Source organism: Durio zibethinus, chromosome 14 (assembly GCF_047325235.1).
Source record: "Durio zibethinus cultivar Kanyao isolate XHJ-2024 chromosome 14, ASM4732523v1, whole genome shotgun sequence".
NCBI classification, from domain to species: domain Eukaryota; kingdom Viridiplantae; phylum Streptophyta; class Magnoliopsida; order Malvales; family Malvaceae; genus Durio; species Durio zibethinus.
In genome coordinates this window covers 11871176-11943264 of record NC_143175.1, presented here as the reverse complement: position 1 = coordinate 11943264, position 72089 = coordinate 11871176, and the positions used below count along the sequence as shown (strand labels likewise).

Here is a 72089-nt window from a genome sequence, read left to right as displayed (position 1 = left end):
CTCCTCTATCTGGAAAAATGCCATAGTTACTTTGACTCATGCTGCTTCTGCACCTCCAGATGGACCATCTGGCTCACCTTTGAGTTATGAAGCGTTTGTTGCCCAACGTTCCCATGTTGTTCAGCAGTCTATTGGTCAAGCTGTTGGTGATCTACGCCTGATGAATCCAAGTTTGATGAATCCTGTTTCTCTTGTTGAAAATCATCCTTCATGCAGAAAGAATAGAGAAGGCCACAAGGTGCTTCCTAATGGTCAAACTTGGAGACCTCAGCTATTGCTGTTATGCTACTCTATGAAAATCTTATCTGAAGCAAGTTCTCTCACCAAACCTCAAGATCCATTTGACCATCGGAAGCTCTTTGGTTTTCGTGTCCGTTCTCCTCCTCTTCCATACTTGTTATCTTGGCTGTTGCAGTCTCGCAGCCATCCTAAACTCTCTGCTGATCAGGGTGGTGACAATGGTGACTCTGATATTGATATGGCTGATTTATCCGATTCTGATCTAGAAGAAGATGAGGATGAGTATGAGCAGCTCCCACCTTTCAAACCTCTAAGGAAAAGACAGCTTGCTAAACTTAGCAAGGAGCAAAGGAAGGCATATTTTGAGGAGTATGATTATCGGGTGAAGGTCCTCCAGAAAAAGCAGTGGCGTGAGGAGTTGAGAAGAATGAGGGAGATAAAGAAGAAAGGAAAGCCTGCTGTTGATGAATATGGTAACATGGGGGAAGATGTTGATCAGGAAACTGGTGGTCCAGCTGCTGTACCTGTTCCATTACCTGATATGGTCTTGCCACCTTCCTTTGATGCTGATAATCCAGCTTACAGGTACCGGTTCTTGGAACCAACTTCTCAGTTCTTGGCGAGGCCAGTTTTGGACGCTCATGGTTGGGACCATGATTGTGGGTATGATGGTGTTAATGTTGAACATAGCCTAGCAATTGCCAGCCAGTTTCCTGCTGCAGTTTCTGTGCAACTCACGAAGGATAAGAAAGAGTTTAACATCCATTTCGATTCTTCAGTTTCTGCCAAGAATGGAGAAAATGGATCACACATGGCTGGCTTTGACATCCAAAATGTCGGAAAGCAATTAGCTTATATTTTCAGAGGGGAAACCAAATTCAAAAACCTCAAAAAGAACAAAACAGCTGCAGGCTTTTCTGTTACATTTTTAGGTGAGAATGTTGCAACCGGGTTCAAACTTGAGGATCGTATTGTTGTTGGAAAGCGGTTGACGTTGGTTGGTAGCACTGGGACCGTTAGATCTCAAGGTGATTCAGCATATGGAGCCAATCTAGAAGTGCAGCTCAGAGATGCAGATTTTCCAATCGGCCAGGATCAATCCTCTTTGGGTTTGTCTCTAGTTAAATGGAGGGGGGACTTGGCATTGGGTGCCAATTTTCAGTCTCAATTTTCTGTCGGACGGAGTTCAAAAATAGCAGTTCGTGCTGGACTGAACAATAAGATGAGCGGACAGATTACTGTTCGAACAAGTAGCTCAGATCAGCTTCAGATTGCACTCACTGGTATTCTTCCTATTGTCATGGCATTTTATAAAAGCATCAGGCCTGGGGTTAGTGATAACTATTCTATGTATTAGGTGCTAAAACAATTTCGCGCCCCCCAGCCCCAAAGAGCTGCCACCACCTAGGGAAATTGTTATGCATTGCTTAGTCTCCTCCCCTTTCCTTGAATAATGCTTAGATTACTTTTAGCATGGACTACTGCTTTGACGAGATCCGTTTTATTGCTTAATAAATGTTGTTAAGCATGAGTAACTTATTGTTTGTTTAGTGCATTTCAAAAATTTTTAATATGATAATTGAATTATAAATTTATTAATTAACGAGGTATTTGAAATTTTGTTTGTTTCTCCATGGTCATTATTTGAAATTTATTACGTTATAATTATTGTATTAATTAACACATTCATGATTCATATTGAACGTTTTAGTGTAGTTTAGATGCTGTTTATGACATTTCAATTGTTTTGCCCAAGTGAATGAAACGAAGGATAAGAAATTTCAGTTGAAAACTAGGGGAATGTTTCGCCTTTTTAAGTGTAGCATTCCAGCAGAAAAGAGTTTGTGTTAGAATCTATCTACCCATGAGGGCAATTTTACTAATGTATGGTCCTTCTTGGTGATACCACGTGCCACATGCTCACTTCTTTTTTTTTTTCTCACATTTTTCATTTTTTATGTTTTTAATTTTTAATAAATATTTTTAATATCAAAAGTTTTTTAGTGGGATCTATTTTATACTTTTTTTTTTTTTGTTTTTTAGATTTACTTTTTCAAAATTTTTTAATAAATATTTTTTTTTGTGTGGAACTTATTTGACATTAAAGGTATATCACATATTTATTTTTTTTCTTTCTTCTTTTTTTTTTTATATATTTAATATATATTTTTTAAAATTTAAATTCTTTTTTATGTCCTAATTTTTTCTTTTTTAATTTTAAAAACCTTTTTAAGAGGGAGTGTCACTTCTTTTTTCCTTTTTTTATTTTTTTCAAAATTTACATATTTAATAAATATTTTTTAAAAATTTTAATTTTTTTTTGCCTCGTCAACTTAATATTAGGGTTATACCATTTGTTAAAGTTTTTTCATCATTTCTTTCTTTTTTTTCTTTTTAAATATTTATATATTTTTTTAATTTTTTAATATGAGATCTATTTTATATTATTGATTAAAATTTTTTATTTCTTTTTTTTTTTTGGTTCTTTTTTTTTTTTTTTTTCAATTTGATCATTTTTTAAAGAAAAATGATATTAAGAAAAGCTTATCGTAGTTGATGTCACATGATTTTTTTTTTTTTTGCTTTTTTTTTAATTTTTTAATTAGATTGTTTTATTAAAAAAAAAAAAACTCACATATGTATATAAGTAATGACACTTTATTTCACTTTTTTTTCTTTTTTGAAATTTTTTTTGTTTTTATTTTTTTAATTGGATAATTTACAATAAAATAAATAAATAAATAAAATTATATTTTTAATTATTTATTTGATTTTATTTATATATATGTTTTATATTAATAAAAATATTATATTTATATATAATTAAGAGATAAGTAATCAATTATATAAATTTAATTCATTTTGATTTTTATTTAATTAACATTAATGTCTCGACATGCTACCCTTTTTTTTTTTTCGTTTTATTTGAGCTTTGTTGTTTTTATTTTTTATTTTTAATTTAGATAAAATTTGTAAAAAAAAAAAAATTATGTAGGCATTCACGTGATATCTCAATTTATTATTTTTCTTTTCTTTTTTTTGCTTTTAATTAAATAAAATTTGAAACAAAAAGAGCCGATGGATAGAAAGAGCAAAACAATTTATCTCCAATAGATTCTCATTCAATTGAAATGTCTACATAATACCCTAATGAATTTTCTTTTTATTTTTATTTTTTGTGTTATGTTTTTTTATTAAAGTAATTTTGTGAAAAAACCCAATGAATTTCCTTATTGCACCCTATTTGATTTTTTTCCTTTCATTCTTTTAATATTTTTTAATTATATAAATTTTACAATGAATGGCATTAATTGAAAGAGATGTAAAATAATCGATATCTAACTAATTTCAATTCACTTTAATTTAATAAAAGGGTTATTTTTTAAACGGCATGGGCTTAAGATTGATTGAGTTCTTTAAAAAAAGCTCATATCAAAAGTGTATTTAAGATGTTTTATTATATATATATATATATATAAATTTATATATTTATTATTTTATTTAATTTTATATATATATGTATTATATTAATAAAATTATTTTTATTTTAATTTAAAAAATTAATATTTTAAATTTAATATGAGATGTAAATGTAAAATACTCGATGATTTTTTTTTTCATTTTTTGACTATTTTTGGATTTATTCTTTTTATAAGATAAATTTTATGAAAAAAACACAATTAAGATATCTACGTATCATTTCTTCTTTTTATTTTTTTAATTAAATAACTTTTACAAAAAATATGTGATGAATAGATATGATAAAACAAAAAATTTTTACCCGTAGCCGTATGCAGGTGTTTTTCTAGTTTTTATAAATTGTACTAAAATCCATGAAACCCATGGATATGCAACTTAGTGATATCAAGAATTTTCACCTCTGGTAGTATGTTTATATAGTTGTTTAGCATCTTATAACATATTTAAATAATCAAGAATATTCTTTAATAGCATGGTGGCCGACGATCGAAATTTGGATAGTTGCGGTGGCCGATTGAAAGTATAATGCTTAAAAATAAAACGAGGGAGAAATCAAGAAAGGAAAAATTGAAAAGGAAAATTTTATTTTGGTTTATATACTAAAATATTAATGATGCGTTTTTTACATTTTAGAGAAAGAAAATGAATAGAAAAAAAAGGTCAAAATAATAAAAAAATTATTTAAAAATTATTATTTTATTTAAATAAGTTCTTATGTTTTAATACACCTAAATAAGTATTTAACTTTTATTTTGCACAAAAAAAACTTTAAACTTTAATTTGTATTCAAATATATTTTTTTAATTTATATCTAAATCAATCATTAACATAAATTAATAAAAAATAATGACTTATTTAAATATAATAAAAATATACTAACTTATCTAAATAAAACAATAAAATAATAAAAAAATGGATATGGACTACCTGACCCGGCTCAATCTGTTTTCTCAGTCGAAGCCCACTTGGTTTTGGGGCTAATCTGTTTTTGGATCCAATAAAAATACGAGTGAGAGTATAATTTCTTTACTCTCGAGTTTTTTTTTTCGTGTGCTTGTTTATTTTTCTATTTTAAATTTTAAAAAAAGAAAAAAAAACATTTAGATAATAAATGAATAATAAGAAAACTTTCGCTCAAATAGTTTTAAGCTATTTTAAAATTAATTAATTAATTGATTAAATAGTAAAAAATTTCTTGCAAAAAAAATCTTTTAGCATAATGTAATGTTGGCCCCATCAATTTTATTTCAGTCTGTCTCCATGCATCCCTGGTCTTCAGTTCAACGGCTATGCTTATCACACGATACTCTCCTTCTTGAGCAAAACCAACGAGCTTGCCACCTTACTTATCCATCATTTGTTAATTATATCATTGATATCACGTGGGAAGCACTTGGGTTTACAGACTTTTTAATAAAATATTATCGATAGGACTTATTTATTTTGTCAACTAGATTTCTTTGGGGTAAGATAAGAGGCGGTAATTGCGTATGTTGATTTGGGGTTGGATTAAATCTGTACATCTAGTTATTTTAGATTGAAAAATTTTTATATTTTTTTGAGTTTAAATTATTTTAAATTAAAATTATTTCGAATTTAAATATTTTTAATATTTAATATATAAATTTTTTAAATTTTTTAAAATTACAATTTTTAATTTTTAAAATTAAATGAAAGAATTAATCTTAAAAAATAAAATTTAAATTATTTCAAATTTAAGAGTCGGTTAACTCATATGTAATTTTTTTTATGATTATATTAAGAGAATAAAATTTTAATATAAATAAAAAAAATTTGATTCAAAATTAAATCTTTAACATTTTTTTTAGCGTCTTTATCTATTAAACTAAAAATTTGAGACAAATTTAAATGCAATTTATGTTTTGAGAATAGGTGATATATGATTTTGTTTTTTAGAAATAATTAATTTTTCGCGTTCTAACAGCATTTTGTAAGGAAAAAAAAAAAAAGATAAAGGGCAAAAACCCGTGAAAAGGGTAGCAGCGGAAAGTTCCACTCTAACTAGTCATAAACTCACTTCTTGAAAAGTTGGTTGACCATCAACTGATATGATCATGCCTACGCAATTATGTTGAGTCAAATTGATATAATAAAAAATTTTAATTTTAATTTAATTTTTAATTTAAAATTTGATATTTAATTTAAATTTGATTAAAATTTATTTTTTTAGTTCGAATTCGATTCGTGATTAAAATTGAATTACTCAAACTCACTCGATTAGGTTCGATTAATATATTAAAATAAACTTAATTTTTATATTCGATAAAAATTTAATTATTTGTGCTCAAATTCGAATTCAAGATATTTTATTAATAAAATAATAAAAAAAATTAAATAAAAAATTTGATTAAACTCATGAATTATTCGAATTAAATATAAAAATACTAAAATTCAATTCGATTGATAAGTCAAACTATTTGAACTCGATTCAATAATAATCGAATCGAATTCAAATTTTATTCGAATCAAATTCATATAACTTATAAATACTAATGTATCATTTACATTTTTACATAAGATCCTACATGAGCCTGACAACAATGCCACACGGCTTTTCAGACAGTTTTATCCGGTCGAATTACTGCTGACTGAAGCCCAGAGGAGGTGAGTAGTTGAACTCCTGTGCCAAGGAAGCAAAATCAGGCGTTATTTTCTTCCATATTTATGCCTTGATTTACGTTGAAAACCAAACATTCTTTTACTCAGAAAGGGCTAAAGATTGAAATCTGAAACAGATGAGGATTGTAGTTTAGGCTAAGATAACATAAATGACTATCTATAATTAGATTCAATTATTGGTGAATAAACGTTAGCAATGGTTTAATTACACCGCATCCAATCTTTCTCTTTCTATGACATTTGTAACATAAAAATGATGATAATAAAAAAATATTTTTTTTTACAAGTAAACCAGCCCTACACTTCTCCAACCTGAAAGCAAATTTCAACATTGCATGGAAAGAAAACTAAGTTTAAGATTTAATCTCAGTATGCTAAAGTTACAATTAGGCCTCATTTAGATGCAATTGAAGTTGTCTACTGCAATCTTGGGTTTTTTTTTTTTTTTTTTTAATCCAAACCCATTATGTTTTTGTCTGGATAAAAAATTTTTGTTCGATTGGGTTATGTCATTAATTATGGGTGAGCTAATCGAATTTAATGAAAGTTAAAAATAAAGAAAAAAAATATTTTCTGTACAACCTAAAAAAATCCATCACATCGAAATACACAAATAAGGGAGAGAAAACAATTCTAACTTGAACGAGTGACGTGAAATGTGAAGTTATCCCCTGGCTAGTGGATGCGTGAAAGCTGAAAATAAGACCTTTATAGCTCTCAACCTTTTATGGAAACTGGAATCCAATTTTTATCAACTTTATCTCTAGAATTTGAAAGCATGCACGAAGCTCTCTCGGTTTAAAAGAAGTTGCCACATTTTTTCTTTTTTACAAATCTATTATATTGACATAATTTATTTTTTCTGAAATAGGAGGAAGATATTTTTTTTTCTTAGGAAAATAACTCACGAAAATAAGTATATCAAAGAAAATTTCCAAAGAAGGAACTAGAAAGTTGTTAATTTTGATACTAAAACCCTCATATTAAGAAAAATAATATGAATTTTGCTAAATAATTTACAAGGGGTGCAGTGGTAAAATAACTTTATTACTAATTTCCATCTTCTCTTCTTCTTTTTTTTTTTTTTTTCTATTTTACCTGCCAAATACCGAGAAATATAATTTTTTATTTTTTCTAAATACATTCCATCCCAACAACATTACATTTTCCTGCATATCCTTTTCACTCTCTTTTTCACTCTCTCACTTTTAATCTAAATATAGCCCTAAAACCATTTAACCAACCCTTAAATCACAAGTTTATTGAATATTTCATTGTAAGTTAGATTTCAAAATTTTTGTTCATTAATTTGGATGAAATCAAGCAAAAGTAAGGATTTATAATCTAGGATTTAGGAAAATTTTTTATTGAAAAAGGTTTATAAGGAAATTGATTTAGAGCTTTTTAAAGCTTTTTAAAATTTCATTTTTAAGAGTTTTAAATCGAAAATTATCATTTCGTGAAATAAATTTAAAAAAAATGATGTGGTAGTTTTGAAAATAAAATTTCAAAAATGATATTGTATTTTCAAAAATTGATTTTTAAACATTCATCATTATTTTTAAAAATTTATTTTTGAAAATAATTTTATAATACTGAAAATTCATTTTCATAAACTTAAAATTTACAATTTGAATTGGGCTTAAAACGAATTATTTTATCGAGTTCATTTCCTTCAATTTTGTTTCTTATTTCACTAGCTATTTATACAAGATTTAACAAACGTTTCCAAATTTAATAGTTTATTTTAAAGATCTAGAGTTTTTTTATTTGAGAAACAGGAAGAAAGGAAAGAATAAAAAGGGAAGAAGAAGAGAAAGGAAGTGTAAATGGGATATATAAAGGTTAAAATTATAATTTATCAAAGGATATATAAGATATTTTGTGTATGAGTATTTTTAGAAAAAATATGTTGGGATTGTGAAGAAAAACTAAAGTGGTGTATTTAGAAGTATTCTTTATTTTTTTCAAATAAGTTATCTAAAGTAAAAATAAAGACAAAATTGACTAGTGAAATGGCTATGGTTCATTGAGATGAAGAAACTGTCGTTTTGTGGGATCCCCATCGCTTACTTAAATGAAGCATAAATGAGAGTAGAAAATGACAAAAAGGACATTGTTTGGTATCCTAATTAAAATTAAAATGCAAAAAAAAAAAAAAGGTAGGACGATGGGACAGGTGCCGTGAGATTATGTGGGGTCAAAGGCAGACTGATTATAATTTAGGTAACACCCGTCCTCAGCAATGGAAAGTAACTGAGCATATCTTCTTCTCTATGAACTCCTTTCTTTCTCTATTCAAAACAAAAGTAGTCCCAAAAGTGGCTTCCTTTCGCTTCCGTTTCTATAAATCATCAATGAAGCCAATCAATACGCCATAACTCTCCATTCCCCAAACATCAAAACCCAATGGAAACCCACGCTTCTTCTTTCTCTTGCTTCCGATCTTACCTCCGGGCCCTGGCCCAGACTCCAGCTCGCTTGGCTAGCCGTGCACTCTCTGTTTCTTCGTCAAATGAAGAATTGAGCCGGGTGAGGGCCCGTTCCGGCTCCGACATGCAAAGGAGCCTCCGTTGGTTTGACTTGGTTGGTCTGGGAATCGGAGGCATGGTCGGAGCCGGTGTGTTTGTCACCACCGGCAGAGCCAGCCGCCTCTGCGCTGGCCCTGCCATCGTAATCTCTTACGCCATTGCTGGTCTCTGCGCCCTCCTCTCCGCCTTCTGTTACACCGAATTCGCCGTCCACATGCCCGTGGCTGGGGGTGCCTTCAGTTACCTACGAATTACCTTTGGGGAGTTTGCCGCATTTTTTACGGGAGCCAATCTGATAATGGAATACGTGATGTCAAACGCAGCGGTTGCGAGAGGCTTTACCTCTTATTTGGGTGCCGCAATCGGTATATCCACAGAAAAATGGAGATTCACAGTTCCAGGGCTCCCAAAAGGGTTCAATGAAATCGACCTGGTGGCTGTGGCCGTCGTATTAATCCTCACTCTCATCATCTGTTACAGCACAAGAGAAAGTTCAGTGGTGAATATGATACTTACTGCATTACATATCCTTTTCATTGCCTTTGTAATATTTATGGGTTTCTGGAGAGGGGATTGGAACAATTTCACTCGTCCAGGGAACCCCCACAACCCTTCCGGCTTCTTTCCCTACGGACCTTCCGGTGTCTTCAATGGGGCTGCCATGGTTTATTTGAGTTACATCGGATACGACGCCGTATCCACCATGGCTGAGGAAGTCCGTAATCCCGTCAAGGATATTCCCATCGGGGTGTCAGGCTCCGTGATCGTCGTTACCGTTCTCTACTGCCTCATGGCCGCTTCAATGTCCAAGCTCCTTCCTTACGACATGGTACTAACCACTCATTCCGTTCCTTTTTTATTTTTTTTTAAATCTTTTGGTTATGTTGTTGATAACTAATTGTTTTTTGTTCGATTAACTGGGTGTGGTCTTGAGCACGCAGATCGATGTGGAGGCGCCGTTTTCGGCGGCGTTTAGCGGGAGATCGGACGGCTGGGCGTGGGTGTCTAGGGTGATAGGGGTGGGGGCCAGCTTCGGGATAATGACGTCGCTGTTAGTGGCGATGCTGGGACAGGCTCGGTATATGTGCGTCATCGGACGGTCCAGCGTGGTCCCCGCGTGGTTCTCCAGGGTCCACTCTAAAACGTCTACGCCTGTCAACGCCTCCGCCTTTCTTGGTACGGCTTTCTTTTCTCTAAATAATATTGCTGAATTTTTAATTATTTAAATAGATAACTTTTATCGACAAGGGTTCATTGGGCTCCATGTGCGTTTCTTTTTTATATTTCCGTTTCCGTTGATTTTTGAGTTTGGCTTCGGCCGTTGCAAATGGACCCACTTGAACCGTTTCATTGCAGGCTGATACGTTTTTTAGCTGAAGATTGCTGAGATGCTTTTTTTTTTAGCTTGGAGTTTCTGTAGGGAAAATCAATGATAGCTTGGAAAGAAGTAAATTTCTTCTAAATAAGAATCTATGCGAGCTTTTGCGTAGGCCAGGCATGTGACATGCAAAACCATGTAACATATAATATATATTAGAAAAGAACACATGATAGACATTATTGACCGTAATTTGAGGACCGCCTTTTACCGAACCTCTTTCGCGTCTGTTGTAAAAGCAATTTAAGATTTATACTGTATGTGACGAGAATTCTGGTCTATATTGGTCCAGCCATCTTTAATTTTAGAAGATAAAGCCTTCAATTTGAGCCCATGATTGAAAGTGACCTTGGTCACAAGGTCAGCAGTGGAAGTTCCCCTGTAATGATAAGGTTTATGACCTGGATTGCATATGGATCATATGCAGTTCAACTACCTATACAAGACGTCTTTGGAATTTCGTGTTAGGATTAAAGTCTTATTGTTCGAAAGCGATAATAATAAGTGTAAAGAAAATTGAAATACATGGGATTTATTATGGATCACTCTTAGAACTGTCTACTTTGCAACAGCTACATAACTTTTCAGTGTAAAAAAAATTACAAAAGCTTGATCATAAACCTTTAACTCGATGTCCCTATATATCTAAATATAATTAGAGTGGTCAAGTTATACGTGAAAAAACATAAGATATTCTTATTTAATGTTGTTATGTATAAAGGACCTTAATGAGATCAAAGATTTACGCAGTTATTATGCATTCTGCGTTGGGACGAGCACCATCAGGATAGTAATCAGTCTCTTACATCTTAGCATGTCATAAATGACGCCTATACTCAGTAGGATCTTTTGACTTTACTTTATCTTAATTGTGTGTTTTTGTCTTTTCTAATTAGCTTATGCTTATCATCATCTTTATAGTGTGTTTTTGTAGCCAACATATCACAGCCATATTGACTTGATAAGTTGCTCATTAACTTCCAACTTCCTTTGTATTTTCAGGAATTTTCACCGCTGCAATTGCCCTTTTTACTGATCTAAACATCCTCCTGAACCTCGTATCCATTGGCACACTCTTTGTGTTTTACATGGTAGCAAATGCACTAATCTACAGGCGCTACGTTGTTGTCGGGACAACAAAGCCATGGCCTACATTATCCTTCCTATGCTTATTGTCCATCACTGCCATTATATTCACCCTATTGTGGCGTTTTGCACCGCCGGGCAAGCCAAAGGCCTTTGTACTTGGCGCTTGTGTTGTAATTGCAGTATCCATATTACAAATTTTTCATTGCATGGTACCACAAGCGCGGAAACCAGAATTTTGGGGTGTCCCTTTCATGCCTTGGCTACCATCTATATCAATCTTCTTGAATATATTTCTGCTGGGGTCTCTGGATGGACCATCGTATGTTCGATTTGGGTTCTTTTCGGCTCTAGCTGTGCTTGTATACGTCTTATACAGCGTTCATGCTAGTTTTGATGCTGAAGTGGATGGCTCTTTCGATCAAAAGAACGGTGAAAGTCCTTAAAGAATCATATCCGTAAGTGAAGATAGAGAGGTTAATAGGTTGGATATGAAAAGTGTAGAGTATTTTTTATTTTCATCTTTATTTTTGAATTTTTATGTTATTCTTATTTTCATATACATATACAATTAGTAGTTTAAATTTATTTTTATCTTTGTAGATATTTAATTGTAGATATTTAATGAAAATGAATAATTTTTATATTTATGGTTTTTTAAAAAAATAAAAACTAAAAGTTATTATTTTAATTTTTTAATTTTTATATTGTATATTTAGGTAATTTATTAAAATATATTTTAATATATTAATTTTAGTTAATTAAAATAATAATTTATATTATATAATAAAAAATATTTATTAAATAAATATATAAATATATATATATATAAGGTATGAATATAGATAGATATTATATTATTTATTTTTATATTTGTATCTAATAAAAATTTAAATCATATTATTTTTATGATTTATAATATAATATTAATTTTTATCTTGGATGAAAAGTTGAATTTTTCGTTAGTAACGTGTAAGATTGACATTTATGTGAAGACTCTAATCACAAGGTGTAGAAACTTTCTTTCTGCTCGTTTCTTTGTTCCCACTGTAAACCTTTTCGTATGGCTGATGGGTACTTGACAAAGTGATATAAAAGAAAGAAAAAGGACCTGACAAAGTAAGATAAAAAAAAGAAAAAGAATAGAATAGAATAGACAGTAATTCTGCAGAAACGATAGCTTGGATATAGTTGGTCGGTCTCTTATGCTGATTAGATTCTGATCCTGTGTACACCGTCATGCGATCCATCATCTGATGCTTCAGTTTGAATTGGAAATTTCACATTAATGAAAAAGCAAACTAAGCAAGCAATACACACAAGGTTATCCACTTCTGCTTTTTTAATTTTGAAGTGCCATGGCATTTGCTTAGACAAGCAGCTATCAGAATCCGATAAATTATTGATGCAAAAGACTTCTATCATTTAAGAGAAACTTTTGAAACCTATTAAGTTTTAATTCTTTTGTTAATTCATTAATTTGATTTTTGTAAAAGGTACTTGCAAAATAAAATTTTAAATGCAAGAAATTGATTTGAAATAAATATGTTTTAAGATTATTAAAAAAAAAAAATGTCCAAGGAAAGCATGAGGATGATCTGTTTTTAAAAAATAAATTAAAAAAATCTTTGGGAATCAATTAAGAACGTATATTCAAAAAGATTAATGGCATTGTGAATAGCCATTAGTAGAAAACAAACAATCCAACAAGGTACAAAATCAAACTAAAAACGTGATTTATTTTTTGCGTCATAACGATGGTGGTTGTGGAGTGGACATTTACATGACCCCATTTATTTATTTGAATGATGTCTTTTCTACTTTTTTTTTCCTTCTTTTCGACCCTCGCTATTCTAAAAAAATTGATGAAACATTTGCTCATTGTTTGGCACGGCCATTTTTTTGAAAATGATTTTTCACCTTTCTTGCTAAGGCTAAGCACAACTTCATAACTTTAGATGCTTTTTTTTTTTTAATTAGAAAAATTATAAGTGATCTCATGGGACTTAATCAATGTATTTAGATAACAAAACAAACAGGATTATTATTCTATATATAATCAATGTAACTAGTAAACTCTACAAATAAAATTAAAGAGTTGACATATGTTTATTTATTAATTAATTTTTTTAATATTTACACTATGTCCTATTAAAGTACTTATCAAACTTTTTAAATATAAAGGAAGCAAAGAAGTTGTAACTTAAATATAAAAAAAAATTTATAGATATTAAAATTTTAATTTCAAAGCTGTTTTATCATATTTTAAAAATAATTATATAAATTAATTAAATTAAATTTCGAATTCACTTATCAATCTTTTAATATCGTCGTATCTATGAAAACTTCATTGTTAATATATATCAAATAATTTTTCTCAAATAAAAAACTATCTCAAAGGTAATATTTTTATTTATTTATTATGAGTTAATGTAATGAATGAACGTTAAATTATAATAAAATATTTAATTTAGTATTTAAATTTTTAAAATTTTTTAATATAATATTTGAATTATAAATTTATTAATTAATATAATATTTAAAAATTTATTTGTTACCATATACCATTATTTAAAATTAATTAAATTAAAAATAAATCTCACACTAATTAATCAATTTATATTACAAATATTATATTAAAAAAATTTTTAATTTAAATATCATATTAAATATTTTAAGATCATAAATAACATTTAACTCTTTATTTATTTATTTATTTGCTTAGTTGGGGTTGGTACCACAGATACACATGGTTTTCTGACTGAAAATCAAATTCTCAATCTTAAAGAACCGGCAAAAGATATAGAAAGAAGATAATACTGAATAAATTAACCCACATATGATCGATGGCTACTGAACACGAGGTTGATAATAGGCAAGTAAGATATGGAAACGGAAAGAAAGTTTCAGAATCTGGAAAAAGCGAGAAACCCAGAAAGACCATGCGCTATCAATCTTTACAGGTCTCTGAAACGACAAAATAAAAAAGGGGACAGATGGTAATGGGCCATACTGTTGGTTACGTGTTTGTTTTCTATCATAAATATTGAATCCTTTTTGTCTGCTGGATGAATCAAATTCTTCTTTCTTTTTTTTCTTCCTTTATGAATTATTTTTGTCCCTTCTGAGTTTTGTCTTGTGGAGTTAATGGGACACATCTCTTATCCTCTGGACTGTCTGACAGGATTCGGAAAATAGGCAAAATGATATGAAAATGAGAAAAACACAGAAAGGTATATATTCCATTGATTTTTTGTTTGCTTGAAAATTTTTAGGGGGAAATTTATTCGAAAATTTCAACATGATTAGATTATCTTGGCTTGAATTGTTGAAACTGTGATTGAGTTGAAAATATCATAATTCAAATTGTTGAATCTATGTGTTGGTTATCAGATTTTGAATAATAAGAATAGAATTGGATGAAAGGCACACAGTCAAATAATTTTATCGGTTCCTTTTTTCTCAGTTTGATCTTGTAAAACATGTTATTTTCATGTAAGGTTTTTTCAGTTTTAAAGAAATTTCAATTTATTTTTAAATTGTTTTGAATTTAAATCTTTTAAATTATTTAAGTAATTAAATTCAGATAATTTTAAGTTTAATTTATCTTATTTTAAATTAAATTAAAATTATTTTATATTGTATTTCAAATCATTTGAGTTTAAATTAAAAAAATTTAGATTTTTTTTTGAATTAAATTCCGTCAACTCAAGTTCGATTGCATGAAGCTATTTTTAATTTGAGTCAATTTTGCATGCTCCTAGATTTTAGACAATAATAGCAAATTGTGACACACCGTCGACTTCAAAGCAACAGGGTACCCAACTTGATTGAAATTATTTTTTAATATTTAAAATTTTCAAAATTTAAAATTTAATTATTAAAATTAAAATTTTAATATTTTATAAATAAATTATTATTGATATCTAATTTTATTTGAAATATTTTATTTTTTTTAATTTGATTTAATTTCTGTAATTTGATCTTGATTATCAATTTTTTGAATCTATTAACTATTTATTTTTAAATGCTCAAAGATAAGTTTTACTATGGGTCTTATGATGAAATCGTTGCATTGACCCAAATAATATCTAAGATAACTCAATAAAAGATATAATAAAAGCCTATTTTTAAAATCTATTAATAACTCATTGTTAATCATTAAATAAAAAAACTCAAATAATAAATAATAAATAATATACAAATAATAAAAATATTAAAAAAAAAAAACTTGACCCAAAATAAATGAAAAAATAAAGCCCAAAAAAATATTAACTAAATTTAAAAACTCAAAAAAAAAAAAAACCCAAACAAAAGGAAAAGCCTATTTGACTTAAACATGGGCATACCATCTATTGGCTTCTTTATAAAGCCCACTTTACTTAAACATGGGATGAAAAAGAATGGCATGGCATAAACATGAGAAAAAATTGCTATACACAACATGAAGGACATTATGGCCTGGGCAACGTGGGCGCATAAGTGTCGGTAGGAAGCAAAAATCGATAGTAAAAGAAAAAAAAAAAGTAAAATAGTAGTAAAAAAAGGAAAAAACTAGTAGTAAGAAAAGAAAAGAAAAATGGGAAGTGAACCTGTGATAACGAAAAAGGCAAACAAAAAAAAAGAAGAAACCAATGAAAAAACTCGAGCAAAAATCAAGAAGAGAAGTAATAACGGGAGAGTAGCTTTCAACAGTAAAAAAAATAAGGAAAAATAAGAAAAAAAAAAGAACGATAGGCGAGAAGGAATGTGAGGAACTAGATGAGAAAAAAGGAAGAGAAACGAAACAAAAGATAGTAGGCGACATAAAGAAGAACTAGGAAACTAGCAAAAAACCCAATGGAAAAGGCGTGAAAAAAAGAAGAAGATGAGAGCCATTCGAAAATGAGAAAACCAAGCAAAAAAAAAAGATAAAAAGCTTGTGAGAAATCAGAGAAATGGAAGAAAAGAGAAGCATTCAGGGGGTTTTGGTGCATTCGAGGAGGAGAAGAAAACAAAAAAATTACAAAAAAAAATGTGAAGAAGAAAAAAATAATGACAACAAAGAAGAAAGCCACGCAAAAAACAAAAAAGAAGAAGAAGCTAAAACTGAAAAACTAAATAAGAAGCTAAAGCAAAAAAGAAAAGAAGCATTTTGCAAAAAAGAAAAAGAAAGACATGCGTTGAAATGAGAAAATAATGAAAAAAAAAAGGAAATGGCTTCAAGAAGACTACAAGGGAAGCATGTAGTAAAAAAAAAAAAAGATCAAAAAAGAAAAACATTAGAAATGAAGGAAAGTTCTCCTTTTTAAACTTTGGCATGTTGAAGAGTTCTTTAAAGAGGTTTGTTTTAGTTTTTTTTTTTTTTTGTCACTTTTCTTTTGCTTATCAAAGAGTTCCTAGGTTCTTCTTGAATGTTGTCTTGGTTTGAGTAGCTTGTCAAAATGTCATGTTCTGTTTATGAAAAAGAAAAACTTTTTTTTTCTTTATAAATAAAAAACAAGGAGAATGAGGGCATAAAATTTATGGTATTTTGGATTATTTTGGGATTAAAATGACTTGAAAAACCAGAGACAAGTAATGGGCTGTAAAAACAAAAAGGAAATGGTCTTTCAACTTCATATTGGAGAATGTCAACTATTTGTTTTTCTGTACATGGGTTGTTCATGGAAGAATTTAAAGCATTACACATTCATTACTTCTTTTGCATGATGGTTGTTAAAGGTTGTTTGTCTTTTTATATTTTATTTTAAAGTTTATTTTCATGTATGTTTCATATTATTTAAGTCCATGTATATTTCTTTTATGTTGTTTAGATTTAATTGCAATTTAAATTTCATGCCTTTATAATTTTCATGATGGTTAAATTTCTATACTTATTTTAATTTTTATGTGTTAATTTATTTTTGATACAATTTATTTTTCATACATTTTACATTTATGCAAAAATAAAATAAAAAAGATAAAATACTAATAATAAATAAAAATAAATGTTTTATAAAAAATGAATTAAGATTTCAAAATTTTTGCCTAAATGTTAGAGAGAATCAAAAATTATATTTCAAAAATAATTCTTCCTAAATTTTGGGAATCATTAAATAATAAAAATAAAATAATAAAAGATATTAATAAAAAATATATAAAAGATATAAAAATTAATTTTTTTTGGAAGTCATAAAAAGTTAGTTTACTCCGAAAGTCTGTTTAAATATTGAAAATTTTTAGAAAAGGCTTGTAAATTCCTTATGCTATGTTTGGATAAACATGAGTAAAAGAAAGGAATGTAAAGTAAAGTAAAGGAAATGAAGGTTATTTAAAGGAAAGGGAATGATATATGTACCATTTGTTTGGATAGCTAAAATTAATAAAAGAAAAGAAAGTAAAAGAATCCTAACTACTATTGTTTAGTTAAATAATGGAAATGGAAGGAAATGATTTATTATATTAAGTTTTTCCAATTATAACCTTTGATAATCTTTGTTTTTACTATAACAATTACTTGTTTATGTTAACGTATTCCATGCTTTCAATTTTTTTTATTTCTTCACAAAAATAATCATCAATGAAATTTATGAAATTCATAAAAATAAAAGAAAAAATTAGAGACAATCAATTTATTGGTAAATGATATTTTGTATTCTAAATCTAATTTTAGAGTTCAAAATCATACACTTTTAATTAAAAAAAATTAATAAGGATATGATAGTCATTTTATATTTTAAAAATTTTATTTTTTTCCTTTCCCTTCCTTTTCCTCCAATTTGGGATAATTAAAAAATGTAAAAAGTTAAGAGAAACCAAGGGGAGTTAAGCATATATTCCTTTCCTTTATTTTTATTTATGACATATACAAATAGAGGAAAAGATTCTCCATTTCCTTTTGTTTCTTTTCCTTTCTCTCCTCTTACTATAATCCAAACATGCTATAAAACCTTAGATCCTAGGTGAATCTTAAAATTTTAGATAAAACCTTAAACTTTAAATGAAACTCGAAACCCTAAACAAAATCCTAAAACTTTAATTAAAACATGAAATAAAACTTTGAAACATTATACTCAAAACCTCAAATTCAATTCTGAATTTTTAAGAATTTGTATGAGCTTTCTGTGGAATAATCTGTTCTCAAATAATACCTAGATGATAGGGTATTTAGAAAATTTTATTTCATTAAGATTTTTAATATAATTCCTTAATTAAAATGATAACAAGATTAAATAATGAATAAAAATAAAATAGGATCATAAATATAAATAATCATGCGCAAACTACACCTACAGGTTAGAAAGTCCAAGTGGTTTCTTTATATTTAAGAACCCAATTCATAAATTCACATTTTATCGTTGTTCACATATATTTCATTTTTATATTAGTGTTTGCATTCATTATGCATATATATATTTATTTTAATTATTAATGTTTAATTTAATTATATCATTCTTCATTTTTATAGCATAAAAAGTTCTTTGAAAAATTAATTTAAAAAAAATAAAATAAAACTAAAATAACATTTCGAGAAAGATAATTTTTGATATTCTACCTAGATGTGAGAGAGTTATTAACAATTATTATTTGTAACTAATATTATTTTTACTTTTAAAAGAATTTTGTGGTGAATCTTAGATGAAAAGTATTATCTTTGTATTCTATCTAAATATTGGATAATTATAAGATATTTCTTTAATATAAATATTTTCACAATATTTCTAAATAAATATTTTAATTGATTTCCTTTCTTAAAAAAGGGGGAGAATTATTATTAAATCTTAAATAAAAATCATTTTTATTCAAAATCAAAGATAGCGCAAGATTAATTGGTATCGATTTAAATAGGTGCTATGGGGGTGGTAATCTTTCCTCAAACATAACTGACTCCCGAATCCAATTCTATTTTGTAGATCAAAATTATCTTTTTAGTAAACTTTGAATCCTTTTTCTTGTTTATTAATAAGATAAATTTTGGGTCGCTAATTATACCTTTAAAAAAGATTGGTAGTGAATTTCATGTTTTTACGATTTTAAATTTTTATGTCTAGTGATCGAATCTTCAGATCGATATGTTATGACAACTTAGTGACTTTGCTATATAATTCTCGTCAGTTCATTTCTATGACTCACAGACTTAGTTTGCTTGAATTTGATTATGTGGTACAAGATTATATGAAAAAAGTCTAATAGGTCATCAAGGCATGGGGGTAGATTATTTGCATCAACTTGGTTAGACATGCAGATAATGTCGCAGAAGGGTACCTTACATGGAAAATAAAAAGAGTCAATGAAATTAGACTTTTACCAGTAGATGTTTCAGATCAATTGCCTATTCTTACATCAAAGCTTGTATTGTCAGCTTTCGAGATTATCCAGCAAGAGTTCGAGATTGAAAGAAAGAAAATGGAAAAAGAGAATATGGTGATGATAGATCAAGTTAACTAATTGAGGTAAGATTTGGTGATAAAGGATGATGTATTACAGAAGCTAACCACAGAATGAAAGGTATTGATAGGGGATATGCAAAATCTTCACTAAAAAAATAAGAGATTGAGGATGGACATTAGGCCTTTAAGGGGATTTAAAAGATGTAGACACCCACTTCTCGAGCTTCATATAAGAATAATAAAAATAATAAAAATAATAAATAAAAACAGAAGTTTAGTCCAAATGAAACTCTGAGATCAGGGGTTTTGAATTTTGAAACCGTGATAAAACAAAAAGGGATTTTTTTTTTATAAAACAAGGATAAACAGATTAGAGGATAGAGTTTTTTTAAATAAAAGAGGATTCTAATTTTTGAATCCTCGTGTAATCTAGTGAACCAACCTTATATCAACCCTCTAACAATCATAAGGAGGGCACAGAGAAAAAATAGGAGAAAATAATTATAGAAAATCAAAGAATTTTTTGAAAAAGTTATAGTATTTGGAAAGAGGTTACTGGGAAATCATTGTTTTAATTAGTGAAATAGGTTTTTTTGCGTTTTTTAAAAATTTTTTGGAAATTCCAAAATCCAATAAATTTTTCGACAAAAACTCAAATTTTTAAACAACTTTCCAAAGATAATTCCCAGTTTTTGGTGACTCATTTCCAAAATCTAGAGATAAGCCTAGAAATTGATGAGTTTTTTGGTGGCATTTAATGAAAAATGACAATCGAAAATCGTCTAGAGTGAGAAACAAAAGATAAGAGAAAAAGAGAGCGAGAAAGCATCTGAGGATAAAAAGAAAACCCAAATGTTTTATATTAACGTGAAATGATGTCGTTTTGAGATGCTAAAAGTGGATAAAATTCGTGTGTTGCCCAAGATTTGACCTGACTTACAGCGCGTTAACCCATCAACCCGTTTCATTCCTTCTTGCTGAGTCACCAAATTGAGTCGTACACCAAGTCGCTTTAGTTGTGTTTGTTTTTAGAGCTATGTCCCATTCGAGCCCAGCCGAGCCACGCTAATATTTTTTTTATTTATCTATTTATTTATTATTATTTATTATTATTAGTATTATTATTATTTTGCTTATTTATTTATTGATTAAATTAAAATCATTTATTTATTTAATTAAACATTCTTCAGATTTTCAATGATTTTCTTAAAATAAAAATTTCAAAAAAAAAATACTTTAAAGAAAAGTTGAAAGCATCCTTGAAAATCAAACTTCAAAAAAAAAAAATGCTTTAAAGAAAAGTTGAAAGTATCAATTTTCCTTTAAGATCAAATTTTAAAAAAATACTTTAAGGTTAAAAGTATCAATTTTCTTTAAAAATAAAAATTTCAAACAATAAAAAAAATACTTTAAAGAAAAGTTGAAAGTATCAATTTTTTTTGAAGATCAAATTTTAAAAAAATATACTTAAAGAAAAAGTTGAAAATAATAATTTTTTTTAAATAAAATTTGAAAAAAATCATTTTAAGGAAAAGTTGAAAGTATCAATTTTCCTTAAAGATGAAATTTTCAAAGAAATATTTTTCGAGGGAAGATTGAGAGTATCAATTTTTTTTTAAAAATAAAAATTTCAAAAGATTTTCTTGACAAAAAGTTGAGAGTATCAATTTTTCTTGAAGATAAAAATTTCAAAGATGCTTTTTTGAGGAAAAGTTAAAAGCATTAATTTTTTTTGAATAAAGTCATGAATCCTTTTTAAATAAACAAAAAAAAAGATCTCCGAAAAAAGTTGAAGTATTATTATTTTTTTTTGAAATTTTTTGATGTTAAATAATCCGACGACGGAGCCTTTGCAAGAGAAACACTAGTTTTCTTATATACTCTTGAGGTGAAAAAATTTACTTAATTTTTTGCTAAAAGTATTGGAGTCAATTAAGAATAATTTTTAATAATTAATTATCTTATAAGATTTTTAAGGCTTAAAAGATAATACGAAATCAAGCTGGTACCATCTTTTGATGGGTGTTGTGAGGGTGCTGTAACCTTCTTCACATGTAACCATAATCCTGGACTTAGTTTTAGTTTCATAGACATTGAATCTACCTTTTAAAGATACTTAAGTCAAACTTAAGATTTCTCTTTAAAAAAGAATAAATTCAGTGAAATGGCCAATTGTACCTAACTAAAAAAAGATTGGTGGTGACTCTTAAGTTAATATCTAAGATAAGTCTAAACGTTATGACAGATTGGTGACTCCACTGGGGATAAGCTGAGAGTTAGGCCAACAAATAAATTTGTGTTATCCAAAAGCCTAATAAAATTGAATTTTTTGTAAAGATTTTTTATTCATTTATTTTATTTATTTATTTGCTAATTATGTCATTTATATGCATGTGCATAATATGAACTCTATACCCAAGCTCTGTTCTTCTAGGAAAAAGTAAAGTACTTATGCTTTTGTGAGGTTTTAATGCCTTCTAGTGGCTAGCGAACTACTCTGACTCAAATTAAACTTTTTTCGTTTGTAACATGTAATGGGTGAGGATGTGATACCTTATTAGTCTGTGATAGACAATGATGTAAAGAGTAATTTAGGAACTTTTTAGATTTTCAACCTTTAAACCACATATAATAAACTTTAAAAATGCCTAACCTATAGATAGAGCCATATTTTGCCTTTTAAAATTGACCAAAAGCTTAGGATTCATTCTTTTATTGTGTATGATGTTCTAATTTATTTATTTATATATTTTTTTCCTTATCCAGTGTACTAATATTTTCTCTTATTCATTTTTGCATGATTCATACTCATATCATGAAGTTGCATAGAAGAATATTTGCTTGAAAAGATAGTCTTCAACAAAGAGTTTTTCATGGATTCCACAGAACGATTGGTCTACTCTTCATTTGTATTAGCTCTTTACGAGTCACCAAATGAGGTAAAGGTTCAGTTAGAAAAAATCCAACAAAAAGAACGGGATTATCTACCATTTGGCCATGCTTCTATCTTGTCTCAAAAAATATCCATTTTTCTCAAACAGAATAATCTAGAAGATTTAGTTGATATATGAAAAAAGATGAGTCTATCAAGACAAGAGAATTTTTGCTAGAGGCATGGATATATAGCACACCTTTTTGTAGTGAATGTTGAGAATAAACTAATTAGAGCTACAATGCAATTCTAGGATCCTTCATATAAATGTTTCATTTTTAATGAAATTGATATGACATTAACCATTGAAGAATATTTAACTTAGTTGGGTCTGCACCTTAAGGCTTCTGACAAGATATATGTCAAAAAACACAAATTAAGATTTTGTAAAAAGTTGGCCCATCTTATGGGTACAAACAAGGAGACTGTGGATTTTCATACAAAGAAGAAACAAGAGCAGGCTTGTTTACCTTGAAAGTTCTTTCATGATTTCTTAGTACAATATGCCAACAAAGAGTAGGGATTAGATGTGTTTGCCTTAGCCATATATGGAATGGTGATTTTTTTAAAGGTTTTAGGTTATATTAAGATAGCAATGGTTGATTTCTTCAAAAGCGTGATAATGGCTACAACCATTCAATGATAATATTGGCAGAGACTATTAGATTATTGGGTTATTGTCACTAGAATGGAGGACGTTTCACAGGTTGTATATCGCTATTGTATCTATGGATGAAAAGTCACTTCTAGTGTAAGAAAAGTACATTTTCAAAGCTTTACTTCCATAATCGAGCTCTAATTAAAGAATTCTGTTAAAACTAGTGGTTAGAACAAAAGTTTAAAAAAGAGTGGGTAGCTTTCTTACAAAAGTTGACAAGCACTGAAGTGAAATGGCTGGTCTCATGGATGAATTAAGAACCCATGTTATATTAGTGTGGGAAAAAAATTGTGGTTCCACTTTTAGGCCTATGAGAGTAACAAGTTATGTACCACTTTTAGTGAAAACACAATTTGGGGCAGAGCAATTCATTCCCATGGCACATAAACTCTGTCAATCAAATTTTTTTAATAGTGAGCTGAAGGCATTTCAAAAAATGAACGACATGATTAAAGCATGGAAGAATGCCCATAGGGTGAGTCCTGAACCTTTCATTGATAAAGTCACTAATGAGTATTTGGTTTGAAGAGTAAGGTAAGGGAAGGAAGTTGTATCTATTGCTAAAAACGTTCGACAACCAACAGATAAAAAGCTTGAAAAAATACCATCAGAATTGGAGCTTGCGAAAAAAAAGTTTGAAACTAAAAAAGATAAGCTAAAGCAAGAAATCTAGAAGCTTAAGAAGAGAAAGATTAGTGGAAAGATAAAGCTAAAAATTAGAAAGTCAAAGTTTGCAAAATTGCTAAAGAACACGATGCAGCTGTTAAAGATCTAGCGAAGCTACACCAAGAACATAAGAGGTTATGTATGAGGGTAAAAGCTAAGAAGATAACAATTGCTGCATTGACTGATGAGAATAAGCGATTGAAGCAAAAATATGCTGAATTAGAGAAAAAAGTACTCAAGTACAGATAAAAGATAACATGTTGAATAGTTATATAAGCAGATTGAGACAGAGGTTGAATGAACAAGAAGATTATATTATTGCATTGGTCAAAGAACATAGAGAATTATCATACCAAGTATGGTGTAGTAAAAAGGAAAACTTAGGATTGTTAGCAGCTACCAAGATGATTGTTAAATAGATGATTGGGAAAATGTGGTGTCCCATAAGAGGACTAGGAAACAAGCCACAAGGAATTCGAAAGCTACAAGCTGTGATCAGCAACCAAAAGAGGTTTGGCTTAAGGAATAAGCCTACGAAGGTGGTTAAAAAGAAGTTGATAAAAAATAGGAAAGAAAAAAGGATGGCCAAGTTTAAAGGATAAGAGCTAGAGTAAAAAAAAAACTATTCCCTATCTTTATGACACATTTGGATTAGAAATATGTATTTATCCTGGAGATGATAATCGGGACGTAAGGCTGGAGGAATCTTTTTCTGAACTTATCATTCAAATGATGGAAGGAGAGGTGTTTGACAGGTAAGATAAAGAATTGTTAGTGTATCCAACCCCGCAAGGTTTAAAGTTAAAGAGTTGGGAAATAATAGAGTTACCTATTATCCTTGAATCTTTCCAAAAGTAATGTAGTGAATAAAACTCCTATGCTTCTACCTAAAAGTATTAGGATATTTTTATGTATGGGCCATTCATTCATTTCAATAAAAAGATCAATGTGATGTATTTTCATTTCTTCTTTCCATTATCTAATTTTTATTCAATACATCTTGCCGATATTTCTTTTTTCTTACTTACTCTCAAGTACCCAAACAATAAATATAAAGTAATCATGATAGTAACCCATAGTTGGACTTCAAAATTAAATATATATTGGTGAACTTAATCATGAAGAGGACTTAAAATGATGACACTGTGCCTCCTGACCTAGTAAAATTGGTAAAATAAGAGAAGAAACTAATTGAACCTTATTAGGAAAATATAGAATTAATAAATCTAGGAGATGATTATAATAAAAAAATAGTTAAAATGGGCATATCATTACCTCTGGATGATAGGTAGAGGTTAAAAAAGTTACTTTTTAAATATGAGGATGTCGTTGTGTGGTCCTACCAATATATGCCTGGACTCAATACTAAAATAGTAGAACATAAGCTGCCTTTAAAATGAAAGTGTAAGTTAGTGTGACATAAATTAAGATGAATAAAGCTTGAAATGTTATTGAAGATCAAAGAAAAAGTGAAAAAACAGTTGGATACAGGTTTTTTAGATGTGACTAAGTATCCAGAATGGGTAGCAAACATAGTCCCAATACCGAAGAAAGATGAAAAAGTTTGAATGTGTGTTGATTACTGTAATTTGAATAGGGCAAGCCCGATAACTGTCCCTTACCTCACATTGACACTTTAGTAGACAACATGGCTAAACATTTCATTTTTTCTTTTATGGATGGATTTTTGGGGTTTAACCAAATCAAGATGGCTAAGGATGATATGGAGAAAACTACTTTTGTAACTATGTATGGAACATTTTGCTACAAAGTGATGCCTTTCGGGTTTAAAAATGTTGAAGCCACTTACCAAAAAGCTATGATAATTCTTTTTCAGGATATGATACATAAGAAAATAGAAGTGTATATGGATCATATGATTACGAAGTCTAAAGAAAGAGAAGATCATGTTGCCAACCTCTGAAAATTATTCGAGAGGTTAAAAAAATTTCAACTTAAATTGAATTCATCTAAATACACATTTATGGCTAATACATGGAAGCTATTGGGTTTTATGGTCATGAAAGAATAATAGAGGTGGATCTTGATAAAATCTGAGTCATCCAAGATCTGTCACCTCTGTGCACACCAAAAGAGGTACGAGTATTCTTAGAGAGATTGAATTATATATTTCAATTCATTTCCCAACTCATTCTTAAATGTGATCATATTTTCAAACTCCTCTATAAAGATAGCTTTAAAAAATAAGATGATGAATGTCAGAAAGCTTTTGACAAGGTCAAAGAGTATCTGTCAAATTCGTCTGTACTGGTGCCACCTATTTTAGAAAAGCCATTGATTCTATATTTAATAGTGAATAAAAGTTTGATGGGATGTGTGTTAGGGCAATAGGATGAAAAAAGCAGGAAAGAGCAAGCTATTTACCATTTAAGTAAGAAATTCGCTGACTACGAGTCAAAGTATTCCTTATTGAAAAAAATATGTTATGTCTTACCTTGGACAACTCGTTGGCTTAGGCAATATATGTTATACAATACCATATGGCTCATAGCAAAATTGGATCCTTTCAAATATGTTTTCAAAAAATCCTTGTTATCCGAAAGAATCATCCGATGGCAAGTAATGCTTTTTGAATATGATATCATCTATATAACTTAGAAAGTGATCAAAAGAAGTGTCGTAGCTGAATTTCTGACGAAAAAGGTTGCTGATGATTGTGAGTCGATGAGGATTGATTTTTTGGATGAAGACCTAATGGTTGTTTCTCAAGTTAATGAGGAAAAGCTTATTAAGTAGTCTTGGAAGATGTATTTTGATAGAGCTATAAACACTTTAGGATATAGAATTGAGGTAATCTTGATATCTCTAGAAAGAAGTTATATCTCCATTACCGCAAGATTGAACTTCAATTACACTAATATTGTGACTGAATATGAAACCTGTGTTATAGGCTTACAAGCTACAGTTGAAAGAAAAATCAAAGTATTAGAAGCCTATAAAAACTCAGCCTTGGTTATTTACCAATTGAAAAGAGAATGGGAAACAAGGGATGCAAAGCTAATTAAATACCACAAGTATGTCACTGACTTGGTTAAACAATTTGAAAAGGTTCAATTTGAACATATGCCTAGAGAGGATAATCAAATTGCTGATGTCTTCGCCACATTGGCAGTTATGATCAAGGTGAAGATAGATATTGAAATTCAACCCATTAAGATTGATGTGAGAGAATTCCTAGTGCATTATTCAAATGCCGAAGAGAAGGTTGATGGGAAGCCTTGGTATAATGGCATTTTGCAATATCTAAAAAGTCAACAATACCCAGAGCATGCAACTAAAAATAATAAGAGGATCATTAAGAGATTGGCCATGGGTTTCTTCCTTGTTGCGAATATTTTGTATAAAAGGAATTAGAATCTAATTCTCCTTGAACATGTGTGAATGCAATAGAAGAATGAAAGATTATGGAAGAAGTTCATGATGGGAATTGTGAAACTCATGCAAGTGGTCAATAATGGTAAGATAAATTATGAGGGTAGGATATTACTAGTTAACCATGAAAAGTGACTACATAGATTATGCTAAAAAATGCCATAAATGCCAAATGTACATAGAGAAAAAACATGCCTTTCCAAATGCTTTACATGTTATAACACCCCATGGCCATTTTTGATGTAGGACATGGATGTTATTAAAGCTATCACGCTAAAGGCTTCAAATGGACATAGGTTCATTTTTGTAATAATTGACTATTTTACTAAATGGGTTAAAGCTGCATCGTATGCTAGTGTGACTCAATCAGTGGTGTGTAAGTTCATTAAGAAAGAAGTAATATGCAGATATAGGCTTTCAAAAAGAATGATCTCAAACAATGCTAATAATTTTAATCGTAAGAAGATGAAAGAGATATGTGCCCAATTTAAGATCAAGCATCATAACTCGACACCCTACCATTCAAAAATGAATGGGGCAGTAGAAGTAACAAATAAGAATGTTAAAAAGATTCTTGAAAAAATGACTAAGACTTATAAATATTGATATAAGAAGTTACCTTTTGCTTTTCACTCTTATTGGATAACAATACATACCTCTACTAGGGCAATCTTATTTTCTTTGGTTTATGGGATAAAAGCCATGTTGCTAGTAGAAATAGAAATTCCCTCTCAGAGAGTCCTAAGAGAAGTCGATTTAGAAAAAGCCAAATGGATTCGAGAGCATTATGAGCAATTAAATTTTATTAATAAGAAAAGATTCACAACATTATATCATGGTTAGTTATACCAAAAGAGAATGATGCAGGCACATGACAAGAAAATTTGACCTTGATGTTTTCATGAAAGAAGTTGATCTTGACAAGGATTCTTCCAAGTGAACATGATAATAAAGAAAAATGGACTCCAAATTGAAAAGGTCCATATGTTGTCAAAAAAATGTTCTCGGGATATTGTGAAATGGATGGAGAAGACTTGCCCATTCCAATAAATTTAGATATTGTAAAAAAGTATTTCTCTTAACAAAAAAGATGAGTGTTCAATTTAAAAATCCATAAAGGGTGGTTTGAGTTAAAAAAAAAAAGCTCAAATTAAAAACCTACAAAGGACGATTTGAGTTAAAAAAAAGAAGGCTTAAATTGAAAACCCACAAAGAGCGATTTGAGTTTAAAAAAAAAAAGCTCAAATTAAAAACCCATAAAGAGTGGTTTGAGTTAAAAAAAAAAAAGGGCTCAAATTAAAAACCCACAAAGGGCGATTTGAGTTAAAAAAAAAAAGCTCAAATTGAAAACCCATAAAGGGTGGTTTGAGTTCCAAAAAAAAGGCTCAAATCGAAAAGCCATGAAGGGCAGTTTGAGTCAAGAAAGGATATCTAAGTTAAAAACTTAAAAAAGTAGCATAGAGGGTCAAGTCATCGCTCTCATAACACAAGAGGCAAGTGTGATTTGATGAACTCGTAAGGATCAGGGACTTCAGTTGGATGGTTTTTTATAAGAACTCCAGATTATTTTGATAATGATTATATGATAACCCACTCTAGCTCATCTTTGTAACTTAGTCCCATTCAATCAATAAAATCCATTTTTTTCTTGATGTCAACACTAACCTTTTTTTATCAGTCTCAAATTTTTTTTATCTACCCTTTCACTTGGGTTAGAAGAAATGTGCAATTACTTTATATCCATCATTATATTGAAATGATAATGAATGGACAAATAATGATATGAAAATTCTCTTCATTACTCTAAAAAGCTAGGAGTGGCAGGGGTAAGTGAAATGAAAGCAATGGAAACTTAGTGAAATGTTAATCTCAGTTTGGCCGAAACTAAAAAACAATGATAGTTTGATTCCTTAATCGAATATGTTCAGAAGTTAAAGGATCTATAGCTGGTAAGTAAATGAAAACAAAAAAGAGCTTAAGAATCTTTTTACCATAATTAGATAAGCTTGACATCTCATAACATTTCATGTATGCATTCCAAAAAAATTAGCATTTCATAGCATTTCGTGTATGCATGTCATGAGATTTGCTTTTACAAGAGTTGTATCGACATCACAATTGATTGAAGTTATCAAGAATAGAGCAACAGTCATTTTAAATTTTCTATACAACTTGTACTGATGTACTTTGGCTTAGTCTAAGTTATTCATTTCAGACTTTGGTTCCATCTAAGTGATTTTGTTTTAGATTTCAACCTATGCTAGATCTATAATCGGGTCAATCTCGGTTACTTATCTTAGACTTTAATTTCATCCAATTCATTTTGTTTTGGATTTTGACCTATGTTAGATCCATCCTCGAGTCAGTCTGAATCACTTATCTTAGACTTCGATTCCATCCAGATTATTTTGTTTTAGATTTTGAACTATGTCAAATCTATCTTTGGGTCAGTCTAGGTTACTTATTTCAAACTTTAGTTCAATTTAGGTCATTTTGTTCTGGATTTTGACCTATGTCATATCTATCATCGGGTCAATCTAGGTTATTTATTTAAAACTTCAGTTCAATCTAGGTCATTTTGTTTTGGGATTTCGACCTATGCTGGATTCTTCTTTGGTTCAATCTAGGCCATTTTGTTTTCAAATTTTGGCTCATGTCAAATCTTTCTTTAGCTTAATCCAAGTTATTCATTTTGGACTTCGATTCAATTTAGGTCCTTTTGGTTTTGGATTTTAGCTTATGTCAAATCCTTCTTCACTTTAGTACTAGTTATTTATTTTAGACTTCGGTTTAATCCAAGTCACTTTGTTCTCGAATTTTGGCTTATATTAAATCCTTATTTGGCTTAGTTTAAGTTATTAATTTTAGACTTTGATTTAATCCGGCTCATTTTATTTTTAAGTTTCAGCTTATGTCAAATATTTTTTTGGCTTAGTCCAAGTTATTTATTTCAGACTTTGGTTCAATCTAGGTTATTTTATTTTCAGGTTTTGACTTATGCCAATTTTTTTTTTGACTTAGCTCAAGTTGTTCATCTTGAACTCTTGTTCAATCGAATTTGTCCTATCTCCAAACTTCATATTAGTTTGGGTCATTCTATTTTCAAACTCGAGTCAATCTACACAAAAGTGCTTTCTTTCTCAAATAAGGTCATGATGGGTGTCTATGTCTTTGCATAATCTTTGTTTCACAAAAAATATACAAAAATGGGCAATTGTAAATACCTATTTCTCAAGCTTTAGATAAGAATAATAAAATTAAAAAAAAAATAAATAAAAACAAAAGTTTAGTCCTAATGAAACTTTGAGATAAGAGGTTTTGAATTTTAAAACCGTGATAAAACAAAAAAAGATTTCTTTTTTTGAAAAGCAAGGATAAATAGATCAGAGGATAGGGTTTTTTTGAAATAAAAGAGGATTCTGATTTTTGAATCCTTGTGTAATATGGTGAACCAACCCTATATAAACCCTCCAGCAATCACAAAGAGGGCATAGAGAAAGAAGAGGAAAAAATAATTAAAGAGAATCAAATAATTTTTTTAGAGAAATTATAGTATTTGGAAGAAGGTTACTGGGAAATCATTGTTTTGATTGGTGAAATAGGTTTTTTTTTAAAAGATTTTTTTGCATTTCCTTCAAATTTTTTGAAAATTTCATAATTCAATGAATTTTTTTACGAAAACTCAAATTTTTTGACAACTTTTCGATGAGAATTCCCAATTTTCATGACTCATTTCTAGAATCCAGAGATAAGCCTAAAAATTGATAAGTTTTTTTGTGGCATTCGATGGAACACGATGACTAAAAATCACTTAGAGTGAGAAGTAGAAGAGAATAAAGAGAGTGAAGAAGCATCTGAGGAAAAAAGGAAATCCGAACCTTTTATACCAACATGAAAAAACATTATTTTGAGACCTTAAAAGTAGACAGGATCCATGTGTCACCCAAGATCTGACTCGAGCCGTAATGCATTGACCCACCAACTTGCTTCATTCCTTCTTGTTTAGCTGTTAGGCTGAGCCACACCAGCTGTTTTAGTCATGTCTGTCTCTAGAGCCGCGTGCCATTTGAGCCCAGTCAAGCCACACCAAGTTTTTTTATTTATCTATTTGTTTATTATTATTATTATTATTATTATTATTATTTTGCTTATTTATTTATTAAGTAAATTGAAATTATTTATTTATTTAATTAAACGTTCTTTAGATTTCCAATGATTTTCTTAAAATAAAAATTTCAAAAAAAAATATCTTAAGGAAAAATTGAAAGTATCCTTCAAGTTTAAATTAAAAAAAAAAACACTTTAAGAAAAAGTTGAAAGTATCAATTTCCTTGACTATTAAATTTAAAAAAAAAATACTTTAAGGAAAGGTTGAAAGTATCAATTTTTCTTAAAAATAAAAATTTCAAACAAAAAAATTCTTTAAGAAAAAGTTGAAAGAAGATCAAATTTTAAAAAAAATAAACTTTAAGGAAAAGTTGAAAGTATCAATTTTTCTTAAAGATTAAATTTTCAAAAAAATATTTTTTGAGGGAAGATTGAGAGTATCAATTTTTCTTGAAAATAAAAATTTTGAAAGATGTTTTTTTGAAAAAAAGTTGAAAGTATCAATTTTCCTTGAATAAAGACATGAATCTTTTTTAAAAAACAAAAAAAAAAAAACCATAACAAGAAAAGTGATCTCCAAAAAAATTGAAATATTATTTTTTCTCCTTTTTATTTCTTAGAAATTTTTTAATTTTAAATAATTTGACGATGAAACTTTTACAAGAGAAACAATAGTTTTCTTGTATACTTTTAAGGTGAGGAAATTTTTTTAATTTTCTACCAAAAGTATTAAAGTCAAGTAAGAATAATTTCTAATAATTAATTATCTTATAAGATTTTTAAGGCTTAATGGATAACATAAAATCAAGCTGATACCATTCTTTGATATGTGTTGTGGGGGTGTTATAACCTTCTTCACACATAACCATACTCTCAGATTTAGTTTTGGTTTCGTAGACATTGAATTTACCTTTTAAAAATACTTGAGTGAAACTTAAGATTTTTTTGTGAAAAAGGATAAATTTTGTGAGGTGGCCAGTAGCACATAACTGAAAAAAGATTGGTGACGACTCCTAAGTTAATATTTAGTGATAGGTCTATAGATCTAAACGTTATGATAAAAAAAAAGCAAAAGAATTTAGCATGAAAAAAATAAGGAAGTAGTCTCTGCATTCACCAAAGAACAACAAACATGAAAATATAAGTTTTTTAGAGTCTCTACAAAGGTAGCCAAATGCCATGAGAAAAACAAAAAGTTAAGGGCTAGATTAAAGGAAGAGTAAAGTAGGAATTCTAATTTGTAGAAAGATAAAAAGGCTTTGGAATATGACTTGATAAGCTTGAAAATTTAGTAGTCTAGAATCAAAATCACATAGATAAGATTTTGATCAAATGGCAAGAAAAAAAGAATGAATGGGCCCATATCTGCAATATGAAAGTGAAGGCTTGAAAAATGTGGAGAGTGAAAAGCTTAGGAGGGTAACAATATATAGAATATCTGATTTCTCATATCTATAAGGCTGCACAGAAAGCCAACGAAATGGTAGAAAAGGTTGAAAGAACTTAAACAAAAGATTGTACCAACTTAGGATTGCAGTCAACGATTGTTGAGTTTTTATATGTGAAACTAGAGAGCAATATGCTAAAGTTAGGTGTTTCTATGGTTTTAATCCATGAATAAATTGGTTGATGAATAAGGATTTTTATGGTTAATGAATGTTTTCTTTGCTTAGATTGATCCAAACCAATACCTCATTTGCATTACATTACATTTATTGCATATATGTAAATTAATAATAATAATAATAATAATAATAACAACAACAACAACAATAATAACAATAACAACAATAACAACAACAAAAACAACAATAATAATAACTATAATGTTTATATGTGAAGCTAGAGAGCAATATGCTAAAGTTAGGTGTTTCTATGGTTTTAATCCATGAATAATTGGTTGATGAATAAGGATTTTTATGGTTAATGAATGTTTGTTTTGCTTAGATTGATCCAAAGCAATACCTCATTTATATTCCATTACATTCATTGCATACACGTAAATTAATAATAATAATAATAATAAATTATATTATTATTATTATTATTGTTGTTATTGTTCTTGTTGTTCTTGTTGTTCTTGTTGTTATTATTATTATTATTATTATTATTATAATTCATGATTAATAAAGAGAGGCTCAAGGATAGCAAAGTCAAGGAAATAAGGTCAAGCAATTTTGCATAGGTATAATACCCAATTCTTGAGTCATGGAATGAGAGAATATAACTAGGTTTGAAAGGATCGAGAAAACATAGGAGGAGATAAGGTAGAAAGTGATGAAAATATAGTTGAATATCGAGATATAGATGTCTAAATTAATGCAATTGCTAGCTAGCTCATTGAAAGGCAAATGAGTTACTGGTACATCAGGACTAGAAGATGGAATTAATACAGAGTAACCATTTTATCCTTTAGGAGGTTCCCCTCAGCTTGAGTTCAAGCTTCCCAAGGAATTTATTTATAGCTATCAATCGCACAACCTTATATTTGTATTGGTTTGTCTACTAAACAACCCTATATTAATAACAGTGAAATTGAAGGTCAATAATGCAAAAGCTACAATACCAAGTGAGGAACACTTTTTGTAAGTTTGAATGTCATCACAAGAGCACTAATGAAATGTGAATTTTTTTGGGTTTAGGTTTGAGTGTTTGCATTGAATAAATGGATATTATGCATCATAAGTTTTTCATGTATCTACATCATCATTTGATGTTTTCAATTTCTTTTAAGTTTTAGACTTGTAAGATTTTTTTGAAAGAAAAATAGTAAAAAAACAAAATAGTAGATTTGAATAAAAGCTCTACATAGTTAAATCCCAAGGTTATAGAAAGAGAAAATGCCTTAAAAAAAAAGAAAAAAAGGAAAAAAGAGGAAAAAACAAGTTTTAAGCCTCGAAAGAGTTGGTGATTACTATTAGGAATTTGTCAAATGCCTAAACAACATTTCTTAAATTATTCAGTTGATTCCATTCATCAACCATAATCTTTCAAAAGCCATGAATTTGAATTTATAAATCTTGTTTTTATTTGATAACATTATGATATCAAAAAGTAATATTCTTTTTCAAGGCGATGAATAATGAATAGCTGATTGGAAAAGAAAAAAGAAATGTGGTTCCTAGAAGATCAAACAACATGATTTTTTTTTTTAAGAATTCAAATATAGTGATTTAATGTGTCAATGTTATGCTATAGTTCCAAAAATTTTCAAAATCAAAGTCCACCTAGGTTTGATAAAATGACTACTAACCTTTTAGCTCTTTACCCCAAAATTGGCTTGGAAGGAGTAAGAAGTTATTGAAAATTATGCTTTTTTTTTTAATAAAAATTGGGTTCGGTGGACAAAGCAAATCTTTTCATCACATGGTCCATTGTCTTGGAGGTATGTTAATTAGAGAAGAAAGACTTTATTGCCTTTAAGATAATTTAAGTTATTATCGACCCCATTATATATATATATATATTTTGTGAAGTGATATGACTCATTTGATACCTCAAACGGGCTTATTTCATATGACCTTTTCCTTGTTCATTTCACATGACCTTTTTTTTTCTCACAATAACTTTTAATAAGGGTGGTTTGTTAAAATAAATTTATGTATGAGTTATGGGAGGCATGTCAGAAAAAAATAGTAAAAAAAAGAAAAAAAAAAGGGAAAAGAAAATGATAAAAAAATGGTTATGATATTTTGCACTTAATAAATTTAAATAAATTCAAATAATGACCTGACAAATCCAAATATTTTATAAAAAAAATAAGGGGAAAATCCAAAAAAAAAAAAGAGAGAAGAAAACCTTTGGAAACGAAAAACTTTTTTTCAAATTCATTTTTCTAAAAGAAATTATTTTTCAATTTAAGTGATCATGCTTGAAATGACAAATGATCATTTTTCATCATCTTTTCATAAATGTAAAAATTTATCCTTTATTATCCCTTTGAGCTTGATAAAATTCTTTTAAATTAAACCCTAACTAAAGATTAATTTTCACACTAGGAAACAAAAAAAGATGCATTTAGGGGTTAGAAATGGTGATGTCCAAATGGAATCCTGTATATTGGAGCAAATGCTTAATATAAAAATTCCCAAAAGTTTGGATCCATTTAAAGAAAAAAGAAAAAAAAGTGGAAGAATGAAAAAGAAAAAAGTGAAGAGAAAAAGAAAAAAAATAAAAGAAAGAAGAAAAAGAAAGAAAGAAAGAAAGAAACGAATGGGTGGAGAGCACAAAAAAATGAAAGAGAATATACCTAGGGTGAATCTTTCAAATGAAAAAATTATCTTTGATTTCAATTACCTTTAAGCATTTGCTTTGGGCTTGTCTATCCCTTTTCTTTGAAAATCTCAAACTTTTGCCTATGTTACGTCTTATAAAACGTTCATATTAAATCAAGTATGAATACTTAAAATTGAAGAGGTTTTTTTTTTTTTTTAAATGGCCATGAAACTTATGAACCTTTTTTATCTTTTTTTATTACTTAATTTTCTGTTTGGACCATTAACCTTTTTTAAATAAGTTTTAATTTTTTAAGTGCATGGTGTAATAATCAAACAAAAAAATAAAAAAAAATAAAAAAAAAGATTAATATGGCTCTAGGGTAAAAACCCTACAAGATAGCAATCTAAAGCAAACCTTGAACGTCACTCCTAATGTTAAATGAGGTAAAAGTTGAAAAAAAAGTCAAACCTTTTGAAAAATCTAAAAAATCAAAGTTTCAAAGAGTTTGATAAAAGTTGATTTTGAAAATCTCAACCTTTTTCCATTTTCAAATAACCTTTCAAAATCTCACGTCCTTACAGCTAACCTTAACATATGTCAAAATGTTATATTTAAAGGCTAAAAAAAATGTTTAACATGTTCGGTTATTAAGGGATTCATGTTTTTAGAAAAACTTATATTTTATTTGTAAGCTTACATGGAAAAGTATAAGCCTCTTTTATTCCTTTCAGGTAGAGAAACCTTTTTAAATGAACAAAAACCTCTGAATATTGAACCATTCAATTCATTTGAAAGGAAAAATTTTCACCTTTTCATTTTTTTATAAGGATCATCAATTTTTAAGAAAGAATTTAAGCCTATTTTAGCTGGGTTGGTTTTAAGCCTAGTTTACTTAGCATCCATGAAATTTTAAGTCCAATTTTTTAGGTACTTGAGAAAGAATTTAAGCCTAGTTTAGCTGATATCTAAGATTTAAATCTAGTTTAGCTTACATTTAAGTTTTAAGCCTAGTGTAGTTAGCATAGAAGCCGAGATTTATTGGCACATAAGCCTAGTTTGGCTAGTACGAAAGTTTAAATTAACTAGCATATAAGCTCAAATTAGCTGGCGCATAAATCCAATTTAGCTGGCATATAAGCCCAAATTAGCTGACACTTAAGCCCATATTAGCTAAAAAAGTATACACCAATTTTTATCCTTTTTAAGTGGAAAAGTCCTTTTGAATCAACAAAAATCTCTAGGTGTAGAACCATCTAATCCATTGGAAAAAAAATTTTTCTCTTCTTTTCATTTTCTAATAGGGATTGCCAATTTTTTAGAAAAATTTAAGTCTAGTTTTTTAGCACTTAGGTTTTAAGTTCAATTTAGCTGGTATTCATGAAAAGATTTAAGCCTAACTTAGTTGATACCTATAAGAATTAAGCCTAGATTATCTAGCATCAATAAATATTTAAACTTAGTTTAGTTGGTACCTATAAGAATTAAACTCAGTTTAGCTGGCACTCTATGAAAATTTAAGCTCAGTTTGTCTGGCCCAATGATAGTTTAAACCCAAGTTGGTTGGCACAAATGAAAACTTAAACCCAGTTTAGCTGGCACCTAATGAAATTTTAAGGTTAGTTTAGCTAGCACCCAAGTTCTAAGCCCAATATTCACTGGCATTAAGAAGTCCTAAGCTCAATTTAGCTGTCATCCAAATTTAAGTCCAATTTAGCTGGTTGGGCTTAGTTGGCATGTAAGCCCAGATTAATTGGCATGTAAGCCCAGATTAGTTGGCATGTAAGCTTAGATTAGTTGGCACTTATAAAAATTTAAGCCTAGTTTAACTAATACAAAAGCTCATATTAACTGGCATATAAGCCTAAATTAACCGTCATTTCACTCGACTTGCGATTTAATCTTGATCATTTTATTTGAGTTGTGATTTAATCCTAATCATTTCATTCAACCTACGATTTAGTCCTAATCATCTTCACGGTTTAATCCTAATCATTTTAAGCAAAAAAAAAAGAAAAAAAAGTGAAAAAAGGCAAAAAAAAGAAACATCTCCTTAAGAAGTAACATTCAGCCAAAATTATTATCTATATCTTTAAATTATTCTTGATTCTTAGACATAAGAAAGAGGGACAGCTATAAACATTTAATTTTATTTAAAATATTTTATTTTAACTTTTTAATTCGAGCTTGTTTTTGTAATTGGGCATTGATCATCAATTTTTTGAGTCCATTAATAGTCTATTTTTAAATGCTAAAGATGAGGCCTAATGTAGGCCCCAGAGTAAGGTCTATTGCATTAGCTTGAATAATACTTAAAATGACCAATAAGAGGCCTGATAAAAGCCCATTTTTAAAGCTTATATTGTTGGCCATTAAATAAAATCAAGCCCAAACAATAAATAATATACAAATAATAAAAATAAAAAAAATAAAAAAAGCTTAACCCAAAATAAATGGGAGCTCAAATAAAAAATAAAGCCCAGAAAATTAATAACTAAATTTAAAAGCCCAAAACCAAAAAAAAAAAAAAAACCCAAATAAAAGGAAAAGCCTATTTGACTTAAACATGGGCATGTCATATATAAGCATTTTTATAAAGCCCACTTAGCTTAGCCATGTGATGAAAAGAATGACATGGTATAAACATGATAAAGAACCCATGCATGTCATGAAGGAACACATGAAAATAAGAAAAATGGTTGAATGAAGATCACGTGTAAATAAGAGAAAAAACTCTTATGCATAATGTGAAGGGCATTATGGCTTAGGCAACGTGGGTGCATGGGCGCTAATAGGAAGCAAAAATCAACAAAAAAGAACAAAAGAGAACATGGAAAGCAATGCAATAGCAAAAAAAGAAAAAAACTGGTAGCAGAAAAAGAAAAGGGAGAAGGGAAATGAACCAATGATAGCGAAAAAGGCAAACAAAAAAAACTAATAAAAAAACCAATGAAAAAATTGAAGCAAAAACCAAGAGGAGAAGTAGTAACAGGAAAGTGGCATTCAATAACTGAAAATAGAGAAAAAATAAGAAAAAAAAAGATAAGGGAGAAAGAATGGGAGGAACAGAATAAGAAAAAGGGAAAAAATAAAATAGAAGGCAACAGACGATATATAGAAAAACCAAAAAACTAGCAAAGAAACTAGTAGGAGAGGCGTGAAAAAAATAAAAAGAGAAGAACCATTTAAAATGGGGAAAACCAAGGAAAAAAATAAAAAGCTCATGAAAAACTAAAGAAATGGAAAAAAAAACATTTAAGGCGACCTTAATGCATTCGAAGAAGAGCGAAAAACAAAAATATTGTAAAAAAACTAAAACATGAAAAAGAAAAAAAATTAGTGGTAGCAAATAAGAAAGTCACAAAAAAAAAATTGAAAAACCAAACAAGAAGTTGAAGCAAAAAAAAAAAAAAGAGATGCATTTGTAGAAAAGAAAAAAAAGACAGATGTTAGCAAGAAAAAATAGTAGAACAAAATGGAAATGGCTTCAAAAGGATTACAAGGGAGGCATGTAGAAAAAAAAAAGCAAAGGATAAAAAAAAAGACAGCAAAAATAAAGGTGAGTCCTCATTTTTAAGCTTTAGCATGTTAAAGAGTTTTCTTAAGAAGGTTTGCTTTATTTATTTATTTATTTATTTGCTTATGAAAAAGTTCTAGGTTCTTTTTGAATGTTGTCTTGATTTGAGTAGCTTGTCAAAATGTCATATTCTATTTATGAAAACAAAAAAATCTTTTTTCTTTTTTTTTTCTCTACAAATGAAAAACAAGGAGAATGAGGCCATAAAAGCTATGGTATTTCAGACTGTTTAGGGACTAAAATGACTTGAAAATAAGGGACAACTAGTGGGCTATAAAAAGAAAATGGAAAAAGGTCTTTCAAGTTCATCTAAGAGCATGTACTGTTTGTTTTTTTGTACATGGGTTATTCATAGAAGAATTTAAAGCACAACACATTCATTGCTTCTTTTGTATGATGGTTGTTAAGGGTTGTTTGTCTTTGTCTTTTTATATTTTATTTTAAAGTTTATTTTCATGTATGTTTCATATTATTCAAGTCCATGAATTTTTTTTTTATGTTGTTTAAATTTAATTGCAATTTAAATCTCATGCCTTTTTAATTTTCATGATGGTTAAATTTCTATGCTCATTTTAATTTTTTATGTGTTAATTTACTTTTAATACAATTTTATTTTTCATACATTTTAGATTTATGCAAAAATAAAATAGAAAGATAAAATAGCAATAATAAATAAAAAAATATATGTTTAATAAAAAATGAATTAATATTTCAAAATCCTATCTAGATGTTAGAGATAATTAAAAATCATGTTTTAAAAATAATTTCACCTAAATATTAGGGAATTATATAATAATAAAAATAAAATAATAAAAGATATTAATAGAAAAGAAAATATATAAAAGATATAAAATTTAATTTTTTTTAAAAATCATAAAAAGCTAACTTGCTCCAAAAGTCTGCTTAGATTTTAAAGATTTTTAGAATGGCTCGTAAATTCCTAAAACCTTAAATTCTAGGTGAAACTCAAAATCTTAGGTAAGACCCTAAATCCTAAATGAAATCCAAAACCCTAAACAAAACCTTGAAGCTCTAATTGAAACCTTAAATAAAACTTTGAAACTTTAAACTTACTCAAAACCTTAAAATCAATCCTAAATTTTTAAAAATTTGTATGAAAGCTTTTTGTGACATAATCTGTTCTTGAATGTTGCTTAAATGATGGGATATTTAAAAAATTTTATTTTATTAAAATATTTCATGTAATTCCTTAATTAAAATTATAACAAGATTAAATAATTAATAAAAATAAAGTGAGATCATAAATATAAATAGTCGTACTTAAACTTTGCCTAAAAGTTAGAAAGTCTAGGTGGTCTATATATATTTAAGAACTTGATTCCTAAATTTTCATCTTATCACCATTCATAGATATCTCATTTTTAGATTAATATTTGCATTCATTATGCATATATATCTTTATTTTAATTATTGATATTTAATATTAATTATATCAGTCTTCATTTTTATTGCATAAAAAGTTCTTTACAAAATTAGTTTTAAAAACAAATAAAATAAAACTAAAATAACATAAGTAATAGATAATTTTTGGCATTATGTTTAGATATTAGAGAGTCATCAATAATTATTATTTGCAAAGAATGTTATTTTTACTTTTAAAAGAATTTTGTGATGAATCTCATATGGAAAAGACTATATTTGGATCTTGCCTAAATTTTGGAAAATTATAAGATATTTCTTTAATGTAAACATTTTTATAATATTCCTAAATAAAGAGTTTTAATTGATTTCCTTTCTTTAAAAAAAATTATTACTAAATCTTAAATAAAAATAATTTTTATTCAAAACCAAAGATAGTGTATGTTTAATTAGTACTGATTTAAATAGGTACTATATGTGTATTAATCTTTCCTCACACGTAACTGATTTTTGAATCCAATCCTATTTCATATACCAAAACTATCTTTTTAGTAAACTTTAAATCTACTTTATTGTTTATTAAAAGGATAAAATTTTTGGATCATCAATTATACCTTTAAAAAATATTGATGACAACTCCTCATATTTTCATGATTTTAAAATTTTATGTCTAGCACTTTGGACCATACATTATAACAAATCACGCCTCTATCGAAGAAGCTCATCTTTAATTTGATAAAATTGACCAAATGGTTTTTGACTTTAGAGGATGAGTTCACCAAAAACTTGTGTCTAGTAGCTACAATAACTGCTCCAACAAAAAAAAAAAAATCAAAATAGCCTCAGGTTGATAGAATAATCAAATAAACAAAGTAAACATTTCCATAAGGTAGAAATATAATCAAAATTGATTAAATGCTCAATTGAATGAAAACTTGGAACTTGAATGTATGAGAAATATGATCAAAGGTTAATCAAAGTTTGTTAAACGTGCCAGGTATTTTTTGGAGGATAAACAGTAAAGCGTGACTCGATGATCTTCATCTTTGAAAGCAAGAGTGCTTGATAGAAGATAGAAGTGATTTGACCGAGGACATCTTTTGATAAAATTGATGAGAGGATTTTTACCTTGGGAGAATAATTTGGCCAAAGGTTTTTTTGGCTAGCCGTAATTACTGTTTAAAACAACCAATAAAAAAAAAAATCAAAATATCATTATGGTTGATAGAATAATCCAATAAAGAAAGTAAACATTTTTGTCTGTACAATGTAATCAAAGTTGATAAAATGCTCAATTTAATGAAACTTTTAACTCGAATTTACACGAAATAATTGGATTGGTCATATGAAATGCTTGAGGAATAGAGGAGTAGACTTTGGACCAAAATTCTTTCTCAAATATACAAATTTTCAAGTGAAAAATATTTGATCAAACAAAAATTTTCAAAATTAAAGTATTGGAAAAAATTAATTTAATATTTTAGAAAATTGATAAATTCTCAAATTTGTAAATTATTTTTTTTAAATTGAAATCTTATTTTTTAAAAATAAAAGAAATATTATTTTTTTAAAAAATTAAAATATTAGAAAATTTTAAATTTAATATTTTTTAAAATGAAGAAAAAATTGTAAATAATTCTTTAATTTGATTTTTTTATTTCAAAACTAATTTTTCAAAAAAATATTATTTAAAAAATAAAATATCAAAAAATTTTAATTTAATGTTTTTAAAAATATTTGAAAAAAATAAAAATCAATTTTTAACTTTTTTATTATTTTTTAATTTTTCAAATATTTTTTAAAAATTTTAAGACTTTAATTTTCATTTTTTTTCTAAAAAACAATGGCTACTTTAGCAAAATTAATGAAGAATAATTGATTGTACTAGTACTTGGATCAATCTTATCAAATTTAACTTGTATACGGATAGAATTTTTATAAATTATATTAGACAAATTAAAATTCAATTTTCGTGTGAATATAAAGATCATTTATACAATTTAACAATTGATTTGATTAAATTATATTATCACATTAGTAAAATTAATGCTTACGTTATCAAGTCAACGATCATGTGAATATTTTTAACGATAAAAATTTGACAGGATTAATATTTGAATTAAAATTATCAAATCAAAATAATATAAAAAATATTTTTTTTTATGATTTATAGTAAATGAATTAGATTTCAAATTTACAAAACCATCCCTAAGAGCAGGACAACATAAGGGGATCCATCCTTCTCGACCGAGAGCAAATTTTCCTTATTAAACTTGAAGGGATTGCTCCCTTCCTCCAAGGTGGCCCTTTAGTTTAAAGATGGCATCTACCCGTCATTTTTCTTTTTTCTGGGTAAGAAAATCATGGCCAAGTGGGGCAACTACTCTAGGACTAGAGATGTTAATTGTCTGTCCTTCCCAACAAGTGTCGTCTCTAAGATTTGAACCCCTTACACGTTGGCATGAAGCTCACTTGGGGTCAATCATCTTCCGCTAAGCCAACATGTTGTTGGTATCCACTCGTTATATTATGTATTTAAATGGCTCTTTTTCATTTCTTTGTAGCCCAAATGTCTTGCAATATCTTTTTTATCTATAAAAGAGGTCCTTCCAACATTATTAAAGCAAAAAAAAATAATAATAATTTGCAAGAAATTTCAATCAACATTTTCAATCTTTTAAGACATCATTTAAGAAAGAAGAATTTAAACTCATGTCTTTCAGTGCAAAAAGACAACAATTGAGTGAATAATTTTGTTCAATGACCTTAAACAATTATTAGATTGTACGTTAATTTTGTTCATGCAAAATAAGAGGAATCATTGGAGATGGACCTTGTTGATGGGTTTTGGGTACGAATGAGCTAGATGGTGATTTGGAGGATGAATTGGGTATGATTTGTACTTACCGTAGAAAAGTACAATTAAGAAGCATCGAAATTGGTTTTTCGAGATATGCTTTGACACTTAAGCAATCAAGTGTATAGGGTTTTTTTTGGAGGAAAAAAGTAAGTTGCAGAGAATGTGAAGAAAATTTAGGGAAAAAGGTTCAAAATATCATACTGAAATCTTTTTTTTACTTTATATACGAGATAATATGTGTTGATGTGATTAAAGTTGTTGATAATTAATGAAAAATTCATCTAGAGTTAGAGGAAGAGTCACGTAGATGAATGTGAATTGTATTTAATGATTTTAGACTAATATGAATTACATTTAATAATTTAAAGTAAATTAAAAATCAATTGATTTGTTGATGTGTTAAATGAAACGTTAGTGATGATAGTTGGACAAATCTTTTTATGAGTAAAGAGATGAAAGTAAATTTGTATCGGATAAGAGGTCCGAATATTTTTTCTTTTAATGATAACGTAATAGTTGGATATATGTTAATTTGACGAGATTGAGTGCAAATATAACAATCTTATTCTCGAGATTTGTTAGCTTAGAAACCATTTGTGCACCTATTAAATAAGTTATGGGATATATAAAAAAAGCCTTAAGGAAGGCTGTGAAACCTGCCTTTGAAGTTTGTCCTCAATCTTTCTACAATTGTTTGCCTATTGTTATATCATCTATTGTGGCATGTCAAGCTTAAACATACTAAGAGTTGGCTCTTTTCCACAGTATTAATGCACTTAAACTCCCGGCAAAAAGTTAAAACTCTTAGCAAAAACAATTATTAATGCAACCCATTGCTTGTTAGATTTTTGTCAGTGTGACAATGGAGAAATAAAATGTCCTTTCATCCTTTACAAATAGGAATTTGCTGTTTTGTGTTTGTTTCCATAATTACAACAGTTACTAACATTTCCCCTTTGGCATTATCACTTGAAAATAAAATAAAATAGAAAGTTGAGGCTTCAAGTGACACTTGTCTTGAAACTATTAAATTTATTGTTTCAGTTTCCACAGGCTCTTTTCTCCCATTGTTTTAAATTCCATAAATTCTAGTTGAAGTTAAATTTGGCTTTACTTGAATTTTTTTTAAGAATATGCGTCATTTTATTAATTTTTGTCCGATTGTTTTAAATTCCATTAATTTTAGATGAACTTAAATTTGGTTTTATTTGAATTTTATAAAGATTATGCGTCATTTTTATTAATTTTGTTTGTAAATTTTAAAAATTTTATTGATAATTAATGAAATAATTTTTTAAAAGGATTTTAGTTATTTTCAATGAAATCCATTTTTCTTTATTTACTTTTGCTTGAAAAAGTGTCAATTTTTTTAAGAAAAAATTTTAAATTTGACCTTAAAGCCTAAACTTGAGTTCATCGCTTGTTTGTTCGTTTTTTTTTTTTTTCCTTGTTTAAGCTTCTTAGAAAGTTTACCTCAATATATATTAGAGAATATTCTCTTATTTTCCTCTTTCATTTTATATACCACATTCTACCAACTCATTGTTCTCAAAAACCATGTTCTCTTACTACCCATTTTTCTTATAAAATATATATGGAGAAAGTTCACAGAACCCATTATTCTATTCTCTATTCCAATCAATGGCCTCACAAAATCAACAAGAGAGCTATAATGAAGATGTTAGATGCAGCAATACTACTCTCTACTCTCCGAAGAATTGCTTAAACACAAATCAACCTACAAATGATAATGAGGTAGCTTTTTATTTTCTCTGCACAAGTAATTAGTAATATTTGCCAATTTTAAATTTTTTTATATACTCTTTAAATAATAGATAAATTGTGCTAATTTATCAACTTTTAGATTTTTTAAAGATTGTTCGATGATTAAGCCCAGATAAAGTTTGAGGATATCCGTCTAATTTACTAATTTTTATGTGTGTGTGTGTGTGGTTTTTTAAGAAATGTCATAGAAGAGAAGCTAGAAAGAGAAGTTTTATGGAAACGGAAAGTGGTGAAGAGGAAAAGAGAAGAAACCTAGACTTGAATCTTCCTCTAACACCGCTCAGTCTGCACCAAAAAGATCATTCATCTTCAAACCAATATTCAGAGATTTCATCGACATCGTCATGCATGCCTCTAAACCTAGACCCATCAAGTGAAGAAGTCGAGTTTTGCGACACAACATTTGAGGATCCATCACTCATTTTGATGGGTTGTTCTCGTTGTTTAATCTATGTGATGGTATCTGAAATAAATCCCAAATGCCCCAATTGCCACACCTCTATTCTCATTGATATATTTCGCAACAGCTTTGGTAAGAAATCAAGGAATTGCTAGCAAATATTTAGTTCTCCAACCATAGAATATGCGATTTGTTTCCCTTAATTTCCTTTTGCAAACAGTTGTTAAATTAATTTTGTTAATTTTATCATACCTTGTTATGAACATTAAATGGTAATTCCATTTAAGAATAATTACTAAGACTACCTTTATTTTTTTTTATTTTTTTTTGATTATATGTCATGGATGTAATTAAAGGCGTAACCACATATAATTGAACGGGTTAATAATTAAATCAACTCTAGAACATCCAATTTTTACATAGGTGTATAACAATAAACTATTTTGCAATTTTATTTTTTGATCCCATTAAAAAATCACATAAAACCTAAAAAAAAAAAAAAGTGATAAAAAAAGTAAATGACAATGAGTAATATGTAATTCTAAAAAAAAAAAAAAAATTTTTTTATATTTGTGTTATTGATATGGTCATGCATTTATTCTTGTGTATTATATGATCACACATGAATAAATATATTTGATTAAAATATAATATGAAAATAAAATCTTGCATTTTATATATTATCAATGAAATTGCAACTGAATGTCCTGTTTGAGAATAAGCTCTTAGCCCTGAGGTTTGGAGCAGCATGTCTAATAAGAGACGAAACGACAACAGTTTTCAGATTAAAATTAATTTAAAATTTTTTTACTTATTTAATGTTACTAGTTATTTTTGTTTCTACACATATCTTTTTACTTTTTAAAAAAATAAGATGAAAAATAAAAATAAAATTGAAACAAAATCAAACCAAACTTAATTTCCCTATAACAAAAAGGTTTATTGCGACATTTTTGAAGCAGCAAAATTCATGAACAATTATACAATAGGCTGCCGCCGTCGCAATATTTTGGATTAAAATGATATCTTTCACATTAAAATTTACCTCAAAATATCCAATCTTGGTAAGATAAGCAAACACTTTAATCTGAAAATCACAATTTAATTAAAATTTCTTTACACGAGTGGTCAAATCTCTTATACGTGCATTGCGACACAAAATATACCTGATAAATATGATTTTTACTTGTATTGGATTTGACAATGGGCCAGACCAATTTGTCTTTGTGTTTTGATTCTTTTAAATTTGTATTCCTTCGTATTCAAATCATTTCATGTTTAGAAAATTATGAATTTAAATTATTTTAGGTTTTGAGTGTTTAAGGTTAAATATGTTATAATTTGAGTTACGTTATTCAAATCATTATGGATTTAAATTATTTTAAATTCATCTCATTTTAAATTCAATTCATTTTAAATTTAGTTATTTTGGATTAATTACAATTCAAATTCTTCAAATTTTTATGAATTTTGGATTAAATCAATCTCAAATTTAGTTAATTACGTATTTAAACTTTTTGGGTTCCTATTATTTTAGATTTTTGTTGTTTTAGAATTATCTTTGATTTGAATTATTTTATATTCTATTTTTTAATTAAGATGCCAAACAATCAAAATAATCTCTAACTACTCATAATAGTCGGAACAGAGTTGATAGAGTGATCCGAAAATATATATTGTTTAATTGATCATACAACAACAAGACAACAGCAAAATATACTTACCAAATACAATTTGCCTAGCATATTTGAAAACTGACGGTTTAAACAAAGAACCTGTTGTAGCAGGCAGTCTCTCTTTCTTAATGGTAGCGCCACCTTGCCATCTACTTTAGTAAATTTTAATGTCCTTTTGGTTTTTATTAATTGTTGCAGGTTTTAGGCAATCTTTGCTAAATGTGTTCCGAGATGGCAAGTGCCATCCACAGATGGCAATGGTAATTGATGACCGTTCATAGGTCTGGGAGGATAAGGATCAACCTAGAGTTCATGTAGTTCCTCCATTTGCACCATAATTTGCTCCTCAGGCAGAGGTACATGATATGCCTTTTTGTAAGCCAACTTATTGAGACATGATTTTCTTTTTTTGATTTTTTTGGCAAATTTTCTCCCTCCTTTATTAGACAGTGAATGCGGTTCCAATCCTCAGCGTAATAAGAAATGTTGCATGCAATTTCAAGGGTTTGTTTTTCAAGTAAGCCATTAATTTTGTATGATCAAATCTTTAAAGGTGGATATCTATCCTCATCATCCTCTCATGTTAGCATTTCTAATTTCTGATGGTAAATTTTATCCAGGGAGTTTGATGAGATGTATTGCCGAAACTACCTAAAGTTTTTTACAAAGACGAGGTGGTAAATCTGCCTCTTGCTCCTGATGTGAGCAACTATTTGATGTTAAGAGTTACCTAAAGTGGCAGTATATGATAATTAAATAATTGAGAAAAACTTTGAATTCCCAATTGTATTTGAAGCATTTACTTGTCCCTAATTTGTAAGATTCTGGTTTTGCTCCAAATGGGAATATTGGTGTTCCTACCTGTAAAGGAATGAATGGAGTTGAAGTTGAGCAGAGAATGAACCAATCGATAAATTTTGGGTGATTAGGTGGTGAATGAATATAAATTTATGTTGCGGACAAGTTTAGTGTAGGAGATGTTTTTGGCGTGGGTTGTTTTGCTGGATGTTGCAGAAATTGCAGGCCATGCAACACAGATCAAGAACAATATTGCAACAAGAAGATCTAGTCGTACAATGATGTCTACACTGATGGCAAACCCACACAAGGTGGATTTGCTAGATCCATGGTCGTTGATCAAAAGTAAGGATCATAAGTTGAAAATTGTCAATCATAAACATAAACAATATCTGTTCTGCATAAAAACATTGCTGAGATGATATTTTTTTCCAATTCCCAAATCCTTAATTGCATGATTATAGAGTATTTAGCTTTCAAGCCAAACTAAGTCTCATATTAATCCTGATATATATATATATATATATATTCTTATGGTTAATAATAGAACAGTCCAGGAGAAATTAGTTTCAACCTGTGCCTTTGTTTTATGGATTTTTTTTTCTTGGTAAATGAATTTATTTGTTGTTATCTGTTTTAGGTTTGTGTTGAAAATCCCAGATGGAATGGCACCGGAACAGGTGGCACCACTCTTATGCGCTAGGGTGACAGTTTACAACCCACTGAATCACTTTGGTTTAATGGGGAGTGGTTTAAGAGGAGGAATATTAGGACTTGGAGGAGTAGGGCACATGGGGGTGAAGATAGCAAAAGCAATGGGACATCATGTAACTATTATAAGCTCTTTTGATAAGAAAAAAGTAGAGGCCTTTTGGAGCATCTTGGTGCTGATGACTACTTAGTCAGCTCTGACACTGAAGGGATGCAAAAGGCTATTGATTCACTTGTCTACGTCATGAAGGAAATAGAGGAGACACCTAACTTCTGTAAAGAGAAAGATTTAACATCTATGATTGAAGTGGTGAAGATGGATTATATCAACACAGCAATGGAGAGGCTCGAGAAGAACGATTTTCGATACAGGTTCGTTATGGATATTTCGAGATGAAATTTTCATTGAACATATGCTCTGAAAACAAGTGATAAACTGTACAGACGAGGATGTTATGTGGCAATTTGTCATCGTTTCGATGTGGTCATTCTTTTTAGTTGCTTCTTTCGGTTAAACCTTCTTCTTTCGGCTGCCATATTGATAATTACTTTAATAATCACTTGAAGATCCGTGACCATTGTCTCTTTTTGTTGAACATATACTACTATTAATCACTTCTTTTTGTTGAACATATGCTCTAAAAACAAGTGATAAACCGAAAGAGGAAGGTTTAAGGGAGATATGCCTGGAATGAGGTAGTTGTTGAAATCGGGGAATTGGCTGTAATGTTGTAGTTGTAGCCAAATACAAGGCTTATCAAAAGTAGGCGAAATGTGCATATATAAGTGGATAGCCTTAGTCCGTTTGAAAAATGAGTTATTACATTTTTGGTATATGAATTTAAGAAAAATATATAAATTAATACTTAAAAAAATAAAATATATAATTTTCAGTTGGAACTTTCAAATAATATACAATTTGCATCTTAAACTTTTAATTATATATTATATTAATTCAAACTCTAATACCATTAATTATATTAATTTATATATGTAACGATTCACAAATATTATTAAATTATATATTCATAATATATTATCGATATCTATTTTTCAATAAAAATTTAAAAAATATTTTTTTTACTTGAATCATAAAAATTATTTAAAATTAGTCAATCATTTTTTTCTTATGTGACATGCTTCTAAAGTTTTTACAAAATATTTAATATTTTTATTTAACAAATAACATGCATAAAACAAAATTATACTGACTAGATATCATATAAACAGATTAAGTTAACAAATTATAATTTGGATTAAAATAATTCATTATTTAAAGATTGAAAGAGTAAATTGTACAATTTTTTTTAGATACCACTTTATTCATTTTTTAAAATTTAGATAAAAAAGTATAATTAACTCAAAACCAAAATCCCAAAGCATTAACACCTTAACATGTTACATACAAACCAAAAGAAGCAAATATATAAATCAAAAGAACAAAATGAATTTCATAAAACATTAAAAAAAAACCAATAAACAAAAGAATTAATGACAATAAAAAGGTAGCAGAATGAAGAAAAAAATGCACTTCCATCTCCTAAAATTACCAGAAATCATAGGAGTAAATATTGAGAACAAACCAGTCATCGTATAGAAACTTGAAGCAAAACCATATGATGATAATCATATTCAGAAATTGCAAGAAACATCAACAAAGGAAACAAACAGTTCTTCCCTTCTCGGCTATGAAAGAGATAAATATTTTTATTCTACTTAACTTGTGGCACACCAAAACAAATCCACATTGTTTGAACCATAGAAAGGAAATAGAAGCAGAAAATTGCAGCTGGTCAACAAAATCACCCCTTTTTCTTGGGACTGATTATTAGTTCACCGGCATCTTCTGAAAATGAGTTTACAGACGAGAGGGAAGACACAGAGAGGCCCCAACGAGGCAATATGTAGTTAATTTTAGATTACGCAACGATTTTTACAACATAAGCCTTGATGCTCCTCCAAACAAACCCCATCAGCTTTTGTATTGAACGTGCTAATTTTGAGTTTGTACAAAAATGAAAACGAAATGTGAGACAGGAAAATTTTCAAGATGGGAACAAGAGTGGGTAGGCTTCTGCCCTGACTGACAAAACATTCATTACCGTAATCTGTTCAAATCTTCATCAAGCTCATCATCATCATCAGTCACATTGGCAAAATAAACGTCATTATCTTCGTCGTCACTTTCAGGTTCATCATCTGTTTCTGAATCCGAAATTTCTGCGATTGTGTGGTACGAATTCCAATCAGGAGGGAAGGTCTTCTGCAGGACTTCTGTAAGCTCTCCACCAGTCCTCTCAATCTTTCGCAAACACCTCGACCAGTGAACTGCAGTTCCCATATCAACAGTCAAACCAGACACGATCATCTCATGACAAACAGACAGCAGTCCAGAGTAGATATATGCCTCTGCAACAGTAGCCCTTGATAGAAGTGATGTCATCAAGCAATGGTATACAGCTTTGTCCGGTTTCAAACCAGCAAGTTTCATCTCTTCAAAGCATTTCAAAGCCTTCTCTGGAAGAGAAGCACGTGCCCATCCATGAATAAGTGTTGTATAGGTTTTAACATTTGGCTTCACTCCAATAGTGTCCATTTCTTCGATTGTTTTCATTGCTCTCTGGTAGACAAAGTCAAACTGACTAAGAATTTATTGCAGAAAATAATGTTGACATTGATGGACAGGTAACACTCGAAGTTTCATTTCTAATTTCCAAAGCATCCAATGAAAATAATGCCAGAAATAAAAAATAACAATAAGGTTCGTGAAATCCTTCTAGTGAGAATGCACTTGAACACAAATGAAGCTGAGTTCATACTCTTCTGACTTCCACAGCATACAAAGGCACAAGTCCACCCCAACATAAAGACATTAAAAATAACAAATTATAAAATTTATAGTTCTCAGCCATAAATGTCACCAATGCCCGAAGTAATACTTACTACAGTACGGGAATACTTATCAAGAAACATACCAGCATGTCTCCAGCTTTGCAACAGGCATTTATGAAAGATGTGTAAGTATGGATATCAGGCTGAACCCCTTCTTGTTTCATTTGCTGCATCAAGTCAGCAGCCTCCCAAACATCACCTCTCCTAGCCCATCTAAAAGAAAAAAAGATGGAGTCATTTGACATCACAGATATCAAAATAAGTGAAAATGAGTAGCAGGCTAAAAGAGCCAAGACTGATGCGTGAGTAAATTAGAGATATAAAGAAGTTAGTAAAAGTCCATACCCATCGATTAAAATGTTGTAAACAAACGTGTTTCTCGGAATATTTTGAGCGGCCATCTCTTTTGTGATAGCTAGAGCACTTTGCATCCTACCAGACTTGCAGCATGCTTTCAGAAGTGCTTCATATGTGTAAACATCTAGCTCAAGGCCCTCATTTCTTAATTTTGTAAAATACTCAAATGCTTTTCCAGTATCACCCAACGAAGCATAGCCATGCATGATGGTTGTGTATGTGTGTTCATTTGGAGTTATGCCAGCCAGTGTCATCTCATCCAATATCTCAAGAGCTTTTTCCATCTACAAGAAATTAATTTGAGCATTAAAAAAACTGTATGCATATGTTAACAATATTAATAGATCTTAGGCAAAAGAGAGGAAGAGATGTCTAGAAAGGAATGCCGCAATATTTAAAACTTGAAACTCCAATTTCAAAGTCTCCAGTTCGAAGATTGAGTGTTGGAGAGTAGGGTTTATAGAAAGGCAGAAGGCTCTCTCACATTGTTTGATCCAATGCCTGATGAATCCCCATGAGTACCAAAAACAAAGGAATGAAATAGAATTGAATATAGCAATGCATGGAATAACGTAAGACTCCTCACGGTATTATCATGAATAAAACAAGTGATGTCCCAGCCTAGTAACAATGTTCTGTATGAAGTGATTTCATTGACCAAATGGAATATCCAGGTGATGAGTTATTAGCATTAATTATGTTATTGAAAATGAATATTCAACTAAAGTGACCAAAATTCATGATATAAACTCGTGTGCCTCTACTGTCGCCAGTGCACATGTAAAAATCTAGGATTTGTCCACCTCAATGTCATATATAATTATACCTGATGTTTCTCAGTAAGGCCAAGAATCAAAGCATTGAAAGTGTGTACAGTTGGAATGCAACCACTCCTTCTCATCATATCAAAAACTTCCAAGGCTTTTCTCATTTCTCCAGCTCTTGCAAAACCATGTATAATGGGCATAAATGTGCGCGTAGTAGGCCGATGCCTCTCCTTCTGCATTTCCTTGACAGTATGAATAGCACGATCCATGTTACCCATCCCACAAAATGCCCTGATCATATTATTATATAGTACTACATCAGGCTTCAAACCATCTTGGACTAGATCCTCAAAAATTGCAAAAGCATTGGCCCAATCTTTTAATTTCAAATATCCATTGATCAACATGGAATAAGTCTTCATGTTATGCTTTATGCCAGCACATTCCATCATTTTGCTAACTTCTAAAGCTTTGGAGACTTTTCCAATCTGGAAACAAAAACCACCAAGAAGATTAATCAATCAGAGACAGATCAACAGGAGTCTTCCATAATAACAAGTGACGAAAAAGGTATATGACTAATTTGCAAATTCTATAAAATGAAACAAGATTCTTCGCTAATGATTAAGGATCTTCAATTTGTCTGAGTGGATGTTCGATGCGAAGCAGTAGGCTGACATAAAATGTGTCAGATTCTACACTAGTGAATCTACACTATTGTTTTGATTTTACTCAGCAGTAGAGTAAAAAAGATGAAAAGAAAAATTTTATTTTACTGATAACCCTGCCATCAATGGAATAGGTGTAAAAATTCTAAAAAAGCTTCAGCAGCATTTCAATATAGCTTACTTTCTTGAAAAATAACAATGAGGAGCACTTGTAAAATAATTTCTTTTAAATTTTTAAAACACCCAACAAAGACAAATTGTAACTGAACTATACCCATGGTACAATACTAAGTAACAAGGATAATTCATTTATCTTTGTTGAAAACAACGGATACCATTTTCTCATTTGTTTCAATAAAATCACAAGTAACATGTTTATCATATTTTTATTGATGTATCTAATCTACTATAGATGCTTAAATATAATGGAGAAATCAGAGAAAAATAATTACACAGTACACAATCTAAATTATCTAAACATAAAATGGCTCCAAATGTAATGATTGGCGACATATGTTGGCTAACTTCATCAGTTTAGATCATGAACTATTATGGATATAATATGGGGCATTTCCAAACCAATGTTTATCATGGGACATTTTAGGACATGAATGTCATGTACACAGACCCTGCACACACATTACATACATTATTTACTGCACATCAATAATAGCAATCCTACTTTTCTCAGCTCACATTGTTCAAAAACAATTTATCCAAGCAAAAGGCATCAGCAGGTCACTTCATTCTAATCAGCATTCTAGAAAATAGCTTAAATCTCTGGCCAAAAGACAAGAAAAGAAATAGCTTAATCACATAAAAGGAAATAGCCAACACAACTAATATCCCCAGATACATCTTATTTAAACTACTGTAAGGACCATATCTTTCTTCCCATTTCAAACTTGACAAGGTGGGTTCAGATATTGCTTCAATATTAACCAAAGCTTTGAAAAATAAGATCCTGAAATAAACTTCATTGATGCCCAAAACACAACGATTAATGCTTAGCTCAACCTACAGTACATAACATAGAGTTCAAGCTCTATTTTTCAGCTCCAGTTTAATTTCACAACTTTTGGCAGTCTAATGAGTTGAACCAGGTTTCACACAAAACAAGGGGTATACACCCCCCCCCCCCCCCCCAAAAAAAAAAAGAGAGAGAGAGAGAGAGAGAGAACACCTAGAAGAGTGGCCAAGGCAACCTAATAATCCTTTTTATATTATATCCCTTCCCCCATTCCCGCAGCCCTTTCCTTCTCCAATCTTCAAATAGTTGGTGTAATAACAGTCCTATAAATGGTCATATCCAAGGGAAGCTTAGCATAATACTCTTCAAAATGTCTATTAAGAACGTAACATAAAAGGGCTGGCTTACAAGCTTGACCAGCATACTTAAGCTCTGAGTGAGCTAAGCTCCATAAGCAACAAGCCAATGGTTTTGTTCGAGTTCAGTTTGTCTCCTTAGCAAAGCTCACAAGCTCCTAATTCATTTGTTGTTCTATTCTTCCATCTGACTTTTTTGAGAATTAATTGACATGGACAGTGACACAGGCATAGATGAGCTGCAGATTTTTCCACAGCCGACATTGAAGACTAATGGTACATATATTATGTTACTTATTAGGGAAAGGACAGTCAAAGCTTGAGGAAGTAACTCAATTCAACAAATGATTCACTGAAAACTTCAGCATTCCAAAACAGTGCCCCCCTCTCCTTCCCCAACCACACACACAGAGAAAAATAAATAATATACAGTTCATTACTAGCTGCCTAGCCAGAAGCTTCTTTTTTTTTTTTTTGGTTTTTTAGGGTTCTGAAAACATGTGAATGGATCAGATCGCTAGGGAAAAGTGAAGCAATTGGTTAAAACGAAAATTGAGAAATGTAAATATTCTTGCCACTTTTCAGTAACACTCTAAAAAGATTTCATCGGTTGTAAAATTTACACCGAACCAAACTGAATATAAATTCTAGTAACTAGATTTAGGAGAAATTAGAAGACAAAGTTTCATCCATTAAAGGAGATTCCCAAGTTTTACTACAGAATACACAACACTTTTTTGAAGATACTTCTACTCTAGATAATTCATCGTAGGATTCTAACAGAAAGAACCATTACCTAGCACCAAAGATCTCATACAAGAAAGGAATACTCCACACAAGGGGGGTTAGGGGAGTGCAAACAAAAGGGAAGCAAAATTATAAGGAAAAAAATTAAAAAAGCCTTGCCTTAGAGTAAAGATTAATAAGGCATCCATAGCTGATGACTGAGGGAGTAAATCCACATTCCTGCAGCAAATTTCTAGCAAAATTTTACAAAGACTTGGGTTTTGAATAGAAAATTGTAATTATTTGGTTCTCACAACTTTTAAATTCCATGTGTTTGAAAAACTTTACAAAAAACATATGAAATGAGCTTTTACCTTAAGTCTTTCAAACACAATCAAGCATTTTTCTTCATTGCCAATCATTGTGTAACCATCCATCATGGTGTGGTAAATGTCAATAGGGGCATCTATACCTTCTTCTTCCATTTCTCTAACCAACGCTTCAGCTCGCTCCATATTGCATGTTTGGCTGCAAATGGAAGCAAAAGATGAAAGCAAAAAATTAGTATATAATGAAGATGATCATAACAACAACGATAAGAAGCTCTCACAAATAGAATAAGAGAAATACAGAGAATAGCTAGCTGTATAAACATGATAGCAATAGGCTGCTTAGCAATGCTACCCTGGGAGGAAAGAGAACTTTTAATATAACAATTTAAACTCATATTTGAAAAAGCTTTTCTGATATAAGAACAAGATTACCCTAGAAGAATTGCTGGACATTGTATAGACAAATACCTCTAGATGACTAGGCAATCCAGGTCAATGCCACCTAGACTCATAATCATGGACAGACTTTCATTGACCTCAACAAGAAAGGATATTGGCCAAAAATAAAAAATAAAAAGGAAAACAAGAAAGTATGAACCTGGTCTGTCTATCTGTAGAAATGGACTTAGCTCATTCCTGTCCTGCTTGGAAACACTAAGACAATACATAACGAACGTGTTCCACTAAGACTGAACCACAAGGAAGTGGTTTGATTAGAAAGTGTTTGAAAATGTTCCACTAGGTTAAATAACATTGAGTTTTGGAGTTGAGGCAATACAACAACTCCACAGCACACAAATCTCCACAAATACAGCATATCAACAAACTCTATGAGAGATTGCATTGGTTCACAAAAGATTCCTCAGACATTTTAGCAAAAAACACTAATTAGAACATGATAAAAAAATACCTAGGGCTATATATGTACTATGTATATCCACTATAAATCTCAACTTTATCTTCGTTGACCTATGAAAAAAAAGGCCCAAAAATTGTGAAAAGCAAAATATATGAAGGACCAATAAAAATATGGTATAATAGAAAACAAGCTTTTAGTGCATACCAATGAGCATAAACAATATTCCCATAACTGATTGCATTCAGAGGTGTATGTCTCTCTTTTGCCTCCTCAAACCAAAAATCTGCAGCTCTTCCAAAACAACAAAGGATATTAGTTCAAGCTGAAGCAAATTCACCCTTTTTAGCCATTGACAATTACATAGACCCACAATGACTATGAATTTCCCCAAACAAACTTTAATTAGTCTGCCACAATTTTACAAAAGAAAATTATATATATATAAAAAAAAAGAAAAACATGCAAGCAATATGCACAAGAAACAAATTACTTTAACCAGATAATTCCATTCAAACACATGAGAATATTGAACCACGCATGCACTAGCAAAGGAAATTTTGGCATCCTCTTGGTCCCTTATCAAATAGGAAACCTTATTAACCTCCAAAGAAATTATCAGTTGTCCTTAACTCCTTATCCTAGTGGTTAAGGAGCTCTTAGGACGACATAGTCTTGGTTTCAAACCAAGACCTTCTCCCCCTTCCCTTATGTCCATCCTATGTACCAAAAAAAAAAAAAAATTATCAGTTTTGATTTTCATTCCAAAAACTTTTTAAGCATGCAAGCATGCCTAATGATATTCAATGTTGACAAACAACTTGTACAAGCTTCAGAGGAAACCAAATGATATCTTAGAGGCTAGATATTGACCAGCCAGAGTAAAAGACATGCCATAGGCAATACATTCTCCTTTGCCTGTCCCCCCAACCCCTTTTCTTTTCCTTCCAAATTGATAGTCACCTTCCTCTTAATGCATGTTGTCTTTTTTACTCACAAAACCGGAAATTTTTTGTTAGATTTCTATCAACCTCCAAATACTAAGACTAAATCCATAAAAGTTGATGGAGCCTGCAAAAATGTTATTGCCTCACATTTTTTAAATGGAAAAACACAATTGAGGTACTGAACAATCCAAATAGAATATATATATATATATATATATATATATATATTACTATAATGAACATGGAAACCTTGGAACATGAAACAACCCCAACTCAAAATCCATAAATAACTATACTCTTAGACAAGTAAGCAATGCTTTCTTTAAGCAATTTCATATATTTGACCTTTTATCTAAATTGTAACATATTAGATTTATTGTTTATAAAATGCTTAGCACTTAAGTTACTCAATTTGAGTAATTAAATGTAAATAAAGAAAAAAAATTAAAGTTACATTCTAATGTAATAACTTGGGTATTCCATCTACTTCACTTGATAAACTAATAAAAATGACCATTTCCAATAATAGAAACTAATGTTGAGGTGTAGCCCCTTCCATTCTGTATTCCATTATTTACTGTTTTGTGGCATCAAGATAGTCTTATAAGCCGAAAAAGCATATATTCAACATCAAATTTCAGCAACCTTGCAAAAAATAGTATAATGACTAAGGTCCTAAGGAAGCAGACAAAGTGTCAAAAAACATTAATTCACCAACCAAATGCTCTAAAGAAAGAAAAGAACAAATACACTAAAAGGAGGCAGAATCTATAAGGTTTACTTACTCAGAATTGCCAATTTTGGCAAATCCCCCAACAAGTATACTGTATGTCACAAGAGTCATTTCAATGCCCTCTTCCTTCATTTTCCTAACACAAGATAAGGCTTCTTCCATGTCTCTGCCAACCGTATATGCGTGAATAAGGCTGCATGACATAAACTATCTTAATGTCTGATAAAGAACTATGTATATACATGACCCTTAAAACTGCTGGAACTCAATCATATAAAGAAAAAGTTACGCAAACTTCTATAAAGTATAGAAAATACTGTTGAAAGATATTTTCTCAAAAAAATTACAAAAATAAATAAATAAATAAATAAAGCCACCTGAGATGCATTACTAATGAAGCTACTAACAATTTCTAGGTATGAAAAATCCTTTCTAAGATTGCAGATAAAGCAGCTTGGCTCTTCTCTGTGGATTTCTTTTGAAAACAATCAACGAATTTAACATGATTTAAGCCCACTATTGTTAATATCCCTAAACTTTACGTGCCTATCAAAAGAACATAGAAGCTATTTGCTAAGATGCTCAAAAACCCAGTATCAGGCCAACTTGCATTGAGAACATATGAAACTAAGACACAGCTAATATTATTGAAAATGATTACTTTGTGTAGACGTGAGAGGATGGCTCTATTCCCCTTGCTCGCATCCTCTCAAATGTTTCACGTGCACGGTGCATATCCCCTCGTCGTCCATAATAGTTCACCATCAATCCAAACTCTCGTCTAGAAGGCTGAAAAGAAAAGGAAAAGGACAGGAAACCATTAAATTCTGTACACATCAAAATAAATATCCTTGAAATTAAAATTTTGGAGATGATTAAGTTGTTTAACATATTCCAAGGAATTTGGAACCCGGGTAAAACCGAAGTTAGCTGGGGGACATAATTCCCATAATATGAAGTTTGATGACTCTAGAGATATGGAGATATCAGTAAATCGGAGGATCATATGCACATCTAAGTTTCTCAAAATTGTATCATGCTAGCAGAAAAGTTTGTGTCCATTTTGATGGAATGAGAGCAATTATTTCCTTGCACTGCAACATATCACTATTTTGCAACATTATGTTCTGAGGAGTCAGCAGATAATTAAACATGAACAAGCACATACAAGGTTGATAAAATGAGGAAGCAAATCACCTTGTTTATCTTTTCAAAAGCAGTAACGACCTTCTGCCAATTCCCCGGTTCGGACTCCAAAACCTTTCGAAACAAGTTCCGGGACCCTTCCCTCTCTTGATGCCACTTATTAGACTTATGATTGAAGTCTTGACCTTGATACCCTTCAACCCATCTGGCCCTCTCCTCTGCTTTTCCCTTCAACCTTGTCCCATCATCCAACTTCACCGTCAGGGCTCTTCCATGTAGCTCAACCCCATCAAACTCCACCGCCTTCAAAGCCGACTTCTCAGCTAGCGGAGAAGGACCCCCGTATATCACAAACCCGAAACCCGAATTTCTGTGTATCTCATTGTGGGCTTTGATCAGAATGACGTCCTTTATGGGACCGAATTGCCGGAAGAATTCAGCAACCTCATGTTTCTTAATCCAATTGGGAAGATTACCAATGAAAATCTTCCCATCTTGGCGGAAATTTTCAGGTTTTTCAGGCTCTGGCGACGGAGCTTGACGTTCAGAAGTCTGAGATTCCTTTTGGGTATCTTGAGGAGGAGGAGGAGGAGGAGGAGGAGGGGGAAAGAGTTTGCTTGAGAGGCGAAGTTTGAGGGCAAGAGAGTAGGTGGTTCTTGTATTGTCACCAGGAGCAGGAACATGAGGAGGATTGTTGTTAGTAGTAGTAGTAGTGGCAGTAGTGAAGAGGTTTTTGAGGGGGTTGGAAGAGATTTTGGGTTTGGGGGAGGATTTGATGGACTTAGGTCGGCGGAGGTTAGGGTCCGGGGGTTGAGGTGGCGATAGAAGGGAGAAGGAAACGGCGGTGGTGGCGGAGGAAGAGTGGGGTTTTGAGGTGAACAAGGGCGAGGGAGTGTGTGAGGTTGGGAGTGACAAAAGGCTATCCATTACCATTATCTTGTTTGAAGTTTTTACAATTTGGTTAGTTATAAACGATCCAAGCGCCAAAAGTCCCTGCCCAAACAAAGTATGCTGCGGCGCCCACGACTTAAAATAGTGAATGCACCAACCGTCTCCCGAGCCTTTATTCTCTCGTAGGATAGTTTTAAACTTATTTCCTTAGCACTTGTTTAATCGGTCGGCGCTTTTATAAAAATGTTATTACGATTGAGATATTTTAAAAGTGTTATAAAAAATTAAAATAGTTTTTTTTTTTAAATTTAATATGAATGGATGTTGAAAAAATTATTTTATAATATTTTAATATATTTTTAATAAATAAAAATAATAGTTAATTTTATTAAATTAAATCATAATTTTTTAAGTAATAAATAAATAAAATAAAGAAATATTTTTATTAGATAATAAAAAATAAATAAATTCAAAAGAAGAATGCAAAAAATAAACAAAAGTGAAATAATATATCTTTTGAACTACTAATCATTAAAATAAGAAAGTAAAAAATTTTCATTAAAAACTTGTTTTTAAAATTAACATTTCAATGAAAAAGTTTTAATTTATAATCTTTTATAAATATATAAAAGTTAAAATTTTAATAAAAAAAGAAAAAAAAATTTAATGTGGATGATTTTTTCTTTTGACACATGGATCGTTTTGAACAATCATTATATGTCATGCATTAATTATTTTAATTTGTTTTCATATAAATTTTATTAATTTAAAATATATTTATTATAACTAAATTAAGTATATTTCTTTTCTTATAAATATCAAATATTATTATTTTTTATAATTACGTTATAATTCAATTATCTTAAATTACTTTTAAATAAATTCAATTATTAATTTAAACACTAATAATGAACACTATAAATAAAATATATACTTTAAAAGCATTAATTATTTGATATCCGTAATTTTAATATTTTATTAAGAAATAATTTATATAATGAATATATAACTCATACAATACTAAAAATTCAAACCTAAAATAAAAGGCCTAATTAATTGCAAACATATTTTTTATATTTCTTTTTATATAAGTATTAATAAGAGTCATACATATTTACCAACATAATTTATAATTTTAAAATGTATTCTAATAACCCATTATAATTACTCTACATAAATTACCTTAATTAATTTATAAGAAGCTTTATAATTTTTATTATAAATAGAGACTCATGCAAGCTAAGAGTAGTGTTAGGAGGCTATTCTCCAAATATATTAATTTGTGATTGGGTAAATTTTTGTCATACAATTATATTAATTTTTTTATGACAATGAATTATTTTGATTTTAATTATTTTTATTGTTGCATTTTTGTTAAGTTATATTATTTTTTTAGTTTCTCAGTTATTGTTTACTATATTAACAACAATGTTGAATATTGATCACCAAGGTTTTTTTTTTTTTTTTTTTTTTTTTTTTTTTTTTGGCTTTTGTGTTCAACTATGCTTTCTTTTTGTTCTATTTGGTAGTCGGTGTTTTTTTTCTCTTTTATTTACTCAAATTTTTTATGAACAAAAAATGGCTTTCATTAACATAAAAAAGCATGAGTTTAGAAATCAAGCTTGAAAGGATCCCAACTACATATGTTGGTTGCTAATCTCGCACTCAATCTTAATTATGTGGTGTGCTAAAAAATAAATAATTCTTTTAATATGAATGAACTAACAAGATGCACATATAAATCAATATCCCATGATGTATATAATTTGCTTTTGTGATTTTAAAAATAGTTATTAATAAGTCATTCTCTCCTATGAGAAAATTAAAATCATGATCACATTAATCATGGTCGCATTTAATAATATAAATATTTTTTATTTTGATTACAAAGGGATCAAAAATTTTAAATTAATTATCATTTCTGTTCAATTTTATCTTGATTAATATTAAAATTATAGATCCTCATTTTTTCTTTTAGATTAGTTTCTATTTTTTTTCTTGGTTTAATTAGCTTGAATTGCATTTTTGCTACTTTATTGGTTTTTAACATGACATTGCCCAAAACTTGATCTATTGCTTAATTATCTTTTATTGATCTAATTTCTTTTTTATTAAATAATACAAATATACAATTAACCATAAGCAGAAAATTGTTTTCATGCAAGTTTATGCTTTTATAGTTTTGAGAGTTTTTTAAAGATCAAAATTATTAAATTTTGGTCATAATGCATTCTTTATATATAAATGGTAAAAAAAAATATACTTACCAAAAAAAAGTTTTAAATAAAGTTGGGATCATGACTTGTTATCTTTATAAACTTTATACTAATTATGATACTTAATACATATCTTCATGTAAATATGGTAAATAATTTTATTACAAAATCTTCTCAAAATTTTAATTTAGTTCCATATTGATCTCTAATATTTATTTTTTTTATATATTTTACATCAAAATTTTTATTTTTATATAAAGATTATTGGTATATTATAATTAAATTTTTTTATATATAATTGTATACTAGTGTATTGCACGAACTTAAAGCTAGTTTTACTTAAAAACTCAAACATATGTTTTGCATAAATTAACATTTTTAAAAATTTAAAAAACAAACACTTTTGCAGTAAATAAACTCAAGCTCGAACACCCTTTTATGAGTACTCTAAGCCAAACCAACACCATGTTGTTTTTTTTTTTAAAAAATGACAGGAGCCGTCCTTGCATGCTCTTTATACCACCTAAGGTTTCAGCTACAGTGACAGAGATCCAAATTAAACACCAAAGTCCATTAATGTTTTACAACCCAGATTGATCTTCTAGAAGTTGCAGACCCTTGATTAAACACCGAAACCCATTAGTGTTATAGAGCCCAGATTAAACACCAAAATTCATTTCTCATATAGAACCTAGATTCTTCAAATGTAGATTTTCTCATAGTTTCCCACTAACCAAACAAATTAAACCTTAAAACCCATTAATATTTTCTTTAAAAAACCATTTTAATAGAATCCAAACAACAAAAAATTCCTTAACTTGGCCAGCCCCACTCATCGTAAATGCAAAATTCTCATTCATGAAAAACTCAAAACTATATACCCATGCCAACATTGTTGTTTTTTTTTTCTTTGCAAAAAAAAATATATGACGTGTGATTAATCTGGAAAGAAAATAAATTTATAACTACTCTTATTAGGAAATAAAACTTTTTAATTATACATAACATTAATTTGAATTTTTTTATTTATCATTTAAACTGTTGAAAAAAATTTTATATAACATTAATTTAAATTTTGTAAAAAGCTTTCGATTATCTATAACATCTACAACATACAATTAAAAGAATCTGTCATAAGCCGATGAGGCATTGGATTCAATAATAGGGTCTAAGCCTAATAGTAAGACCAATAGCATTACTATTACTTTCAAATGTAGTTAATTTTGTAATTGTTAGGATTTGCTATAATTACAAGATTCGTTATATAGGATTGGTTATGTTGCGAATCATTGCTTATGGGAGTGTTTTTAAGGAACAAACGTTCAATGTAGTAGGGGGAATATGATCAATTGAATGTCACATTTTCTCTCTCTTGCTTCTTTATCATTCTTTGTTCTTCTATAATCTTCTCTCAACTTACTTTATTTTCTCCCTTATCATTTCTTCTCGTATCAATCTGGTATCAGAGCATCGACCATGGCAGAAGGCATTACAACAAGGTCACAATAAGAGTTTGGGCACTGGTAAAAAGGGTGGGAAAGTTATATATTAAGCTAAATACCACAAACGCTTAGTTATGAGAAGAGTTAGAAATGGGATTACAGGTTGGTTTGGACAAAATAGGATCTAAGCTGAAGAATATGTTTGAGCAGTGCTCATTTCTGTTGGATGAGTCATCGAAGATAACAGATGATAGTGAGGGGGTCGAGGCAGATTTTTCTATGGCCTAACAGAAAGTCTTCGTGGATGTTAGTGGATTCAAGCATTTGAGGCCCTATGTCGAGTTTTCCAGGTCGATAGGGACTCAAACCCAGTATTCAAAGATTGAATGGCCCATGTTTAATAGAGGTGATTTCAGAGGATGGCTTCCCAAGATAGAACAATTTTTCGAGGCATATTAGACCAAAGAACAAAACAAGTTTCGACCGGTGATGATGCATCTGGATGGGAAGGCTCTTTAGTGGCACTAATGCTTTATGAAAAATAGAGGTAAGCTTACTAAAATCTCTTGGTATCAATATATGGTTGAAATGAGGTCTAGGTTTCATGAAAACAAATTCTCTGATCCTATGTTTGAACTTGCAAGTCTCAAACAAGTCATCACGGTTGATGAGTTCTATGATAAGTTTGAAGGGTTGTTGAATATGGTGCCCCTTTTAGACAAACATGCTCTTAGTATATTCATCAGCAACTTGAATCTTAAGATTTCTAAGCCAGTTTGGATGTTTTACCCAAAACCCTTTCCCATGCCTATAATATAGCCAAACAAATGGAATCTCTCATTTTTAATCTACCTAAAAAACCTTCTATGCCCTACAAAAACCCTTTAATAGCACCCCCTATACAACCTCATACTACAATTTATTCTAACCCAAACAGCTCACATTTATTACCCAATTCTAAACCCCAAAACACTAAACCAAAACCCAACACTACTAAGAGCAATAAGTTGCCTACAAGAGAGGAAAGGGATGATAGGTGAAAAAAGGGGTTGTGTATGTAGTGTAGAGCTAAATTTGCACCTAGTCATAGGTGCATGAGATTACAACTATACCAGTTGTTAGTGGATGAAGGTATGAAAAAGACTAATGAGCAAGAGTTCTCTGATTGTCTGGAAGTTTTAGAGGAACCGAATGCTGAAATGGTTGAAATGATAAATCAACACCCTATCGCTCTGGATGCCTTGTTTGGTACGGTTGGTCCTTAATCTATGAGGATTCAAGGAAAGATAAAAAATAAATCAGTGGAGATATTGGTAGACTCGGGCAGCATTCACAACTTCTTAGATTTAATTATTGTTAAGAGGTTGGGTTGCAAAGCTACAGCAGTGGAAGGAATCAATGATATTGTAGCTAATGGCGATCAACTAGTGTTTAGACAATTGGGTAAAGAAGTTTGGTGGCAAGCTTAAGGACTATTACAGTGCACTGAGTTTTTAGTATTACCCTTGATGGGTTGTGATATGATGTTAGGCGTACAGTGGCTGCAAACGCTGGGTCCTATTATATGGGATTTTACAAACTTAACCATGTAGTTTGAAGTGGAGACTAGTAGGTATACACTGCACAGTCTAATTGCAGGCAAACTTCAAGTGGCTTCAAAGAAACAAGCTGCCAAAACGAATTTAGCTAGCAACAACACTTGTTTGCTAATGTTGACACGAGTCCAATCACCAAATACCACCCTTGTCACAAGTCAGAACAATGCTAGTTTGCCAACTGAATTGCAAGAACTCTTATCTAAATATGCTAAAATTTTAGAGCTGCCTAAAGGGTTGCCACCAAAGACAAACCATGATCACAGGATTCCATTGAAGGATGAATCACAGGCTATCAAAATACAACCCTACAGGTATCCTGAAATTCAAAAAATTGATATTGAGAAATTGATGGTATTCGAGACAGCACTAGTTCATTTACATCCCTTGTGGTCTTAGTCAAAAAGAAAGATGGCTCTTGGCGATTTTGTATAGATTACAAATAGCTCAATAAATATACAACTAAGGGTAAATTTCCTATTCCCTTTGTGGAGGAGTTGTTGGATGAGTTAGCAGGGGCCAGTTGATTCTCCAAGCTGGACCTCAGGTTAGAGTACCACCAGATAAGGATGGAGGAGAAGGACATCTATAAGACTACCTTCAGGACTCACCAGGGACACTATGAATTCCTGGTTATGACATTCGGATTGACCAACGCTCCATCAGCTTTTTAGATTCTCATTAACACTGTTTTCCCGCCATATCTCAAAAAGTTTGTCTTGTTGTTCTTTGGTGATATCCTGGTATATTCAGCGAGTTATTTCATTTGCAGCAAGTGTTCGAAGTCCTTAAAAAACACCAGCTTTATGTTAAGTTATCTAAATGTGAATTTGGTGCTCCAGAGATTGAGTGCCTTGGCCATTTAATTAACAAGTAAGAGGTAGCTATGGATGGCAAATAGATTGCCTGCATACAAACTTGGTTGATTCTCACCAATGTCAAGGAGTTCAAGGGGGATTTTTTGGGATTAACTGGCTACTATAGACGATTTATTAAAGACTATGGATCAATTGCTAAGCCTATGACCATTTTATTAAATAAGAACAATTTTGTTTGGTGTGAAGATACTACTAGAGCTTTTTAACAACTTAAGCAGGCCATGTTTCTACTTCTGTTTGGTTCTGCCTGATTTTGATTCCATCCTTTTAGTAGAATCTGATGATTCAAGTGTGGGAATAAAGGCTGTGCTAAGTTAGAATGGAAGACTTGTGGCTTACTTTAGTAAAGCCTTGTCATTTAGACATCAATTGCTTTTTGTCTATGAGAAGGAAATGCTCGCTATATTGAAGGCAATGAATAAATGAAATTCTTACCTTATGGGTAGACATTTCAAATCAAGATTGACCATCATATTCTCAAATTCTACTTGATCAAGAAATTAATACTCTTGCTTAACAACTTTGGCTAGCCAAAAGGATGGGGGTATGATTTTGAGTGCATTTTTAGGAAAGGAGCCATTAATAGTGTAGCTGATGCCTTGTCAAGGAAACCAGCTTCTATATTGTATGCAATCACAGTGATTGATATTGACTTGTTCACTCAAATTAAGCATTCATGGGTGAAAGATTTTTCTATGGTTAAAAAGATTCGTAAGACACGATCTGATCTGGCACAATGTTCAAAATATACATGGCAGAATGGGCAGTTAAGGAGGAGGGGTAAATTAGTTGTTAAGGCCAACAAAGAACTCCGACAGGACTTGTTAAAATAATGTTGTAATTCTGTATCAGGGGGTCATTCTGGTATGGATAGGACTATGAAGAGGATGGCCAATGCTGTTTATTGGAAAGGCATGAAATAGGCCTAAATCTTTTGGTAAAGAAGTTATCGTTGTAGTGGTTGATCACTTGAGCAAGTATGCTTATTTTGTTCCTTTGACTCACCTTTACACAGCTACTAGTGTTGCGCAAGCTTTCCTTGAAAATGTTTATAAATTACATGGCGTCTTACACAGTATTATGTTAGATCAAGATAAAATTTTTACAAGTGTATTCTGACAGGAACTATTCTAGTTACTTGGGACTGAGCTGAGAATGTCTACTTCTTATCTCAAGTGTATGACAGGTGAGAAACCTAAAGATTGGGCACAGTGGCTTTCATTGGCTGAATGGTGGTATAACACTAGCCAACATTTTTCAATCCAAACAACTCTATACGAGGTAGTCTACAGCCAACCGACACTCACTCATATGCCATACTTGCTTAGAGATTCCAAAGTTGGGGAGGTGAATAAAAGTTTGAAGATTAAAGAAGCAACGATTTAGCTCTTGAAGTTCACCTCAATAGAGCTCGCAACAAATTGAAACAAAAAGTATATAAACATAGAACAGATAGGCGGTATGAGGTGGGAGACTATGTTTACGTCAAGCTTTAACCTTATAGACAATTTTGGCTGTTAATAGATCCTATCTTAAATTAGCAGCTAAGTTTTTTGGACCTTATAAGGTGTTAGCAAAAGTTGGCCTATGTCTTATAAGCTGGAATTGCCATCTGTGGCATGCATTCACGCTATGTTTCATATACCTCAGCTGAAAAAACATGTTGGTAAGGATCCTACTCGAATTTCTCTTTCCTTACTTGATAATGATGGGGTCCTGGCTAAAGAACCTACTGCAAATTTAGATAGGCGAGTGAACAAAAAAAGCGGAAGATTAGTTACTGAAATGCTAGTACAAAGAAGTAATTGTTTTCCAAAGAATGCTACTTGGGAAGTTCTGTTCGATCTGCCAAAGAGGTTTCTTTCTTTTAATCCTTGAGAACAAGATTATTTTCCAAGAGGGTGCATGAGGCATTGGGTTTAATAACAGGGTCCAGCCCAATATTATTTGATAGCACTTAAATATATAGTGATTTTTAAGTTCAATTTAGTTGGAAAATTTTAATTGAATTTGGTGCATTTAATGTGATATTTCTTTATCTATAAATTTTTCTACTTCGAGTAGAATTTCTATTCATTTTAGGGCAAGGCATCATGCAAGATTAAAAAAAGTTTCATTTTGTAATATTTAGCCAAGCATGTAAGAATGGAACCAAATTTGACTTGAAATAGGAATTATGATAGCACTAAGATTCCCACAAGCATTCAGCTATCCTATATCTAATAGTACTTCATAAAGCACATATGATAATTGAAGAAATTTGATGAAGCAAGGACTTTTGGAAAGCATTCGACCAAAAGAGTTTTGGTTCAATCATGACTCTTTTGATCACTATCCAAAGAATTGTAGTTCAAGAAGGATTTGTGCAAGATAAAGCTTAAAAAAGTTGGATGAAGATCAACAACATGCCTTAGATTACAAGCATCAATCGAACACATCAAGATATCAAGATTAAGATCAAGATGAAGCTATTCAAGATCCAACGTCCAAGATGGAATCCCAAGAAGCACGATCAACCAAGACTTTCCAATGATGAACATCCCACTTTTGACCAACTCTTTTGAAGATAAACATAACTTTTATCTTTTAGTGTTTTGATAAGATTGAACTTGTAAGCTTTCTATTTACCCCTTAGTCGAACCTACTTTTATAGATAGGGAGGTTAGTTCTTATTTCTGAGACATCTCATATCTCATATCTCACACTTTACTTCTCATTCTCTTTTCTTCCTTTTAGTTCTTAGATTTTTTAGTTTTTATAAGTTTTCTTTGTAATAGGATAAGGTGGCAGATTAGCCATTATAAAAGTTTTGTATTCTAAAGTTCTTTTATTCAATACAAGCATTCTTATTTTGAAGATCTATTTCCTTTAAAAGTTTGCTTTGTTACAATCGATTTTCAACCTATTTTTAAGTAATCTAGTGTTTGGCCATTGCTGATTTCTTTTAAACAAGCTTTGGTTCTTGATGCAATTGTGTTTATTTATTTTATGTTTTCCTAGATTGGCTTGCTTTTAGATTCATTATAAGTTTCGATTTATATAAGATTTATTCAAGTATTATTTCTTTTAAGCAATCTTACTTTCGATGATCTCAATTTTATATTGTTTTCAAGTTTCAATTTTTGTTTTTTAGATTTAGTACATTCGATCACCATCTGTTGCTTGCTAAGTGATAGTTGGTTAAATAGATCAAGGCCTATACAATATTTTTTTTATGTTCTTGTTTATTTTTATTACAAATCACACTCAAGCTTTCATTGGTTTAGATATAAGAGTTTAGTTTATCAATTTTGGTACTTGAATCTACCATAATTTAATTCTATAATCCTTTTGGGATGATATTCTAGTTTCATCACTACTATTACTTGATGTGATCTATGTGCTTGAAGGCATTACAAAAGTAAGCAATTAAGTTTTTGACGCAATTACCAGAGATTATAATGGTGTTTGATTTAATATCAATAAGAATTTTTTACTCTTTTGTAATCTAAACATGTACTTTTTAATGCTTTTGTCTACTTTGATCTTTTCTTATTTGTATGTGCAGATCTAAAAGTGTTAACCCAGTTCCATCTGACCAAGAAATCAAAAGAACTCTAAGGTGTTTAGGGAGAGAATGAACAACACCACCAACACCTATACCAATGTTGAATGCAAACAACGAAGGACAAAGAACTTTAAAGGATTATGTTATCCTTAATGCTGATGGTTTTCAACCATTTATTTGAAGGCTGGTCATACTAGTGAATAACTTTAAGATCAAGCTTTCGATCATACAAATAGTCTAAACTTTATACAGTTTGCCTATTTACCAAGTGATGATCCTTACCTTGTCTAATTTTCTTGAATTATGTGATACTTTTAAGTATAATGATGTTTTAGATGATGCAATAAGACTTAGACTTTTTCCTTTTTCTTTCAGGGGCAAGGTAAAAAGTTGGTTATCATCACTACCATCTAGATCAATCACTACTTGGGAAGATTTGATGTAAAAGTTTCTCACAAAATTTTTTTCACCTATCAAGACTGCCAAGTTGAGAAATGAAATAACCACCTTTATGCAAATGGATGGTGAGAATCTTTATGATGATTAGAAGAAATTCAATGAGCTGTTTGGAAGGTGTCCACATTATGGTCTTCCCCAATGGCTATAGAGTCATATTCTACAATGGTCTCACTCGATCTATAAGAACTACTTTGGATTTAGTTGTTAGAGGAGCCATAATGAGCAAGACTATTAAGGAGGCCCATGAGTTGAAAGAAGAGATGGCCGCCAACAATTATCAATGGGGTATGAAACGTAAGGTAAACAAATAACTTACTGGTGTTTATGAATTAGATGCCTTTACTTCCATTAATTCATAGTTGGCAACTTTAACTAAGAAAATTGAAGCCTTAAGAACCTCATCCCAAATCATTCATGCCATACAAAATCTTTTTATATCTTGTGAAATATGTGATGGACTCGATGCTAGTGATAAATGTCAATTTAGAATAGAGACAGTCCAATTTGCTCAACATCAACTAATCCATGAAAAACTACCCATCTTTAAAGAAGTAGTTTCTTAAAAAACCACATTATAGGATTAAGCTACATCTATTAGGAGTCTAAAACTACAAATTACCTAGTTAGCTAAAAACCTCTTGAATCAATAGAAGAAATGTTACCATAACTTTTAGAAATGGAAAAACTTTGACTAAGCAACCAGTTACTGTAAAAGTGACATTCAAAGAACTAGTTGAAGAGGTGATTATAGAAAATAAAGAAAACAAGCTACCTATAAGAAGAGTTTCCCTTATCCCATTCCCGCAAAGATTTCAATGGCAAAAAAAAGAAAGGTAATTTGGAAGATTTGCTAAGATCTTTAAAAACTTATAAATCACCATTCCTTTTATTGAGGTCATAGATCATATTCTTAAGCACACTAAATTTTTAAAGGAAATTCTATCCAAAAAGAGATGATGAGAGGATTATAAAATAATAGCAATAACCCAAAGACGTAGTACCATCATGCAAAAGGGAATATCATCAAAACTAAAAAATTTAGAAAGTATTATTATTTCATACACTATTGGTAATCAATATTTTGAAAAAGCATTGTGTAATATTGGTGCAAGTATTAATATAAAACCTTTATTTGTTTTTAAAAAAATTGGCGAAAGAGAGCTTGAACTCACCATGACTACTTTTCAACTGGTTAGTGGGTCCCTTAAACATCCTGAGGGCATGATGAAAAATTTAATGGTGCAAGTAGGAAAACTAATATTTCCAACTGACTTAATAGTTTTGGATATGGCATAAAATGTCAAAGTACTAATAATATTAGGAAAACCCTTTTTAAGAATTGGAAAGGCAATGATTGATATGCAAAAGGGAAAACTTACAATGAAGACGTATGATCAAGATAAGACTTTTAAGGCATTCAAAAAAGTGGAAAGTCAAGACAATTTTG

General features: G+C 30.0%; 3 protein-coding genes, 1 non-coding gene and 1 pseudogene across 5 annotated transcripts in view; 3 read left to right on the top strand and 2 right to left on the bottom strand.

Annotated features, from left to right (window-relative positions):
- LOC111293608 (translocase of chloroplast 159, chloroplastic-like) overlaps window positions 1-1868 on the top strand; it is a 4342-nt gene extending 2474 nt beyond the window's left edge. Inside the window, exon 1 of the mRNA XM_022886404.2 lies at window positions 1-1868. This exon is cut by the window's left edge and continues 2474 nt beyond it. Coding sequence (XP_022742139.2) covers window positions 1-1597 — 1597 coding nt within the window. The 3' untranslated portion in view covers window positions 1598-1868.
- Window positions 1869-8538: 6670 nt separating this feature from the next.
- LOC111295278 (cationic amino acid transporter 7, chloroplastic-like) lies at window positions 8539-12003 on the top strand. The gene is made up of 3 exons (XM_022888713.2): window positions 8539-9720; window positions 9833-10067; window positions 11272-12003. The coding sequence occupies exons 1-3, from the start codon at window positions 8770-8772 to the stop codon at window positions 11799-11801; spliced, it is 1716 nt and encodes a 571-aa protein (XP_022744448.2). The 5' UTR covers window positions 8539-8769; the 3' UTR covers window positions 11802-12003.
- Window positions 12004-48194: 36191 nt separating this feature from the next.
- On the top strand, window positions 48195-49442 carry LOC111294785 (cinnamyl alcohol dehydrogenase 1 pseudogene; annotated as a pseudogene). The gene is made up of 3 exons (XR_016327283.1): window positions 48195-48218; window positions 48320-48498; window positions 48794-49442. The product of XR_016327283.1 is annotated as a cinnamyl alcohol dehydrogenase 1 pseudogene (transcript).
- Window positions 49443-50524: 1082 nt separating this feature from the next.
- LOC111294581 (pentatricopeptide (PPR) repeat-containing protein) lies at window positions 50525-60637 on the bottom strand. The gene is made up of 10 exons (XM_022887972.2): window positions 59666-60637; window positions 59130-59257; window positions 58521-58661; window positions 56996-57082; window positions 55975-56128; window positions 55781-55840; window positions 52940-53368; window positions 52102-52397; window positions 51840-51969; window positions 50525-51484 (listed from the first exon to the last, which is right to left on the bottom strand). The coding sequence occupies exons 1-10, from the start codon at window positions 60545-60547 to the stop codon at window positions 50963-50965; spliced, it is 2829 nt and encodes a 942-aa protein (XP_022743707.2). The 5' UTR covers window positions 60548-60637; the 3' UTR covers window positions 50525-50962.
- Window positions 60638-70667: 10030 nt separating this feature from the next.
- On the bottom strand, window positions 70668-70774 carry LOC149515046 (small nucleolar RNA R71). The gene has a single exon (XR_016327915.1). It is a non-coding gene; the product is annotated as a small nucleolar RNA R71 (small nucleolar RNA).
- Window positions 70775-72089: the final 1315 nt, after the last annotated feature.

Bases quoted from the DNA above. Each gene is read 5' to 3' on its own strand.
- LOC111295278 (XM_022888713.2), top strand. From the start codon at position 8,770: ATGGAAACCCACGCTTCTTCTTTCTCTTGCTTCCGATCTTACCTCCGG. The intron at 9,721-9,832 runs GTACTAACCACT...TTGAGCACGCAG, and splicing joins AGCTCCTTCCTTACGACATG to ATCGATGTGGAGGCGCCGTT. The intron at 10,068-11,271 runs GTACGGCTTTCT...TTGTATTTTCAG, and splicing joins CAACGCCTCCGCCTTTCTTG to GAATTTTCACCGCTGCAATT.
- LOC111294581 (XM_022887972.2), bottom strand. From the start codon at position 60,547: ATGGTAATGGATAGCCTTTTGTCACTCCCAACCTCACACACTCCCTCG. The intron at 57,083-58,520 runs GTAAGTAAACCT...TTGTTTTGGAAG, and splicing joins GCCAAAATTGGCAATTCTGA to AGCTGCAGATTTTTGGTTTG. The intron at 51,485-51,839 runs GTATGTTTCTTG...TTTGTCTACCAG, and splicing joins GCAAAGCTGGAGACATGCTG to AGAGCAATGAAAACAATCGA.